At 36.4% G+C, this 60,871-nt stretch overlaps 1 protein-coding gene across 19 annotated transcripts; it reads left to right on the top strand.

Annotated features, from left to right (window-relative positions):
• Positions 1-4,790: 4,790 nt before the first annotated feature.
• Positions 4,791-57,805, top strand: LOC128026444 (collagen alpha-1(XIII) chain-like). Of its 19 annotated transcripts, none has more exons than XM_052613619.1 (40): positions 4,794-5,031; positions 7,855-7,890; positions 9,259-9,285; positions 11,356-11,406; positions 13,671-13,706; positions 14,692-14,718; positions 15,018-15,044; positions 16,419-16,445; positions 16,576-16,602; positions 16,715-16,741; positions 19,734-19,799; positions 23,573-23,665; positions 24,181-24,222; positions 24,405-24,422; positions 24,898-24,924; positions 25,333-25,377; positions 27,382-27,408; positions 28,963-29,007; positions 33,757-33,792; positions 33,887-33,931; positions 34,795-34,872; positions 35,006-35,032; positions 35,164-35,199; positions 35,348-35,395; positions 35,547-35,570; positions 35,737-35,790; positions 35,989-36,033; positions 36,151-36,285; positions 38,274-38,345; positions 38,507-38,551; positions 38,697-38,747; positions 38,897-38,923; positions 39,035-39,121; positions 40,668-40,703; positions 41,536-41,589; positions 43,129-43,182; positions 43,303-43,338; positions 47,492-47,569; positions 51,960-51,998; positions 54,136-57,805. In XM_052613619.1, the coding sequence occupies exons 2-40, from the start codon at positions 7,870-7,872 to the stop codon at positions 54,166-54,168; spliced, it is 1,773 nt and encodes a 590-aa protein (XP_052469579.1). In that variant the 5' UTR covers positions 4,794-5,031; positions 7,855-7,869; the 3' UTR covers positions 54,169-57,805. The 19 variants fall into 19 exon arrangements, with proteins under 19 accessions (XP_052469572.1, XP_052469573.1, XP_052469569.1 ...); XM_052613617.1 differs by lacking the exon at positions 47,492-47,569 and adding an exon at positions 46,945-47,031 and having other exon boundaries at positions 4,796-5,031; XM_052613622.1 differs by lacking the exon at positions 54,136-57,805 and adding an exon at positions 52,362-53,841 and having other exon boundaries at positions 4,796-5,031.
• The last annotated feature ends 3,066 nt before the right edge of the window (positions 57,806-60,871 follow it).

Below are 60,871 nucleotides of genomic sequence, written 5' to 3' on the forward strand. Positions count from 1 at the left end.
CTAAGTTTCTGGTCATGAAAATTTCAAACTGTTTAGAGGTAAAAAAAAAAAATTGGTTTCTGGATGAAAGACCTGGAAAGAAACCGTATGATTCAGACCTTTCACTAGTTCTGTAACAAATTGCTTTGACGGACTAGTTTCGCTCTGCAGTTGTCCAGATATAATACATTATAGAAAAGAGTTCTGGTGATTTAAGTGGAAAAGATCTGTCATCAGCAGTTTTGAGTTTGTTTTTACTTGACAGAGCTTGAGTTACTGAAGCTATGATCTCCTTTCTGCTTGATTGCTGTGTCTTTGTCAAATGATGTAAAAGAGGCCATACAACCTACCAATGCATGTGCTTATAATTTTAAATTGTGGTTTTTGTAATACTCCAAATGACTGTTTAACTCATTTTAAATCAAGTTTTTTTTTTTTAGTTTAGACATCCTTTCACATTAGAATTTTAAAGACCCAAACCTTTCAAAGCAACTGACCTCATGACTAAGTCCACATTGAATCTGCACCCTTGCATGTCTGTCTATTTAATATTAAAGCATATTTTCATTATGCTTTCAGCAAAAGTGTAGAAATCTCAATTCTATTTAACATAATTTCCTCAGGATTTCCTTCACCAGAATCACTGTGAAAAACTTTTAACCTTTCTTGACTAACGATGTTAGTTAAAATCTGTTTACACTGTTTATTACGCTGCTAGTTTATGATTTAGCATTAGCTATGATGGAGATGGACAGTTTGTGATGTCTGGGTGGGGTTCGCGTGCTCAGAAGGGCTGGGATTTATCTGTGCAGGCAATCTTCCAGTGATGTGGCTCAATCTCCCACTCAGTTCTCAGTGGTCTGTTGCTTGGTGGGCTGACTGCTCATCCCTTGGCCAGAGACAAGCAACACTTTCCCACAAAAAGATTTTCAATCCTGTCGTCAACTAAATTCTAAACATATCTTTTAACGTTTTATTTCTGTACCAAACCTATACTGTGATGCACTTCATTAAACTACCTGCGTGTGAACTCTAATCTTCAGAGAAATCGGAGGCGGCGTTCATCAGTTCAGTCTGGGAAACTCACTTTGGGTTCTGGTTGGACTGCGCAAATTCAGACTTGCGTGACTTTTTCCCCGTTTCTGGGGAAATAAAATCCATCAGGGTTAAATGTTTGATGTAATGTACACATGTTCCAAACAAGATGATTTTTTTTTTTTTTTATGACTAATTTCTTTTTCTGTCTGTTTTTATTGCAGGTCCTCCTGTAAGTAGATGTTGGTGCCTTTGTTGACTGGATTGTGGTAATGTGACCCAAACTCTGTGGCTTTCTGTGTATTTTTGTGTTTTGAGAGTGTGAATTTATCTTTCATGTGTTTCCTTACTGTCACTGTTGATGGAGAGCTGTCATTATTTTTGCAATTTTGCTTGGTGGCACAGAAATAACACACTTCATCTTAAATCAAAAGCCATTATCTTCGACATAGCGATGTATTCTTCTGGGAATTTGTCCACGGATATAGAAGACGACAACATTAGTAGACACAGCCTGTTTAACTTTATATATCTTCTGAGGGCTTATGTTACTGAATGAGGTTATAATGAGAGAAAAAGGTCAAAGGAAATATATAGTAGAGGAAAAAAGAGAGTCGAGCAGTATAAAATTAGTTTCCTCAAAGTCTTCTGAGCTATGAAAGTGAAAGTTATGAGCAATAAAAAAAAAATCCCCTTGGGTTGAGCAGGTTCCACGGCCCAAAAACTCACAAATGTACATAAACATTCCAACACCTGCTCATATAACCCATCATTTGAAGGCAAATTGAGAAGAACTGAAAGACAGGTCAGGGAACTGTCAAACAATGCACGTAGTCTGTTAACTAACTTAAACATTAAGCTGATATTTCTACTGTTGTCAATTAAGATTGTTTAGAGATAGTTAGTGAATTCTTTTAATCAAGTACGTCTTCTTTAAACAAGTTTGGTGATCTATTGGCAATCTGTGTCAGAAAGTCATTAACTACAGTGTTTGTTTTCAGAAAGGGTTTGGCAAGCCTTGTGCCTGATCAATGGTCTTAGAGGGCTGTTCCATTACACTGACCCATGGCAATTCTTAGAATAGTGTATACTGTAGATTATCCAACAAGAAAACTAAGACAATACACTTACTGATGTGATGGCAACTGTAAAACTTCCCCAAATTGGCCTATTCATGCACTGAATGTGCACTGAAAATGAATACTTTGCAAAGTTTAAATGCATAATAGTCTGTGGTTCTTGACAGGTGACCTCACAGGAGCTTAGCCTTTTGCCTGCTTTTGAGGCATGGGTGGCCTAACCCAGCCTTAAACGATTAGTACTGATAGGAAACATTCATACTGACAGAAAGCACCACAGTTAGTGTGTTAAAAACTCCTGTGGAACATTGCAATGGTCAGTCTCAAGCACATTATCATTAAGGGTGAAAAGCAAGCGCTTGGTGATACAGTATTTTTTGTTTTGTTACCTGGAATGGATTTCAGTGCTTTATGAGTTTATATGAATAGTTCAGTCTGAATTTGTGTTTGGAATCAGAGAAGGAATCAAGTATGCATGGTCTCCACAATATACTTTATCTACTCACAGACTGAAAGTGTGGTCAATTTAGAATTTTTTTACAAAAAAGATCCACTGTCTGTTGTCAACAGTGTAATGATGTACACAGCACTGCTCACAGAGAAGTCACTTTCAAGCCAAACAGCTTTCTGTTCATTAACGCAACACATCTGCGTGACCAATCTGAACCTGTTGTGAAATTTGTTGATATTGATATTGACATGATTTTGATGGTCAATTTTCACAATACGTTGTCCTGCTTCGTTTATAAGAGAACAGTGTGATTAAACTAGTGATATACTTGCTGAATTCAGCATTTTTCAGTATTTTTACTGCATGTGATCTGTAAGTGCCCTGTGTTCGCCGAATATATCTTATCCGTGTAATGTTGCGCTCTAGGGAAGCATTCGCCCCTGTTTCCCCTGGGGAGCCCCTTCATTTACCCAGCAGCGCTCTGGGCTGAATGAAAGCCACATGTAGCCTGCTACTGTGGATCTCAAATGAAATGTTCTTCCGGTGGGTGACCTCTGACCCCGCTGATCAGCACCCAGCAGACCTCAGTAGCCTGTTCCCACTCAGCACCTAGGCCTGCACCTTAGACCTGCTTCACATACTTCAACACATTCATGTACACACAGCACATGTAGCCCATCTCACACATAGAGCACTACACACGGTTCTGATCTCAGCTTCGTCCAGCGGAGGTCTGTTCCTCTCTCAACACACTGCCGCTTATAAACACCTGGTCCAGCTGCGTCCAGCTCACATATACCTTGTACCACTGCTGTGCCACATGTGTGCCTTCTGAACCTAAAGGTCCTATTAATGGTCTTTCATTGTTTCCCACACACTTCAACAGTCTACTTTTAGTGACACACATTAGACTGTACGAGAACAGGCATTTTGTGATTGCCCAGTTGCAGAAATGCAAAATTGAACTGAAATATTTTGTAAGACTATAACTGTCCGTAATGTCACTTTTAATTTGTTTTAATCATACTTACTTCAGAGAACACAGGATAATGCTAATATCACTTAACTTGACACCTACACCTAAACATAAACCTCACGGAAATCTGTGCAAAACACTAGATTTGAATAGAAACACAATTTGTAAGCCTTTTCAATTTTTTGTGAAGTGAGGCTCACTAGTCCGTGTTCAACAGGTTCAACCTTTTTCCTTTATTTTTATATTTCTTTTTTTGGTCTGAATGATGTATCGCTATATGAAAGAGTACAGACAGAAGATAGTGCCACGGATGTTTTTGTCCGTCTGCAATAGTTTCCTCCCCTGGGATGAGGATTGATAAATGGCTTCCCTCTCCACACTGTAGTCCAAGAGGAAAGCCAACATACACAAACACTAGTACACACTTCCACAGGCTCATGAAATGAACTATAAATGCATCATCAGATAATGAAGAGTGTCAAGGCGATCTTAACAGAAAGGATCTTTCTTTGAATTAAGCAGCTGTCAGGTTTTTTCCACTAATCCTCTGCAGTGAAAAATGTACACAGTTTTTTATTTTTTATTTTTTTTCAGTGGAATGGTGCTCCTTGAGGAAGTGAACTTGTTATTTGATTTGATTTAATTTAAAACAGAGCAATCTCCTCAATCGACTCGCATGAGATACGGATTTTTAGCCAGCACCTTCATCTGTAAAACCATGTTTCATGCATGCGTGGGCCTCTCAATGAACATCTTTTTTATTCCGACATATGGTTCTATTCATTGTTCATGCTGGCACTAAATGTTGAGTACTGAAATATAAATCATGATTAGTAATGACATGAACTGAATTCACTTTCACACTTTAAAAAACAAATTATATAAACACCATTAATAAAGATAGATTTTACTGAGAAAGATAGTCAGACTATTGTTAAATATTATTGTAATTTAGTTTTTTTAATCAAATATATATTAAACTGTACTCAAAACAAGAAGAATGATAATAATAATTAAAGTTGAAATATACTTCTGAAAAACAGTTTTTATTACCTGCATTTCTTATGGATTAAATTGTCTTGTGTTAAGGATGTTTATTTTAATTTTAATTTTACTGTAAAAATAAAGGTTAAAATGTTTTTCAATGAAAAATTGAAAGCCATTAAATAAAAGGAATATGTTGTGATATTAGAAAAAGATGTTCTGGGGTCCGAAGAATATTCTGCTGGAACAGCATTGGTGTTTGTGGAATGCTTTATGGAGTATTTTCCTGCTGTTACCTTTGAGCCTTGCCACAATGAAATTTAATGCTGGATCATAAAGTTCCTCAGTAAAATTGATTCACTATTCAATATTGAAATCAACTCATTGTAAAAGCAGACTACATTTTATTATGGCTTGGCAGGGTGTTATGTTCTTCTTAATTAGTATTATTGACTGGTTCTTTCTTTATTCTGTCCCCATTTCTCTCACCCCTTTTTCAGGGTCCACCTGGACGAGCAGGCTTTCCGGTAACTGTCTCATAATGTGTCCTGTTGTCTGTTTATATGTCTGTTTGGTTTACTTGCATTTTGCCTTTCTTTAATAGTGTCTTTTAAGAAGCTGTATCCAAACTATTCAGCCAGAAACTTGAATATGAAAATTACTGAATAATGTATGTCATATATACAGCTTCTTTATTTGGACACACTAAGACCTCCTTTTAACCAAGGGTCTGATGATGTACAACCAATGTATGTACAGTGGTATATGTGGCTTATTTACTTCAAATTCTATTTTAATAGGACCAATATACAATGGAGTCTAAAAGTCTATGACAACATTGCAAAAAAATCATCAAATGAGGAAGGAATCCATAATGGTCTCAGACTTTTGGATCCCACTGAACATTCCCCTGAACCAGATAAGATAAGCTATGCTTAATGTAACAAGTCTTTTAAATAGGCTCAGTGGACAAGTCTCTATTTCCTTCAAGTTAGCACACTGTATTTTATACTTGATTGTATTCCCTTAGGCCCTTTGGTGTGGATCCACCATCTGAATTTCACATATAATTCTAATATTACTGATCAAAACTCAAACACATCTGTCTTTCATCATGGCATGCTAAAATAATCCAATCTAATGTGAACTCTAGTCCTACCTGCCAATTATAACCTACAAACCCCCATCATTCATGACAGCTATTATTGTGAAACTTTGCCGTAAAATCTTTTTTGTGTATTTTTTGTTTAAATTGTTGGCAGGGCTGGTCAAAGTGGGGATGTAATCTCTGCCAAAGCTTCTGATTGATTGCATCATCAGGAAATGAAATGAAATTGTGTATTTTCTCAGGATGGAAGGTCGGGAAGGGTGGCAAGCGTGTTACACAAAATGTGTCCATTAGATTAGTTCTTCAAAAATATTAATATTGGCATTCACGCTCCGTTGAACTATTAAGGGATACTTGTGGTTTGTTTATTTAAGCTTTACTGCACATTCACATGTATGTATGACTATTTAACACTTCTGATTTGTAGTTGGGTACTTTAAGGCTCATTTGGAGAAGCCTGGACTTTGTAGTGTACTTCATCAAGCTACTTCTAATCTAAAGCTGTAGATGATTTTACATGCTTTCTACAATAGAAAGATTCTCTTTCACAATAACTGCTTTGAACAGTGGCAGTACTTTATGACTTTTATAGTAAATGGCTTATACTGTGTATTGTACTTAAATTGAGGATAACAATATTCATATTTATATATAAAATAGTGCATAAAATCATTACACTTATTATGGTAACTAATACTGTAAGTATTTTGGTAACTAAATAATGCCATTAAGAAATATTAAGATATCTCATATCAGCACCTTGGACAGAGCCAAGAAAATTCTGTCAAGTGACTTTCCTCTTGGGACATTCAGCAGCAGGCAGTGAATTAACTCTGAAGGTCATACTAAATGACCACTTCTAATACGGGAACCTTTATCTTAATAGTTTTAGGGCTTAGTAAAACAACTGTGCACCAGAAAAGCTGGTTCATGAGCACATTCATTGTTTTAGCAAATGCTTTGTTGACTTTTGATGAGTAATGGGGGCTTAGCCAAACCACCCCTTCGCCCATACAACCCCCACTTTCTACGTTTTACTCAAATGAGTTGTCAGCAAGCTGTCATCAGTCCCAGACCTTCTAATACACTGACCTGCAACTTTAAGATTGCAAATAAAAACAGTTGTAGGATCTGGACAGCCTTGCATAATAAGTCACTTTAATGTTTCAGGAGTGTATAGCCACATTAAATAGCATAAAATGTTTGGAAATGCATCGGTCCTTTATCCTTATGACCATTTATTTTATCAAGATCTCAAGTTACTACTCACACATTTCCCATATGTTCTGTGGATTTTTGCCTTAATTGAAAGAAGTGGCTGGATTTTTGATTAGGGATTGGATAGTTATGATTATGGTAGAATGGGTTTCATACAGTAGTTGTTAAAGGGATAGTTCACCCAAACATAGAAAATCAGCTTTTTAGTCTTTAAAGCTTTCTACACCTTTCCATGGAAATTAAAATGAAAATATTCAATTGTTGATCCTATTTTTCATCATACCTATATTGTGCTTTCATGTCATTTTTAAAGTTTGAAGCCTTCAGTTTCTATCCATTGTAATTGCATTGGAAAGCAGCATGGAAAATGACAGAAAAAAATCATATCAGATTTTTCTGGTTTTTGTTTTTGTTTTCAGAGGAATAAAGGCAGTCATGTGGGTTTTAAAGTGACAAATGGGTGATTAAATGATGACAGGATTTAGATTTTTTGGTGAACTATTCTTTTAAGCCATTCCAATAGGAAACAAACTGTCATGCTTCCACACCGCTGTCTTTTTCATTCACTTCATCATCTGTCATATGATCAGCTAGCAAACATCATCTAATGCAAGAACCATGATTATGAAATGGGCCTAATACAAAAATACACTGCATTAACCCCATGATTTCATTAGTATCATGTAACAACTGGTGATGCTTGCTGTCTGACCACTACACTGTCATCATCAAACTCTTGAATAGATGACTTATAGGTTTTTTTTTTAAGACCGTATTTGGCATACCTGCATCATTACCTTTAAATTTAACAGTATAGTAGATTAATGTTTAGTAATAATGGCATTTAGTTAGAATCACACTGGTCAGCTTAACATCACTAACTCTTCTTAGCCTTACCATGTAAACATGCAGATGAATGTCATTTAGTCACTATCGGTAGTGGTAATAACTCTAGACTGTAGAGGTTCAACATGTAAGATTTATTGTTCCTGATTTTCACTCTTGACTTTGCATTGATCACTAGGGAGACAAAGGATCAATGGGCATTCCTGGAAGAATGGTGAGTGATTTGATGATATGCACGAAGGCCAACCAGCTAGTCTGTAGTATATGGCTGTAGTGTTCAATAATTGGTCCGTGTCGTGCCACTGACACAATTTCTAGCTGAATATTTCTAGCTGCAACTGTACGACACCTTTGTAATTATGCCAAAGGCCACATAGATAATTTACAAAGCGAAGAGTAATGTTTGCTTTAGTTACCAGAGTTTGTTATATACAGATCCCAGTATCAGTGGTTAGTATCACTTCCTAAATCATTTTGACCTGTTTTAGCTTTCACTGTGAATGTAAGCATTCACAATATTTAATATGAATTTCTTCCAAAGGTTTAATGTAGCGTTTCAGCTTTTCAGCACAACTTTAAGATATATTCCAAAAACGAAAATGGTTCCCACTTCATCACCACCATTATTAGTTAACAAAATGTCTGAATGTCAAGTCTGAAATATTTCACAGCCCCCCTGTCACATCTGAACAAGGACTGAAGAACAGAGTTCTTTCTGGCTGCATTTGATGAGAAACTCTCTCTCCATATTACTCAATTTGTCTTGGCTGCTTGGAAGAAACATTTTGTATGTGTATATATATACGTACATATTCAAAATGAGAGAAACAGACTGGAAAACCACAGAGAGTTGTGAGCTCTGTTTTACCCCCTCATTCATAAGATTTGTGCATTTGGAATTTTTCAGATTAGCGCCAATGCATGATATGTGGCAAAAGAAAGCAGGATTAACCAAAATCCATATAGTCTTATAGATGTCCCCCTGGAACGTAGCAGCTACTCTTCTTTAAACATTTTCAGCAAGAAACCGATAAAATTGCATTGTCCTCAAAGGAGAAATTCCAGACTCTTGGCCCTTGTATGGTTGCATACTCTAAGCTCACCCTAAAGCTTTCTCTTGAAAAACAATCCCTACCTAAAAGCAGGTTTCAGCAGTGTTCAGCTCAAACTCCGAGCCCCAAACAGAGCTATCCATATTTCACCCAGTGTAAAGCTACATTGTCCTCCTTTAGATTCTCACAGGAAGCATTTTTTCACCCTTCATGGCTTATCCTTCCCTCCTCCAAACTCCTCCACTGACAAGTCTATCTGTGAGAAAAGTTAGCAGCCCCCTCATCTACTATCCATTACTCCCCACAGGCCAGCAGTTTAACACCCCAGTGTTTCTGTTCCCCTGTAGCTTCCACCCCTCAACAACCCAAATGTTCCAGTACATCAGTGTGTCCCATTGTCCCGACCTCCAAACACTCCGTCTCAGGCTGCTGCATGCCCATGTCCTCTCAGAACCTCGCTAACCCTGGTTCCTCTCTTTGTCTCTCTCCTTCTCACTGTGCATGTGACTGTGTCTGCTGTGACTGACCAGGGCTTAAAGGGAAACCTGGGGGAGAAGGTAAGTGCAGGATGTCGGCCTGCATGTGCAGGAATGAGACTCTGTCTCATTGTGGGTGGCTGTGTTGATTGGGGGGGGGGTTGTGCAAACCTATTGCACAAAGTGCGCAGGTATCCTGATTTAAATCAGGAAGGCTTTAGGCTTTATTTTAGAAGGCCTGAGGGGTCACATTCGGAAGAAGTTTCCCACAATGCTTGGATTACCTGTGTTTATTGTTGCAGCACTCCGAAGTTTTAAGACTCCTCGCTCTAGACAAAGAGATGTTTGGAATGGAGAAGCTTACGAAACCCTACCACTTCTAGACACGTCCAAAACGATCTAAAAGTTGTGTAGTCACTGGATGTGTCCTTGAGTCTGTATCTGGTATGAGTGAGCACTCTATACTGGTTTAGTGCATTGAAATTCAGTTCCTGGTGTGGCAAATGTGGTTTGAGCCGTTCTAAAGCCAGTCCCTTTAGGCAGCTGTGCTCAGTGTTTGTACAAGCCAGCAGTTCTGCGGCCTCCCTTCATCAAGCTTGAATGATGTGTAATGTCTGAGGCCAAACAAGCAATGTGTGAAGGAACATGTTCCTCATCCTTCTCCATCACAGAAAAGTAGTGAAACTTCTAGATGGTTACCCTCACTTGCCAGAAAAACATTGGGGTTATAAAGAACTTGGAAAGGAAATAAATAGCAATGTGACCACCGAGCTGACAAGTAGAGAAGTAGACAATTGATGACTTTGGAAAGACCCACCAGATTCTCATCCAGAATAATCAGTGGGCTTCCCTCATTGTTTCAAGTGTTTAAATTGTATCCTCTCTTTTTAAGTGCGGCCATGTTTTACCCTCCAGTAAGGGTAAGTCTTGACCCAACTAATTTTGGGTGAAGAACTTTACTTCATTAGATATCAAAACAAACCCCCTCAAGATGAATGGGCACGCTAGCCCTGAAACTGGCAGCTTTAGCATATCAGTCCTCAAGTAAATCAATTCAGCTCAATCATAATTGGTTGCGTTGGAATGTTCATGCTGAAAATCAGGTGAATTGGTGATTGATTGGTTGAACTTTGCAAGAACTGCAGAACTTGAGACAACTTGATATGTATTCTTTACAGAGAAAGGATTACTTGCTGAATGAAATGAAATCTGTAAAGATCGTATCATTCATTAGTAAGTCCAATCCTTGAATATCAACAGAATGTTTTGCTCCTGTTTTGGCTGATTGTATTTGGACTCTTTGTCTTGTACCCATTCCTAGCTGCCAAATACTTGTAATGTAAGCCTGTTCAAAGGGATATCTCTAGATCTTCGGTTGTCGTTTTGCACAGATCTCTGCAAGATTTTGTGGGTAACTATAGACCTTGGGAGCAAAGCTAGTCTTTTCCTTTTCCACAACCTGGAAATCAGTTTCATACATCACACTTATCACTCACCAGTAACCTTTGTAGGCAATTCAAAAAAGTGCTAAAACAAATACTTCTCTATCCTGTGATAAAGTGTGCACTCAACCAGAAAATAAAAAAATGCCCACAATTTGATGAATGGCTGGGTCATCAAAGGTGTCTTCCTGATAGAGTTTCACATGAGAGAGCTAATTAGGGAAAGTGCTGGAAACCCGAGAGCTTTCCTCTCTGACCACAGAGCGTTGCGGGATTGCGCTTGGATGTTTGGTACAGTGCTGCGGACAGGCTGACACAGTGCAAATAACCTAGTTTGCACCAGATCACCAGCCCTTTGGGCCGTTCGCTGTGTACTCAGCAGAGCTCCCTGACCCTCCCAACTCGCTGTCAAGACATAAACTACGACCCTGAAATGAGAACATGGGTCTGCTGACATTTTACTTACAGACCAAAATACCGTTTCCACCTCTGAGTCACATGCAAGCACTCTCCATGAGGCGGCTTGGCAAAAGAGTTATGTTAAACAGATGTTAGGGTGTTTCAGAGAATGTTTTTCTATTCTGCAGATACAATATATTCACTGATACGTTTGGCTTTGTGTACTAGGTGTAGTTTAGTGGATATCATTCTGTCTCTTTTCTATTAGTTCCTCTCCTCACTGTCTTTCTACCTCTCTATCTGTCCGTAGGGAGCACCAGGAGAGCCAGGTCTTTCTATCATTGGCCCACGAGGACCTCCTGTAAGTGTTTGCTCTGTCACTGCTAAAACTCTTCATCATCTTCTCCTAATGTCAGCTCTCCAGAGTAGATAGAGGTCATAGTGCAGATTTTAGAAGCTTCTTGTCTGAATCATTTTATGATTCCAGGGGTTCTTGGCAATTTTTTCTTCTATTGTTTTTCTTCCCGCACTGAAGTTACAGACCACCCCAAAGTGAGCTTGATAAATATGTTGTGTAGGGTAGATAAGCAGGATCAGCGTCCTCCAGCACACTACTGTATGTGGAGCAAATCCAATAAATCTCTGCTAATCAAGACACAAACTCTAATGTGCATGAACAGGATGGGGATCCCAAAGCAGCTTGTATGGAAGCACTTACACTTCATCAGAGTATTTTCGGGTCTGTGACTCCCTCATAATTATGCCCATTTGGATTCTCATCTTCATTAACAGGAAGGAATGAAAACATCCCAGACTTTGTCATCATAATCCAGACATTAGACGCGCAGATTGTGCTGTATCTGCTAATGAGTGGTCAGCCATCAGACGAAATGGGGCTTGTCCCCAAACTGGAACTCTTTCCCTTTCCATGCATTCCACTCAGTAGGACAAAAACTTGATGTTACGCCATCAGAAGCGGAATTTTCTTGCTGATTATGCCATGCATAACCTGTGGTTTCCCCATTTATCTTAGCACATTCTTATGGGAGGGCATTCAGACTGTTCAGACTGTTTTTCTGCTTGCTGATTATACACTTATCTATACCTCTGACCCATTACCTCTAATATGGCATCAGGAGTGGACATCAGGCACAGAGAACATGTAACAATTCAATTAAATTCAATTAAATTCAAGTTTATTTGTATAGCGCTTTTTACAATACAAATCGTTGCAAAGCAACTTTACAGAAATTATATTTCTACAATGTTCAGTAATAGCTTATAATTGGTGACTGTCAGTTTGTGCACATTTTACAGGATTTTTCAGAAAAAATTAATACAAGACGTAGTCAGCCAGATGATGAACATTGTTAATATTATACAGTTAGATGTTTCTTTGCAGGGAATGTCTTAAGCAGGTGAGCTGAAAGTGCTTTGTCCTCACCTCCAAAAGGGTCGCAGAGGTTGATTTGAGGCAAAAGTGTGCAAAGGCCAGCAGAAATGAATGCTTTAGCCAGATCAGGCAGGGAACATGGTTAAACCTAAAAGTACAACAAAGATACAACATAAATACAATACATGCTTAACTTTGAAAATCTGACAGGCCTTAAAAATAATAATGCTATATATATATATATATATATATATATATATATATATATATATATATATATATATATATATATATTTATTTATTTATTTATTTATTTATCCATTAGCATTCCCCTATGTTGTCAAGTATCTTTTGTTGTATTTGTCATGTTGTGTTCAAGGTACACTTTGAACATTGTAGCTGTCCTGAAAACAACTGAAAAGTGATATTTAATCTGGGTTTAATTCCAAGACAGACTGCTGTCAGGAAATTGATCACTCCTGAAGAATGTTATGTTTTGCGACCATAGTGGATTTTTGGTTTAGAGGAGTTCTTTTCAGTAGACCAGACTTATTTTATTCAATTGTTTTCTGTTACTCTTGGCTACATTTTCATGCCAACAAAATTAATGTTGTCAGTTCTGTTTCGGGTGTTTCTGCTGCTTCTTCCATTATTGCAGACCAAGTTCCCAAGGCAGAGAAAATCAACCATTTTCCAATAACTACCTGAGACCCAGACACACAATCCCCTTCATTAGCTCTGTTCACCTCTTCCTTGTAATTTTCTCTCAGGTCGCTCCAATGCAGTCCTTTTTTGCCAGGCATATTGAATGACTTCCTCTTTTCCCAAGGGCTACAAAAGTTTTTTTCAGGAAAGCAAACTTGGCATTGTTCACAGAAGAATGTAGAATTTATTATTACTGACATTTAATTTTTTATTTTGCTAGCCTTGTCTCATTGGCTCTCACATATTGAATTAGGACAACTCTTTAATGTTTTTCAGATTGTTCTTTCCAGTGTTGAATTTCAGTCGGTGTCCCACAGTTTTTAGAGCTTTATTTGTCTTTGTCTCCTCAAAGTGCTTCCTAGAGAGCAGGAAGGCTCTTGTCCTTCAACCTCAATTACGACACAACTGAGTTTGGAGGAACAATACTGGATCTCTCAACACAGACCTCATTTCATCGAGCTCACATAATCCTCATGTTTTTCCTACAGAAAATAACTCCTCTTCTTTTTCTTTCTGTCTTCCCTCAGGGACAACCCGGTACTAGAGGATTTCCAGGCTTTCCGGTAAGTGACTTTTGTTTGAAGCCAATTGGACAAACAGATAGATAGATAGATAGATAGATAGATAGATAGATAGATAGATAGATAGATAGATAGATAGATAGATAGATAGATAGATAGATAGAAAAGCGCAAAGAGCGCTCCATTTATAACCACCGAAAATCTCTCACTCATTTCAGTTTATAACAATCTCAGAAAATGTGATTATATTCAATGTACTGCATACTGAATCTATTATTTGGATCACGTCCACATTTTGTTGGTTATAATAAGAGGATTCACAAGCTTGCAGAACTCTGGGATTTTGAGCGGTGAGTGGATTGTGACTAACTGAAACAGCTCTGATTGGCCATCGCGTTCCAGAAATCAACAGTTGGGCTACAGTGTTCATTGCTGAAAAAACACGTTGTGAATAGAAACCTTTGATGATCTCTAGAGTGCAAACACACTAGAGTCTGCTTTGAGGTGGCTGCCGCTTACTTTTTGTTTTGTTGTTTATGTTTATTTTGTTATTAAAGTTATGTTGGTCAGATCCCGCTTCCTTCTTCCCTGAGTCTTAAACTTTGTTACATTCATGTATACATTTTCCTTACATCATCTTGGTGACCCACGGGAGTGCCGGGACCCAGGGCTTGAAAACCACTGAAGTGGGATAATGTGATTTATATAGGCACTGTAAGGTGTATAAATGCTCTTGCGCCCTTTCTATAGGCAGTCTGCGTGCTCTGGATGTTAAAATCACTTTTTAGGTGTTTATTTCTCTGCATGATCACTGATCTGCTGGACACATTGGATACAAAGAGTTAAAGTACAATACCCACAGTTTTTCTAGTCTTTATGCGTCACCTCTGCCTTGGCCTGACCCTCAAGGAAATACCTTTTTTCGATAAAAATTTTCATATTAGTCAGCTAGTCTAGACAGGAGAATTGGAGCTGTTTTGTGCCATCACAATGTCACCAATCTGCTGTTCTCCCACTTTTTTTCCAGGGCCCCATTGGCTTGGACGGGAAACATGTGAGTTACGCTTTATTCCTTACAAATGTTTCAGTAATTGGAACCTCCGAACCCTTGTATTAAATTACTTGGCAGTAATTGATAATTGACCGTCATCTCGACAATGAAGAGAATAATCATGGTAATAATAATTATGCTAATTATTGTAATAAATTCTCTATTGTCACCATCATGAATATATAATCAATAACAATATGTGCACAACGAATGCAGTGATTTGTACTACATAAAAAAAAAAAGATTAAAGAGAATGGATTTTTTTCCTTTGTCAAACTTCTTTTTTTTTTTTCATCTTACAGGGACAGAATGGTCCAAAGGGTGACGCGGTAAGCATTTTTATTATTATTATTATTAATTTTTTTTTTTTTTTTTTTGCCATTATTAACTGTCTTTAAAGGTGCAGTGCAAAACCAATTTCCTATGAATGGGATCTTAAGAAAAGACATTTTAACCTTGGCTGGAATTAAGTGAAGTGTTAAAATACAAATTTAAATACTTTAAAAGGACACTTTTAGCTTAATGAAATCTGTCATGTTTTCTTTCAGTAATGAAATACTGTTGGAATAAAAACCATATGTCATAAAGAGAAATATGTAAAAAAGTCAAACGTAACAAAAAAAAAAAAAACACTGTCAGTGTCTATAAAACTGACCAGTTGAGCCATTTATTTTCAAGATGGCTTGTTACAGTGATGTTTATCTAGGCTGTAAGCATGGCCATATAAATTCACAAGGACAACACTCTTCTAGTTTGATTTATGGATAGTGACTAAATGGTGGTATGTGTGCGAGAAGAGAGGCTGCTAAAACATTCAATTCAGTGGGGATTGTCCAACGTGACTTTAAGTCAATATCTGTATGATATTGTGGTATTAAAACAAGGACATTGGGTTGGCTCTGTCCTCTTAAACTGCAATTTGAAAAAATATAGTCCACGTCTTTCTTTAACGTGATGAAAGACAATGGGCAGAGACATTATGCTTCCAATCTGTGCACTTTAAACCATTCCTTGTGAAACATAATACAACATCTATGTTCTTTCTTTTATAGCATTGTGTGAAATGGCAAGCGTAGAAACTATAAAAGAAAATAACTTTTTCTGAAATGACACCTTTATAAGACAGCCTCAGAGCTGAACGGCCCCTGCTGAGCTTTTGAACATACCGCATTGAGCTAATAAATAATACATAGGTTACCCAAATACAACCTAAGCTGGAATGTTCTTCTTTTATTGACAAGTTTCTACTCAGATTATTCATGCTCCACATTTGCTTATTTGTTCATGGTAGTGTATTCATCAATCTAGCTGTCTGCTCTAAGGCTGTGGATTACATGTTTATTTAAGAGAGCATAATGCATTGTGGGACATTGTTTTTTAATGCCCACCATACAAGCACACAATGACAATTGTAACCTGCTAAAGCTTCCTCAAGCTAAATTTTGCTTCACCTTAGCACTTAAAAAATAAAATAAAAAATATTTATTTTTTTGCTTTTCCTGTTAACCTACTAAAGCTACCTCTAGCAAAATTTAGCTTCAGTTTTAGCACTTAAAAAAATAAATTAAAAAGGTTTAAATTAAGAAATTAATTTACAGTATAAGGATTTTTTTGTGCATGTTATGGCTGAGAGGTTTTGTAATCAGGAAAACCATGGACAATCTAGTAACACTTCCCTATTGTTATTCTGATTATTTTTCCAGGGTCCTCGTGGTCCTAAAGGAGTACCAGTAAGCATTTGCTTTAATATGTATTATTATATAGTGATAATCTCACACCATTTTTATGTGGGAGTGGAATGTTATGCATAAATTAGTTTTTTGAGGGACATTAAGTTTTTGTTCAACTCTTATTTTTCAGGGTGAACCTGGTCCAAAAGGAGAGAAGGTAAAATCATGCATGAAAGGCATTAAAATAGCAGCTAATTTTATTATAATTTGTGAAATGCCCTGTGTGGACTGTGGACTGTGTATGATGTATTTTTTTTTTATATTCCTAGGGTGTATGTGGTGACTACACTCACAGGGTGAGCAAATCTTTTATTAAACTTATTGAATTGATATTGTGATATCAAAAACACAGTTCATTTTTGTATTAAAATAAGATTACCAAATACGATTCAAAGGTTATGTGGTGCTGAGCGCTGGAAGATTCAAAACATACAGTTTCATTACAGTTTGCATGATATTCTTTTATTTGTCAAAGTGATTTATGATGTTTTCCCTTAAAAAGACATGTACAATATGTTTTGCATTTAAATTAGAGACATTAAAAGGAGGGGGGGGGGCAGGAACAGTAGATTGACAGCTTGGATGTTGTCTCAGATAGGCAGCACATGAGCACGTTGCCAAGTCAGGGCCTCAAACTTGATCAACTCTATCTCGGGGAAATCACAGTTTCATGTAAACAAGGCAATTTTACCAAAAGCCTACTGAATTGGATTTGATAAGGCTCTCTGTTAAAGTCGGCCAAGCTTCTTATGTGGTGGACAGGGGTTTTGGTAACAGCCCTGGCCTATTTAAAAGTAATTTGGGCCTTTTGAAGCAATTATATGATCTTAAAAACAGCACGCGATATAAAAAGAGAAAAATAGCCCTGGAAGTAAATGTTTCTACTGAATCTGTGTTTGGCTTGAAAAAGAAAGAACAGTAATAGCGGCAGGACACAAGCTGATAGTCTACTTTCTAAGTATTTGATCTGTCCATATCAGATCAAAACAGAGCTGTTTTTCATGCATGTCGGCTGGACCACATGGGAGGCAGTAGACTATTTAGAAAGCTGCACATAAGGGTGGTCTATTTGGGTGGTTGTGTACTATAGGTTCTGTGCAGTTAGGGTTAAACCCAGAGGTCACTACACTAGACTGAAAGAATACACCCTGCAGTGGTGGAACAAATATGGGAATTATCACTTGAATGTGTGTGTGTGTGTACGTGTGTGTGTGCGTGTGTGTGTGTGTGTGTATCTATATCCATGTATTTGTATGTTGGGATATTTTAAGCAGGGGCTCCAGATGAAAACACTGGCAGCTTTGCGCTCCAGTCAGACTCTAATGTTAAAGGTTTGTGGTCTGTTCGCTGTCCCTCATCCCTAATACCGTGATATGTGTGTTACAGTCCTGCTGCAAAGAGAGACATAGCTGAGAACCGTGCTCTAGCTTATTCACGTGTACTGCTGGAGGTGCAGAATAGTGCCTGTTATTATAACTGATTGAAAACACTGTGGGAATTTATAATGACACATCTTAACATGCAGCTGTTCTCCTGCTTTCTCTTTGGCCTTCTCAGGGAACTTTTATGGTTGTGGTATATAATTTTAAGGTACTCTATGCAACTGTAACTTTATATTGCATCAAAAATGCATCCAAATTTTAAATACATAAATATTATGTGTCTTTAATATTTTGATTGGCCTCCTTATGGATAGAGTATCTTAACATAATGTGACTTTCTGGTAAACTGATGAAAAACCTTCTGCAGGGAGACAAGAACACTTGAAAACTCACACAATCGCCTTACTTTAAAATTCATCGAGCAAACATTCATTCGATTCAGTGAGCCAATTTAGTAAAAATGCATTGATCAATGTATTTTTACTTAAAATTGCTTTTCAAAATATATATGAATTATAATATATTTATATATTTTATTTGAATTATTGAATGTTACTGTATTTGAATATTAAACACTACAGTTCCAGAGTTTGGGGTCAGTGAGATTTTCTTCCAAAGATTATATCATAATCTTATATCATAAATTGACTAAAAGTGACACTAAACCATTAATAATACTATAAAGATTTATACTTTAAATAAATTGTGTTCTTCTCAACTTTCTGTTCTTCAAATAATCCTGAAAATAAATGCATAATTGTTTTCACAAACGTTGATTAAACATCGATAATAATAATAAATGTTTATTAAATCAACATATTAGAATGATTTCTGAAGGATCATGTGACACTGAAGACTGGAATAATGATCCTGAAAATTCAGCTTTGCATCGCAGGAATAAATTCTATATTAAAATATAATCCAATAGACAATGGTTATTTTAAATTGTAATAATATTTCACAATATTAATGTAAAGGACAAATCCTACAAACCCCAAAACCTTTGAATGGTAGTGTATTTTTCATTCACAGTACGGTCCCAAAATCTGAATCCCTATTACAAATGTTGTATTTTTTCCCATTTAAACCAGGAAATAAAGAAAATGTTTAAGGGTTTTTAAAAATGTAACCAACATTTGATTGAATTAGAATTACAAAGTAGTCTTCAGTCCTTTGGGATGCATTTTTTATGTGTAAACCATTAAACAGAGATATGAAATACAGGCAACTCCCAAGAAGGCAAGTTGTATTTAAGGTTACATCAGTTATTAAAGGTATATCTATGGTTCAATAACTCTTCAATCTGTATTTTGCAATGCTGCTGATCTCAACAGAAACGCCGTATTGTCAACGCCTGTGCTGGAGGACAGGCCACAGTAAGTCCGTTGCGAAACTCTCTTTGTGGCAAGACTGAATCCAGCCTGATCTACACAGCATCGCTGCAGAGTCACAGATGCCATCACAGTGGAAATGAAGACAGAAACATTATCACTGATAATGATAATGTTTGATATGCAAATGTTTTAAGAAGCCTGTAACTCTCGATTATCAAAATTAATTCAATGGCATTGCATAGACTTTACAAAAAGTGGACTAGGAAGTCGATACAATTTGTTTGAACTACATATTATTGAACATAAATCTTTTACCAGCTTTTTGATGATTAATTGTGTTTAATCCGCTCTGATGGACCTGTGACTGCTGAATCCTTTTGCCTCTGTCTTTTCCTTTATCAACTTAATCTCTCTCTTCCTCGATGCCCTTGCTTTTTCCTCACTGTTCACTCTCTTTTTCACTTGTTTTTCTGTTTTTCCCTCACCCTCCCCTCCTCTTTCTGGCCTGTTTCCTTCCTTTGGCTTCCTGGTGGTTTTGTGCACCGTGGCCCACCTGTGCTTTGTGACCTCAGCAGATGTTGCCCATCACCGTCCGCAACATGCCCTCAATAAGCCCTCTAATCCTAAAGCGCCTCAAGGTACATCTCTCTCTGCCACCCTCGCACCCCTTCCCTATGGATGCCAACCTACGCCCAGCCTCTGCCAGCCGGGCCTGTTAGTGACCCTCCCTGAGGCCAGTAACAGTTACTGAGCTCTAGACAAATATCATAGCCAACAGTTCCATTGTCATGAAATGACATAGTCCACTTGAAATACACTTATTTCCTAAAATAATGTCCAATTCACAAGATTTATAGGTATATAAACCCTACCCCACAGGAAGAGCTTCTGTGAGGCTCTCTCTCTCTGTTTTAACAGGACATCAATAAAAGTCACTAATACATAATGGATTATCCTTATGTCTAGTCCTATTATAATGTTGGGCAAAGTTTGGGATTGTTCAAGTATTTTTAAGATATCATCTGAATGGTATTGCAATACTATTTCAGAGATTATTTTGGAAATAAAGGACTGAAAATACAAGTTCTAGAGAATTTGAGATGTTTTAGATCAGTGGTTTTCAACCTGTGGTCCGCGGCCACATGTTGACGGATCAGAGCGTTCTCACTGCGTTAAAAGGCTAGAAATAAAAACGTGCAAAAATAATTCATGTCTAACACATGAGCATAGAGTGAATTTGTTAGTGAACAGGATGCAGTTTAAGTGAGAGGAGACACGTTTTAAGTGTGCACACTCTCTCCTCGCAAAGCAGCGTGTATCTGAGCAAGCACGACCGGTTTTGTGACAGAGCAAAGGAAATCTGCTGCGAACAGAGAGATTCGCACTCGTGCATTATTTTAATGTGATTTCGCGTTATATTTATGCGCTCTCACTGCTGACCGCATACACATACTGTATACACACTGCAAACACCTGAGGCACCGCTACAATTAATGAGCTCTATGAACAATGCATGGCAAAAAAGAAAAAAAAGTCCCATACAGGATTTTTTTTTTTTTTTGCCACAAGTCTATACATTTTTTTACATCTTCACTATAGTGATAATTTTGACTTATGTCTGTTCTAGAGATGTTGCAACTTTTTGATAAAGCTCTGATTGGTTTTCTTTTGGAAATATGTTTCAAATTAATCCTGAATGCATTTATGACTGTAAAAGCACAATTGCAAAATTGATCAAAAAAATCGCGATAGTTTTTTTTTTTTTTTTTGTCCATATCGCACAGCCCTAGTTTATTCAATAAATATAGTTTAAAATCTAGCTTCTGAGTACTAAGTTATTAACCCAACAATAGCGGGGTCAGTTAATTTTTTTGAAGTGGGCCGCGCAAACATATGTGTTTGGTTGTGTGGGCCGCGAGTTGAAAAAGGTTGGGAACCACTGTTTTAGATTTAAGATGATTTTAAAGACCCCATGAAATCAGGTCACATCTGCCAACTTTGAGGCAAAGTTACATTACAATCTGTTAACATAAGTTAATGCATCATGTATAATGAACAATAAACATAAATGTTTAAAGAATTCTACAATAGAGATTAATATTAAATTCTTTGTCCTAGTAACAAATATGTACTGAGTAATAGGAATTAACTACATGTGCTTATTATTGTAGGCTTAGGATTTGGTTTAGTGTTTCTTGTAATTATGCATAATTTACTATCACGTCATTTAATACATTTAACCTGTAACAATGACACATAAAAATGTTCCCATATTAACTGATGTTAGTTTATACAACATGCTACAAATATATTCATTTGTTTATATTTTACCAATATTAATAAATAGTATAAAGTATTCTTTATTTCATTCTAGATGTTGCCTTAACTAACGTAAAAAAATAGAACACTGTTGTAAAACTCATCGTCATGTCTTTTTTTAATTGAGCTTTTTTCTAAAATGAAAACTAAACTACAGTCATTAAGCCATTTCATTGGCTGTTTATAAGCTCACAATGTACATTTATATTGTTAGTCAGTCTACAGTTACTCATCAAATCTCTTAAGAACAGTGAGCAAGACTTCTGTCATATTAACAAATCATACAAATTCGCACAACGACTATCAAAGATAACAAAAGAATGAGAAAGCTTATTTGGTAGCCATATGAGTCTGTCCTCCTTTTAAAGGGAGATGTCAGCCTCCACTTTGGCTTTATTAAGAGGCTCTATGCCTTTACTGCCCGCTCCAGGAAGTGACCCTGGCACAGGTTGACCACAGTTGGCATCCGTCTTCCATCTTATTTCTACAGGTGTGTAGTCTGTGTGCACCAATTTAGAGCACCATGTTTGGAGACAATGGTACAGACTGTTGAAGCAGCTGATTGGCTGGGTCTTCAGTTTGGGTCGGGTCTGTGCATTGGATGGAGATCATGGAATGTGTCCATTTAATAGATCTACATCTGGCCTCATAAATCAAATCTAGACAAGACCTGTCAAGAAATAAATGAATAAAATATGGATCTGAATCTGATGGATGTGTTCCGGATTCATTGAGCTTCAGAGTGCTACTGAACAGAGGCTGCATTAAAGAAAAGCCTCTCTTTGTCACGGTATCGGCACTATTTGTGGTTAATCAGTCTTCTACATGGTTGCCAGCATATAGGAGGTCTTAATTTTCTGTCTATAGTAGCAGACTTTAAATAAATGCTGTTAATGGAAGGATAATTAACTTACACTGAGTTCTCTGAGTGCAGATTACACCTCTTTAATGTAGAATACAGACTTAAAAAATAAAAAAAATAAATTACACAGCAGAATCTTAAATAATCAGTTCTGCTTTTGGTCTACTCAGGAATAGCAGGATATTGTTTAGTCCAGTCTTATTTCCTAATTTCACATCCCTTTCACTGTGTAAATACAGGACACTTTCCTGTAGACGATTTTGTTTAGTCTTCTTCTGTGTTGAAGGTGTCCTCTTGCTGAGAAGGAGCCGAGACATGAGTGGATCATGTAGAGTGGTGGTTTTCAACTGGTGAAAAAAAAAAAAATGGCACACCAAAGAAAAGTTATGCAACTGCCTAGAATTACAAAATAAATAGACTTATTAACCATTAAAAAGGAGAAAAATTGTATAGTTTGTTGTTTATGTCAAAGGCTGCATGTCTAATCAAACTTGCCTCACAGCAACATGACTTGGACTAAAGGGAATTTGTGTTCACTTATAACGAGGATAAACATGTGTTGGGCCTACCACAGTGTGTTTTGTTGTTATTGGCTCCCAAAAGAACAAAATCATTGAAATTCTATTTTGTACAACAAACAAGTTTGAATAACTATTTGATGTACAATTCTAAATTGGGTCCTGTAACAAAACCAGCTGAGAACCACTGAAGAAGATCCGTGAGGCCACAAGCAATATTATAGGGTTTGCAAAGTTGAAACCATTAGCTTATGGTCAGTGGGTCCCTGAAGTGCTTCTTAAAAGCATTAAAGTGTACATTTGTATTTTTTCCAAATTTATATTTATTATTATTAAAAATTTTCCCCAAACATGGTACTCTGTAAACTAGAATAACCACATCACACATCATATCATCCTGACTCTTGACTTTCAACTCAACCTTCAGCCTTCGGTTCCTCTCCGCTTCAAATCCTCTGTTTCATCAGTGAATTATTGTGAATAAATATATATATATATATATAAAAAAAAAAAAAAATTATAAAATATTTTGAGTAGACATTCCATCGACAAAATTTCATATCTGATTATTGTGAATTACTAGATTTAAATCGGAGTGGACCTTCCTGCCTCTGATGTTATAAACTGTACCTTGTACCTAAATAACTTTTTTTTTTTTTTTATCTCAGATGCTAACTTTTTTTATCTCAGATGCTAACTTACTGTCTTTCAGCAGGGTGAGCCCGGAGCCCAAGGACCACCAGGACCTCCTGGCCCCCCGGGGCCTCCAGGGACTCCTGGAATAACTGGTGCTAGTGGGCCCACGGTAAGTCGCTGAAAATCATCTGCATTAGTCTTTTTTTTTTTTTTTTTTTTTAACAAAACTCTAATTTATTCCAGAGCTCTCTGGAACATGACATATCATGAAATTGTTATTTTATGGTATTCTGCAGTCAAATATTTTTGAAATAATTTCATTACACTGAGTATTAGGCCATAATATTGCTGTCTCTTATTTCTCACTCTAGGGGTGCGCGATAAATATCGAAATATCAAAGCTAGTCAGTTAACAACGGCTCTGTGTACTAACAGCTACTCTATGTGAAATCACGCACCTGAGGGAATTTACCGTTGATTAGAGAACCGGCTTTACTGACGAGAGGCGCTTTTATTATTGGATGATATTTATCCAAATATCTCACATAAAAAATAAGCTTTATTTGTTTATTTATTTGGACAATGTACACCATTTTTTGTTATTGCAAAATAAACCTTTTTGTTTCATGTGTGCTTATGACTGCACATTCCTGTTTTTGAGCATTTGCTTTATTTCTGGCATAGGGAAAACCCGGAGAACCTGGAAAACCTGGAAAAGACCCAAAGGTGATTGTTTGAGTACATGCGTTGTCATCCTTACCTTCCTAATACAGATACTTGAAATTAAGTTAAATAAACTCAGAAGTCTGTAATGCTCCATATGACAATTTATGCTTCAAATTGAAAGTATGTTGGAATCAGATACTTGACTAAAACTGAAAGTGTGTTTCTTCTTCTTTCATCTGTAGATGCTACCGGGGCTGAAGGTAAGCTCGAAAAGCACGCAGCTGTCCAGCTGCTCTGCAATGATAGTATTTTCCACAGGCGAGTCATAAACAGGCTCACAAGAAGTTCACACACAGTTCAGCAGCCTACAGGGTGGGTCTGCTCGGTCTTTGCCAGCACAGAAGGGGTGGATACGCCATAATTGATTATCCGTGTAGCTGCTCGATAAGTATGTATTTCCCCTGATGCATTAAATGATTTTAGACTGGGGAATTTTAATTGTACTTTATTTAGAAGCTTTAGTCATATATAGAAGCACATTTCACCTTTCTATAAAGATTTTCTGCCAGTCTATATAACAGCTGTAACTAGAAGCGTTCTCCTTTGGACATGAAGTTCCCAATAAAGGAATACCAGTCTGCTTATTGCCCGTTTTACAGCTGGATAGCTCCGACTGTATGAAACAAATAAAAAGAGCAAATAGAGGTCTTTGATTTTTTCTTCTCTTTTTTATAGGGTGAACCTGGTGTACCTGGACAAAAGGTGAGTCTGTCTATCAAAGTACGCGACTAGACTTTTATTGTTTGTGTTATCCGGAAAGCCATTCGTCAAATCCCACATTTTAGGACTAGAAATCTGGCACTGCAGTTGATTACTTAAACAAAGCGGTTTCGAAATGAATCCTTCTTCTCAGAGGAACCTTCAGGAATTAAGCTGAGCTTTGAGGGAGTGACGTATCAATTAATCATTCAGTGATTGAAAACCACTAAGCTACAGGGCAGAGCCCTGATTGTGAAACTCATCATTCGCTATATGCTAGTGGAAAAAGAAATTCAGCACATCACTATAAAGTCATGCTAGAGCACAGATTAAAATATTGGTGGATAAGACAGAACACAATTCATCCTGCGTGGCCATCTTTCTCTAACCAATTTTGTCCTTATCCCTCAGGGTGATCGTGGTGAAGCCGGTCCCAGTGGACCTGAAGGCCCCAAGGTAGGAATCTGTAACCTTTGACTGGATTTAGCAGCTTAAATAATTAACCTGCTCCACAAGTCACCCATCACTTCTGGGTCAACTCATATCATAATCCCACCGCAGAGGGTAACTTCAGATTGACAGCCCCCTTTGAGTCAGATTCAAAGCTTACTAGCTTTCTCCAGAATGTTGTTGTGTCCATAAAAAAGATTGAAGCTTGTGAAGGATGTAGGAAACACCGAAGTATTTAAATTACATACTTGTTTCTGTCTTTAATCAGTCCTTCAACTGAAGAGGGTGTTATCTAAAACAGTCTGACATCAGATACCCAAATCATATAGTTTTTATAAAGCCAGTTGGACAGCACCTTTATTGTTTGGGTTACCAGACTAACTACCGTTGGAGCACTACAGGGATTGCTCAAAGTTTCGAAGGTTGGTGATAACAGCATCTGTTTGGGGTTTTACTGTCTTCCCCTTGAGCAATGTGCTTAACTCTAAAGTCATTGAGTGCATTGCCGCTGAGGTAATGAAGGATTGAATTAAGATAGTAAATGGGGCTTAGTCTAATGCTATGAAAAGCACTTAATACGCTACAGTAATTGTTTTTTAATGATGTTTATAAAAGACGTATCTTACCCTCACCAAGGCTGCTTTTATTTGATCAAAAACACAATAAAAACAGGAAAATGTTGTTCTAAATATTACTATAGTTTAGAACAACTGCTTCGATTTGAATACATTTACATACATTTAAAATCAAATTTATTCAAAGTGATGCAAAGCTGAATTTTCAGCAACATAACTCTTTAGTGTTACATGATCCTTCAGAAATCATTCTAATATGCTGATTTCTTTATTATTATCAATATTTCTGTGGAAACCATGATATATTTTATTTTATTTTATTTTATTTGATGTATAAAAAATAAAAGCATTTATTAAAAATAACATTAAAATGGCTTTACTGTCACTTTTGATGAATTTAATGCACCATTTCTAAATAAAAAAATATGAATTTCTTAAAAAATAAACTTAAACAGAACAGTCATTTTTGTTTCCTTCACACACAACAATCTTTCCACCTCCTTCCACACTTGTTTCAGAAAAGCACAGAATAGAACAGTGGGTCAAACAGTGTGCAGTTAAAAATGCAGTGATTGACACTATGACCATGTATAATTTTTTCCATGTGAAATTGAATTAGATACAACCTATATAGTTTTCAATCTTGGATTTGTGATACACTTTTACACATGTGAACTCTGGAACAACCTGAATAACCATTCCCTTTGAAATCTACCTTTGTGAAGTTGAGCTTTCTTCCATCAGCCACGTTGTTCTTGTCCAACACACGCACCCCAGTCAATAGCTAAAGCTTGATAGTAAGCATTTCATACAGTGAGCTTACGGAAAATTCCTCTATATGATAGATAGAAGTTTCTCCATGTGTGTGTTCACAGTGTGTGTGTGTGTGTATGTGTGTGTGTGTGTGCACTTTGGTTAAATGCAGAGCACAAATTGTGAGTATAGGACACCATTCTTGGCTACCCATCACATTACTACTCTAGCTCAGGTGAAATATTTTGTACTGAAACAGAGAAGTTATTTTGCACAATTACTCCACCTTCTGGATATTGGCTGGTGCTGAGCTCATGAATGCTTACAAAACCGGAGACTTGTGGATGCAGGCTAAAATGTGTTCTCCCCCTGTGAAATTAGGTTATCTACTCTCTGGCCTAACATTTCTACTTGGAAAACAGACTTTAGATCTTTACATTAAAATAATTAATTAATGTGAGAGAGGCGAAGGGCCAAGTTAATGGATTTATAATTAAATGGTTAAAATCAGTGAAATTATGAACTGAAACTCTTGCTCTGATAGATGTAAATGAGTTGTTTTAGACCAAGGAAAAGCAGGTCAACATTATGACCTTTGACTTATGACACTTTTTGACTTATTAGAAGTTATTTTTGCATTTAATAGCATATTGGTCACTTCGTCTGTTCTGTTTCTCTTAAGGGAATTAAAGGAGACGAAGGAATTAAGGTAAGGAACACGTGGTTCTTGCTATTGCTGTTTTTGTTTCATTGGTTTAAATATGAACATTTTCTTATAATGGTTGGAAGTTTAAAAGTGAAATGAATCATTTTTTCTGGGTTAAAATGCTAAACTGTAAGTAACTTGTTTGTAAGGTGAATATCCCTTCTTTATAGTGGCATCAAAACATTGGTCTGTTTGTTTGATCTCAACCTGCCCAACATAGCAACATTGACTCAACCAATACCTTAAGTTTGAGGGCGGGACTAACTGTTTGATCAGCCAATGGCAAACCAACTTGCAATTGCGTGTTGTGACACATAAATTGCACACTTCACTTTACATTTATTATTGTTCTATGTATGCAAATCTCAGATTTGCATTCAGTTTTGATTTTTATGTCATTTTTGTGGTTTATTAAAACCAAACATTCAATACATCTTGATAGATATATCTAGTTAGATTCCAAGCAGATTTTTAACCTATTAATTAGCTGAAGCATCTTGAATGAGCAGTGTTCTGTAAAGAGTAAATCTAAATGTATCACATGCGAGGCATTTCTCCTACTAAAGACATGCATCTGCTAGAGTGCTTACACTATTTCTCACTGGGGAGACTTTTGCCCTGTACACAGGAGTGGGACGCACGTAAAGATTACACCTGCTGATGCAGAAATAGATGCTATATGATACAGCTATTCTGACTCTCTTTACTTAATGTTTAAATAAAATAAACAAAAATGTCCTTTTAGCATTTGTACATTTAAATGAACAAAGCAAGTAATCCTGCACTGTGCATTTTTTTAATTGCAACTAAAACATCTACATTTAAAGCTAAATAGCAAAAATTGAATATATAAAAATATAGTAAAAAGTGGGTTCATTATAAAATACTATATAAATCACAAATACTGTAATAGTATTTAAATAATACTAAACAAAAACTGCCTAATACCAACTGCCTCTGACTAGAAAATAGCATATCATTCTGTGGCTGTGATGTAGGCTACTGTAGCTAAAGACATTTAGCTAAACTTTAGCTATTTCTTTTTTATATATGTTGTATGTCCTGCCCAATCCAGTTTCAGTAGAAAATACAACACAGGAAAGAAAACAGTGCTTGCCAAACAATTTCATGGTGTGTTTAATAAACCCTGTGTTCAGACGAGAGAGGAAGCAGAGGTTGAGTCCATGGCCAGACATCTTATGTGTACTCTGTGTCTCGCTGAACTCCTTTACTAGCCTGATTTTGATGGAATTTTCATTTCCTACTGACTCCCCCCGACCACCCTGTATGAATCCCATAGTGACATCGTCCTGGTGCGCACAGGATCAGAGGATTACTCTTGATCATCATCTTCATCGATTTATTGTTTCTGGCTTCTGAGTGTGGTAGAAGAAAACGCTTTCTCATCTCATGACTTTCTTTGGGATCACTCACATGTCCCATGTCTGCATATGTGCTGCCGTTGCCTTTCAGCAGTTTGTGTGTATTTGTGAGGTGTGTGTGTGTGTGTGTGTGTGTCGCTCTCTTGAAGATGTCCCCATCTGTGCATTTGTCTAGGGTGAACCAGGGATGGATGGGCAAAGAGGAGAGAAGGGGGAAAAGGTACTCTGCCTGAGAAACATAGTTTTATTGCGCATTTAACTTTGGATGATTTGTTTGTATGCGTGTAAAAAGCAAAAATCTAACTATCGTGATATTTTTGCATGATGTTCTGAAACCTCTTGGATACACTTCCAAAACTTTGATAGAATTTGGATTTTTATGTTTGTGAAGGAAGTGCCTTATGCTCATCTGTCTCAAAAAGTCTGCATTTATTTGATCAAAAATACAGTAAAACAGTAATATTGCTAAATATTACAATTTTCTCTTTGAATATAATGTAATTTTTATAATGTAATTTATTCATGTGATGCATAGCTGAATTTTCAGCATCATTACTCCAGTTTTCAGGGTCACATGCTCCTTCAATAATCATTCTTATATGCTGATTTGCTGCTTAGTTATTATCCAATTAAATTGGGCTCAATTATTAATTTTGGTTCTCATTATTATTTGCTTTTGAGTGGAGATATCTGTTTTCTCAAAAATATTAAGCAGCACAACTGTGTTCAACATTGATAATAATAAGAAATGTTTCTAGAGCAGCAAATTAGCATATTATACTAATTTCTGAAGGATCATGTAACAATGAAAACTGAAGGAAAGATGCTGAAAATACAGCTTTGCATTCAGCTCAAATACAAAACAGTTATTTTAAATTGCAATAACATTTCACAGTATTAGTGCAGGCTTTTTACTGTATTTCTGGATAAATTAATGCAGCCTTGGTAACCTTAAAAAAAACATTTAAAAATATTATATAAGCGCTATACAAGAACCCAGAGGTCGAGAGCTACAGACAAGAAGTTTTGATCCGTTCAATACACAGGGATTCAATAATGACAGAACGTTACCAAAGTGAGGACTCACAAGAGCTGAAGGCAAGACAAATGCTTTGCAACTGTAACCAGGATGTGCACAGAGACATATGACTCAGTCCTGGATTCATGCTGAGAGAGCAGAGGGATTGTACGCTAAGAGAAAAACAGGCTGCAAGCTCAAGACATTCCCTACTTCCTTCAGCTGAGCACCTGTGCGTCTGATTTACAGGCATCTCATCCTTCTGTTTGTTTGAGAGTCCCCTGTTACACTCAGCTTGATGGACCTAGCACACTTATTTTCGCTACCTGCCGTAGTCCCTGCCAAACATGTGCTGCCATACTCTGATTGTTAGGTCTGCTGTCATGACAGTGCTTTGTGTTTCTGCATTTGAGTGCTGTGTTTAAATATATGAATGTTTTCATCATCAGACTCTGCAGACACACCATCTGGGGAGCTGACAGATGAATAAGCACATCTACAGCAGTGCTATATTTAGTATTTTTTCTACATTTATATATATACCACATGATCACTGCCTCTAATTGAATGCAGGAACAGTTTTTGTTTGAGTTTGGGGATGAAGGATAGTTTGCTTGTGTGTATGTTGCTAGTTTTAATATGTTGGAATGAAAATAACATACACGTTTATTCAAAGGTTTGGGATGAGTAAGGTAATTTGTATGTTTTTGAAAGTCTCGTATGCTCACCAAGGTTGCAATTATTTGATAAAAACAGTAAAAACAATAGTACTTATTACAATTTAAAATAAATGCTTTCTGTTATAATATATTGTACATTTTTATTTATACCTGTGATCAAAGCTGAATTTTCAGCATCATTAGTCAAATGTTCCTTCAGAAATCATTTTAATATGCAAATTTGCTGCTCAAGAAACATTTGCTTATTTTTCTATGTTATTAATATTATCATTACCATTTTAGAATAATATTTAAGTAATCAAAACTATGAAATAAAAATATATAGTGACCAAAATGTTTAAACATTTCAGCTCTGCTCGACTGACTCAGTGTGGTGCATCCTGGGATACATTTTAAACAGTTCACATCTGCAGTATCTTTGCTTTTCTGTATGTTCCATATAACACATGTGATTCCTCTGCCAGTAAACTCTTATGTCAAGTAGGAATGAGAGATGATGGCGTGACATGAATTTAAAATGCAGGACCTCAGAGATCAAATGAGAGCCTTTTTTTTTTCGTTCTCTTTGACATTGGTAAAACAGAGAACCCAAGGTCTCTTGAAGCAATAAATCGGGAGAGGCCATGCATTACAGTTATTGGGTTTTACAGCTACATGAAGCTGGCACAACAGAATAAATGACAAGGATGTATGAAATGAATAAACTGTAACAGTAAAGACATTTAAATTGTTACAAATAGTTCTATTAAAAACAACAAACACAATGGTTTTCAACACTGATAGTAAGCAGCAAATATATTACAATATATTAAAATATTAGAATGATTTCTGAAGGATCATGTGACACTGAAAACTGGAGTAATGGTGTTGAAAATCAGCTTTACCATCACATGAATAAATTATATTTTAAGATGCATTCAAATGGAAAACAGTTATTTTAATGTGCAATAACATTTCACATTATTATAGTTCTTACTGTATTTTTGAGCAAATAAATGCAGCTTTGGTGAATGTTCTTCACAAAATGTTGGATTTATGATCATGCTTTTAAAAGTATAAATCAAACATTTTGCGAAGTTTGTCAGAATGTACATTCAAACAGATTACTATTACTCTTGTTGCTACTAGTGCCTCAAAATTACACACTGCCTCTTTAAGACAAGGACCCTTTGTGTCTTAAAGAACTTGAGTAGTATATGATGCATCTTGATGTATATAAATGGTTACTTGTTAGGTTTCGTTTGGAAATTCCATTCTTCTGTTTTCTCTTTTTACCTCGGGCCAAGCATGTATACCATGCTCTCATTTTTCATATGAGCCAAAGTAAGTCATTACTTATTATGAACCAAACCCTGAAGGAATCAACTTTGTCAGCAAAGAACGCAGCCACTTCTCCTCAGTGCTGATAACGGTTCTCCTCACCTTCCCAGAGTTCCCCTCAACTCCAAAGGCTCCGTCCTCATCGTTTTAAGCCTGAAGATTAGCACTCCCATAAATCACTTGCAGCCTGTCAGTCCACACACTAGCCTCTGCTTTACCAAGCGCTATTCGGTCTAAAATAGAAGCGGACAGGGCTGAAGGAGACATGACGATGGGCAGAGGGGCCTAGAGGAATGGTGTGAGTTGATTGGAAATAAAGAAGATCAAAGAGACTTCTTGTTTTCAGCATGTGTCTCTCTTTCACGATTAAAGTGATCAACAATCATGGCATCATTCCATTCCCTTACCAGAACAGTAACATGAAGTCGGGCTCTTTCATCTACTGGGAACACGGATAAACACACAAATTACTCTTTGCTTTGTCCAAACCCTGTCACCCGTTCTGGTGCCTGATTGGACAGAGTTGATGAAGGCAGCTGAGTATGACAAGCAGTCTCATCTCAAGCCCAAAAGCACACTAGAGTGCCTTGGATCATTAATACCCTCTCAAAAACCACACACATATGGCGTCTGGCTCTCTTGATAACCTGCAACTCTCTCCAAGCTGACCGCTGCACCTGTCAAAGCGGGTTATGCCACACTAGGCTCTGCCACTTGACCCTTGCTCAGACTCACTGGAGTCTTCATGCCATCTTTGACCTCTACTAATGGCATGCATTGATTTCTGTTGAAGCTTTTTGGACATGTTGTAAAATGCTTCTCTTGTGGCACTAGCATGTAATGTAATGAATGTGTGCTGGTCTACCTGTTTGTGTGTGTGTGTTTGATAACCCTACTAAAGAGAGCAGCTTAAACTTGAATTTTCATACTGGATTATGCGGATTAGATGTGGTTTGAAGCTGGTCTAGTGGTAAACCAGTATGGTCTTCTAGTCAAGCTGGATGCATGTTGGGATAGTGTTAGGAGATTTTCTATTATAGATCAGTGGACTTGGCTCATGAATGTAACCATTTATGTATAGAAAAGATGAGTAATTAATGCTGATTTTGCAGGGTGAGCTAGGGATGCCTGGAATGCCTGGGAAACAAGTGAAGGTAGTTCACTTCAATTGCAGCCTCTATCCATCCATTGCCCATTCTTTTATAAAGAACTATCCTTTTTTCCCAGAACCCTGCATGGTGCTCCAGAAGCATTCCACTGCTAACAAGCTCCTTTGAGAGTTCAGTTTTATCTGTTGTGATTGTATGTAAAGCAGCTTTCACACCAGAGCATGATTCATTATACAGGCACCTCACATACTGTATAACCGTCTCACCTATTGACACTGTAAAGTGGTGTCTGAGACTTGAGGAATGAGATGGCAGGAGAAATACGGATGGTGCCACTAGCAGTCAGACCCCAGCCACCCTCAACCTCAATGGGTGGAGTGTCCGCATGCAGCCGCAGCTGTGTCTATAGATTACTGCCTTCATGTCTGCTCATTAGTTTGAGATAACTGACATGAATTAAATAGCTGTCATGTGCTCCTGGCTATTAATAACAAACCAACTGTGGGCCGACTCATTGCGGCACTGCTACTGATCAGCTTTCTGCGTGCCTGGAGAGCAAAAACGTTGTCATGCCAATCTAAATATTGATACCAGCGCGTGCTGTCTAATTGCTTCAATAGAAATTGTGACATCTGATAGACCCTTGGGGGTTTACAATAGAAGCAAACTGTTTGTCTGAATAATTATTGAGAATAATCTTCAGTTGAAATTCCAAAATATATGATGCTGATTCCTTTGTTGATTTTCGAAGGTCAGCATTCGAGGACGTTTTCAGGTCTATTCTCACTGTTTTCCTTTTCTTTCTTTTTGATTTTCTAATGTTGACGTCTTGCACCCTTCAGGGAGAGCCTGGTTTCCCAGGTGCCCCTGGACGAAAGGTAAAGGCCTGGTTTGGTGTGGTTGTTGCTTTAACACATTTTGCTGTTCATATGAAATTTTGGAAGTAATTGAGGTTTTTCTGTTGATATGAAGGGTCAGGCAGGTGTTTCTGGTATCCCTGGAAAACGGGGCTACAAGGTACACCCACATGTGTGCTGTGGATATTTCTTGCATAAGTGCGTGTTCTGATAATGATCTTAAACCCAAGTCATATTTACTATTGATGGTGAATTTGATTCATTTTACCCATGTGCCGTTCCAAAGCTATATGACTTGGAACACAGTCTTTAATCTTTGAAGATATTTTGCCAATTCTTTTAAATTGAATGATACTGGCAAGCTTCAAAATTACAAAATAAAGCACCAAAAAGTGGTCCATACAAATCGTGCACCTTACTCCAACTTAACAGTTATTTTAGTATTTATTCATATTTTGAGTTAGGCTGAATAAAAATTTAAAAATTTAATTTTTTGGTAAATTACATTGATTTGACTAATTACACATGCATGTCTAAAAAAATAGAGTAGTGGTGACCTGACTGTCTGCACACAGTGCTGTTTGTTTTAGATGTCATAATATATTACTTTGTCTGTACTGAAGCCTAACAATGTGAAATTATTATGCTGTGGTTTCACTAGACTTTTTATTTTCATGTGCAAACGAGCATTAAATCTGCATGATTTTCAGTTCTGCAGGGAATAGAAGACTGTCTGTTGTTTTAACATTGTGAATGTGTTATTGTTATGATTTAATTAGTGTTCCTGTTAAACAGAAGCCTTAGAATGTGACCTTATATTCTGTGGCCCATATTTGTTGTATTTCAGTGAGCACACCTTTATTCTCACCTGTGATTAAGTACCACAGCTGTGGTGAATTATAGACACTAACTGTAAGGCTTCAAAAGGGAGCAGCAATATTCTCACACTAGACTGTTTTATACACCTTTGTTATATAGAGTCACAAATCTTTTGTTAACTTCTAGATTGTTATTTATTGCTAGGGAGAGAAAGGCGAGCCTAGTACTGCAGGAACTGGCATTAAAGGAGAACCAGGTGCTCCAGGAAAAGATGGGCCCAAGGTACTTACCCCTCATTCTCCACATTATAAATGCTGCTTAATTTCTTTTTTAATATGGTGTGGCATGTGCAGTCTAACAAAATATGCTTATGGTTAAGTAAGAAATGAATTTCAGTTTTCATGTCTTTTTATAGGGTGAGAAAGGTGATGAAGGCATAAAGGTGGGCGATTTGACATTTTATGTCAAAAACAAAGGAAAAAAAAATGACCACTATACATGAACTTGTTTAATTTTAAATGTGTCCTAGAAAGTAGTGTAATTATCATTATTATTATTCTTTTTGTCCTGCAGGGTGATCCTGGCCAGGAAGGCCCGACTGGACCAAGGGTGAGTAGTGTCCATGTACACAGTGTCAGGTTTGTCACTGACGAAGAAAACAACGCAAGTCACCAGATTTGTTTAACAGTGTGAAGTCAGTGGTTGATATATGATATAATGACATATATTAATTGAGTTTTCCCCCACCGCTCAACAGGGTCCAACTGGGGAGCCAGGAAAAACTTTAATCAACAACAATGAAAATGTATGTCTTTATTTTTTATGTACACAGATTAATATTACTATAATTTAATTATGATTTAGTTATAATGCATATTCGTTTCATTGCCTAACATAACCGATTCAACAGATTAATTTGTATTATGTGAAGGCACTAATTTAATTTTGCTTTACAGGATATTCGCAATGTGCATTTAATGGTAAGTGTCGCTCTAGACGTCTTCTTTATATCTTGTACTTATCTGTTGTGAAAAAGTACTTGTTGGGAAACTGGATATTTTATGAGTACTTGAGCACATGAATAGATGAACAGACAACTACTTTCAGATGTTTCAGTATTTATAATATATTTTATTTTTATTTTAGGGCCCTCCTGGTCTACCTGGACCTCCAGGGCTTCCTGGCACCCCTGGTTTGAAGGTAGCTGACCAACCACTCTCATTTTTACCCTTTTTATACTCAGCGTATAACATTAGGTGAATTTCAGATTATATTCATATTAAATTCTGGTAAGATTTAAAGAAGTTTTTTTAAGCAGCATTCATACCATGATTTTGCAAAATGTCACTGTACATGCCTTGTTCGTTTGTATTTAACATCACTTTTTTTTGTCCTCAGGGTGATGTAGGACTTCCAGGTCCCCCTGGTCTTGATGGAGAAAAGGTAAATATTGTATTTTTTGTTTGTTTTACAATAAATGAAACATATTAGCCACTAATTTGCAATTAGTCCATTGGTGGCTACATTTATGCAAAGTGATTGCACCTGTTTACTTCTTAGGGTCCAAGAGGAAAGCCAGGAGAACAGGGACCCATCGGCCCTCCTGGACCTGAGGGACCACGGGGAGAAGGAGGACTCATGGGCTTGCCCGGGAAAAAAGGAGACAAGGGAGACATGGGCCCCTCAGGATCACCTGTGAGTGACTGTCTGACTATACCTGAATTGTTAAATAACCACAAGGGCATTGTGCCCCTTAACCCCTGCATGAAAGAATATTCTGATATTTAAAATATGTAAACATCATGTAAATGCATTAATGATAGCCAAAATTAACCAAATTACACCAATATTTCAGTTTCAAGAAATTAATCAAATAGTTGGCATATACCTGTAAGGAAAAGTTTGGTTTCATGTAAACTTTATTTGGAATATTGACTGTAATGGAAGAAAAATAATAATATAAATAATAATAAAGCAAGTCCAGTATTACCAAAGGAAATGATTAATGCTTGTTTTATAATAGTCTGGTTAAAAGAACATAGGAATATTGCAATAACTGCAGGAGATGTAAACTTCTAATAATATTGATAATGATAAAGCATGCCCAATATTACCAGTGGAAATTAATAATGCTTGTTTTATAATAGTTTGGTTAAAAAAACATAAGTATACATAATATAAACATAATATTGTAATAACTTTAGGACATAAAGTTATTACAATATTACACAATATTACATCTTTTTTCAGGTTTAACCAAAAAATAGTCCATAAAGGGGGGGTGAAATGCTCATTTGCACTCAATGTCCTGTTAATCTTGAGTACCTATAGAGTAGTACTGCATCCTTCATAACTCCAAAAAGTCTTTAGTTTTATTATATTTATAAGAGAAAAATAGTCTATGCTGAATTTTTCCCGGAAAAACACGACCGACTGGAGGTGTGATGTGTGGGCGGAGCTAAAGAATCACGAGCGCGAGTAAGCTTTTGCGTTGAGAGCGTTTGGAAGTTGTGACATTACCGTGAGGAAAAAAACCCATCATCCAAAACAAACCATGGCTAACAGTCAGATTCAGCATATATTTATGATCCAGAATCAGATCCAGAGGCTGAAATTTAACAAGAGCAGCAGCAGCAACGACTACAGCAGGACGTCTCTATGTAGTATGTATTGAAACTGTATATATTTTGATTAGCGGTTTTGGAAAATGTCTAAGTTCCACTTTATGTCGTCTTTTTTTTTTCTTTAAAGGTGTACAAGGTTTACTTGATGTGCTTACGCGCCGATAGTTAAGTTAACAAAACAGAGATATTTGAAGCAGTTTTACTCACCGCCTGCGGTTCCAACACACGATCGTGACCATTTTTCGTTGGGACTGCATTATCCTTAAGAAATAAACGATGTGCAAATCCGGCGTCAAACTGGGCCTTGTTTGTAAAACAAGCATCTTCGAAATGCAGGGAACAAACAAAACACTTGCTCAACTCCGTCGATGCTCTGTAAAAAATAAACTCCATCCACTGGTCCCTTAATGTTTTTTTTTTTTTTTTGGGGTGGGGGGGTAATCTGTGCAGAGTTGTCTTGCCCTGGCAACCAAAAACACACTTCTTTTGTGACATTTCGGTCTCTCGCTCTGATCAGTGAATGTCTGTTGTGCTCTGAGTGCTCTGCTATACGGGAGCGTGCGCTCTTCCGGGAGAAGTGCCATCAGGACCCATATAAGGAAATTCCGCTCCATCTAACGTCACACAGAGCCATACTCGAAAAAAAACTTTACGAAACTTTTGACAAACCGGAAGGAGTATTTTTTAAACAAAAATACTCTTTCAAACGTAAAACTTAATTGTTGAAACTTTGTCCATGTTTAGCATGGGAATCCAACTCTTTAACAGTGTAACCCCCCCCCCCCCCCCCCCCCTTTAAACAGAAAATCATTTGCATGTAAATGCTGTCATTGCTATTTGAGTATGTGGGATCATCCTGAGTGATTTGATGCATTTTGAAAGCGTTTGTGGTAGGAGGGCAGCATTGCACCATGAAAAATTGTTTACTAATCATTAATCCTACATGTTGGATGCTACAAATTCAAGGCTTTCAAGTGATGTTCATCAACCCAGTTCATCTCTAATTGACTTTTCTGCCAATTTTAATTTCCATTTCCTAATCTTTTCCTCATTCTGTAGGGTTTAGATGGCCCTACTGGAGAAAAAGGGGTTTCAGGGCCCCCTGGTCATATTGGATTGCCAGGCCCAATGGTACGCAATGGTGCCCCTTAAGCAAACAGATTGTTGTCATTGTTGAAAAGACATGGCCTGACTTTGGGATGCAGTGTATTTCGTCATGCCGGTTTAAATTCTGTTAAAGGATTTGTAAAATTGAGTATTCCTATCCTTTTGCTTTTTCATAACTTCTTCAGGGTCAAAAAGGTGAGCCTGGGGAGAAAGGAGATAAAGCAGAGCTGGTATGTTTCACACTTTTTAGCCATTGATTGTATATTTTAGAGGGCTTATGGGGTTTCAATAGATAATAGAGCCTATTTGTTTCCTAAGATGGAAAATATATTGAATGAAATGTCTTAATGGTGACTCCTATGTGTTTTGTCTCAGGTCTATGGGCCTGCTGGACCTCCAGGACCTGCAGGGCCAGTTGGGCCAATGGTGAGGACATATGACAAGCTTATCTATGCACTTAAGTAGCATCAATGCATTTTTTCCTTTGATGGTGCATTTATGATGATAAACTAACTTTAAAAAACTCTAAATGTTTGCGTTTTCATACTGACTTCTAATATTTTTTTGCTTATCAGGGACCTCCAGGTTTGTCAGGACCAAAGGTAAATATTTCAACCTAAGTCCCCTTTAGTCCATAGTTATTAAAAAGTCAACTGTTATTTGTTTTCTGCCTTATGCTAAACAAGGCATTAAACTGCATATGTTCTTTTCAGGGAGAGCCAGGTATAGGCCTGAGAGGAGAAAAGGGATCACCTGCACAGAAAGGAGAGAAAGGAGACAGGGGCCATCTTGGACTCCCTGTAAGTACATTTCTGATTTTTATAATCCAGTGTTTGATTAACTTGCATTGCATTTACAGTCAGTACAATGTAAGATAAGCTGTCTGATTTATCAAATTACTCATTATGAAAAATAAAATTAGTACGTCATACCTGTGATACTAGTACATAATTGTACTGATCATTTTCATAAAATCTTGTCAATCGAATCAAGATGTTTTTGTCTTCCCTGAGTGCAAAGTTAGTGGAAAAGCATGTTTTGTGTAAGGTTTGTGCTCTAGCCCCCGTTAATGCAAATATCAATGTGCTGCTATTTCACGTGTCTTTGTTACTAGGTGTCATGGTTCATGATTAAGTGTTGTCACATTGCATGAATCAGTGGCTGTCCACATTTGGCAATCATATATAGAAGTGTTATCATGTAATTTGTTTTCATACACATTTTAATAGATTACCAACAAGTTCCTGATGGTTTCAGATTACTGACTTAAGTTCATGTTATTATTACAAAATACTGTATGTGGTTGTTTTCTCTCTCTTCTCTGTAAATAGCATGCTACAGTATTTGTTACTATGAATTTCAGGGGTCTTTTGCTGACTTCTGGTGTATATCTTTGGTGTCAAAGTCATTGATAAACTTATTCTAGTCACATCATCAATGGCACAGTAACTCCTTTTTTAAATCTTAGATTTAGAAACTGAGAAATCAAAAATTAGTGTTACGTGTTCTATCTTATTTTAAGCATAAGTTGCACAACATTGTGTTAGATATATGATAAAAGAAAAAACTATTTGGCAATGGTGCAAGAAAAATAGCGCGTTATGTACTTTAAGGACATTTTAAAATGTAATTTGTTTACTAATTCTTACTGAAAACAATATTAAAACACTGTTTAAGAAAATACAGCTTGGATGGGTAGGTACCCTGACAGTGTGCTCTGTTCCATAACCTAATGAGCTGCCTACTTAGATATAATGTGTAAGACATTGTAGGTGCACTTCTGACACAATGACTGGATGTTTTGTTAGCTTAGCAACATGCTATCATCAAACTTAATTAGCGATATGCTAAATCAAATCTCTTGTGCACTTCTCATGAGGAGTGCTATTTACACTTCCTATGAACATTTTTCCAATTCAGTCTCTTACGAGGTTGCGTTTCAGTTAGCATGTAGCCTTAGAAGGCAGCAGCAGATTGCAATGTAGCTCACTAGGCTTTGGAACCAAACAACTATTTACACGTATTATTTGTAGTTTTTGCATCTCTCTTAAAATTTACATTTAATTTAATTATTGTATCACGATCTATAGAGCTGAAATTAACAATTGAATGGACCAGTTTAGGTCTCGTTCACTAGCAGTCACACTTGCACTAAGACAATACGAAGCTGAAGTCACGTTATAAGGAGTTACTGCTCATCTCTCACATGTCACCCCTCCATCAAAACTAGTGTTGTTTTTATGTGGCACACGAGTCATTGCTTCACTCACCTCCCCCCACACTTCTCCCCTCCCTGTCCTCCACCTCCATCTCTCCTCTCGCTCTAACTCTGTACACACTGTCCAGGGGGCTCATGGTTTAGACGGCAGACCTGGTCCAGTGGTGAGTGGCGCAAGACCCGTTCCCATCATCCACCCCTCTATTTCCATCCATCTTCTTTTCCCCCCTCTGCAGTATCTGCCTGCTTCTCTCTTTCTGTCTGTCTGCCTCTGCTTGAACTGTTGCTTGCTTGCTTCTACATTTTTGTGTCTTTTCAGTGTTGTCGAATGGTCAAGGCCTTGTTTAGATCTCTATTGAGGTTGCATCAGCATGAACGACTTTGATTTGACTTTGTCCCTAAGCCTGTTTGGCTGTTGCCTCTTGCTGTTTCCAGAGGTACAAGTGACTGAAGGGAAGCATGGCCAAACACTTATAAACATTTCTCTCTCTAAAATGCACCTTCTGTTTTTTTTTTTTAAGTATGCACTAAGTGCTCTTCAAAAGTGTCTGTATACTAAAAAATTCCATTTGCATTTTATGCTGTCGCAGCCCTCTATACCTTTACATATATTCAAACATGCTTGTCCTTTCAAAGGCTTCATTCGCTCCAAACTTCAGAGTTTTGTTTCATTCCATGACAAGCTTTGATCTTGTAATGTCATACCAGGAAAGAGCATGATGGGATGCAGCAAGATGTATTTGCTGTTATATTTACTTGTATCTGTTTATTTCTACTTAGATCAACAAACTTTGGAGTTTTATGGAATTCCTCTGCAGACTGGTCCTCAGATGGCTCTTTTAAAACATATAAGGAGTTTAAATTGCTCTTATTCAGCTCAGAAAGTTTGTTGATCTATTGGTGCTCAACTGATTCATTTCTATCCATTTTCTAAACTCTTTACCCACCGCCGTCGCCTTTGTTAAAGCTCACGCATGTCATTTTCTTTGTTTAAAGGGTCTGATAGGACCAGCTGGAGTGCCTGGGCCTGCAGGACCAAAAGGAGAAATGGTTAGTGCTGTATTTTGTTTGTAAAAAAAAAAAAAAAAAAAACAATTTACCAAATATGTGGGGCTCCAAAAATGGGTTTCTAGTAATATTTCATATTATGTAAAATGGTAAAAACCTCAATGATGCTGTTGGTGTGAAAGCAAGCATCATGACAACTCGCCAAATGACATATATTTTTACACAGTGGCGGTTTCCCCATTAGGGCGATTGGGCGACGCACCACCAATAGAAAAAGGGAGGGATTTTTTTTTTTTTTTACATTCAAGAACAGTGTTACACTAGCTTTCACTATTCCAGACTGTTTGTGCCGCCTCTAAATAGTCCAATCAGCGTTGAGTAGCGTTTGTGTAGATTTCTGTCGAACTGAGCATCGCCCCAAGTGCTCTCATAGACTTCCATTCAAAGATATTTTGTTTTCGAACTGCAGCCATTGCAATGCAATCTCAATGAGTTCTGGGAGGGCTCGCACTAACGTGCTTTCGTCATTATGCGTAACCTTAACTTGTGCAATGACTGGTGGGAACAGTGACATCCAATAATATTTAAAAACTATTATGAATTTTAACAACAAGAAAAAAATGAAAAACAACTTTAATATCTTTATCAAATGTGAAAAAACAAACAAACAAAAAAACAGAGAGACGGGACAGCTGTGCCTTGTTAGCTGAACTTGATCGACATCACAGCGAATGTTACCTCAGCGCAGATCAATTCTATCGTGTCATTGAAAGAAATACCATTAATTTGTCATCACAATAAGGATAAGTTGGCAATTACAGAATTAGGACAACCAAGACCAAATTTAAACATCAAACAAGTATCTACAAAGGACGGCAAATCGTATAAATGAGGGTTTTCAAGGATGTGGTATTCTGCTTATTTACTGCTGCACTTTGTTCCATCACGAGAGCGTGACGGATATTGCACGGACAACTACAGGTGCATCATCTCTCAGAGAAGGTGAAAAAACACGAAAGAGCAAAGATGCATTTGGATATTAGGCAGCAGTATAATATAAGTGAGTAATTTAAGTAATCAGTGTAATGTAAGTGAGCAATGTGATATAAATGAGCAGTGTAATATAAGTAAGTTGTGTAAACAATGATTTATGTGACTTAAATTATTTCTTATTAAACTGAAATTGATGTAAAAAGTTTTTTTTTTGAAGAAACCACGTCCTGGCGTCAGTCTTCATTTGCTGTTGAATTGTGTTAACACGCATATTGAAACATAAGGAGAGCAAGATTGATTCCTAATGTCAGTTTATTTTTAATTAATACTATAGTAGTTCAGCTCCCTTTACATCTAGCCATTGAATTATCAATTGAATGGGTGACCTATCCTCATTAATCAAGCAAACCGCCACTGGAGCCGCCACTAATTTTTACAATTACAAATTATTGCATCAAGTTGTTCTGTGTGTGTTATCAGTATTTCAACAGCCTCTTGTCAACCAATCAAAATCAAGCATTCACTGATTTTATAAAGTATAATATCCAGTGTAATACAGTTCAATATAATGCCGTTTTTACTTTACAGGGGGAAAAGGGTGATACGGGAGTAGCTGGACCAATTGGGCCTCAAGGCATCCCTGTAAGTGCTGTACCAGAGCAAAATTAAACATTTCAAAAACTGTAATGTTTCCATACCATGTATAAGTGCATTCAGATAAAAAATGGACCATCAGTAACAACTCTCTACTCATGCATTCAGGGTTTAGTAGGACCACCAGGATTAAAAGGAAACCGGGTAAGATTATAAATCCGTTCTTGATCATTGTTTGCTTGTAGAATATGTTTTTTTGTGACGTTTAGGGACAATAACATGAGTCCACTTTCTTAAAATAAAGGAATGGATGTAATTTTTAAACCAGCATGAATCTGGCAAATTTTTAAGAAGTGTTATTGTAACGCGTTACTGAGTAATTAAATTACTTATCCACTGAAAAAAAGTAAAGTAAGGGATTAGTGCTCATTTTTAGGTACTGTAATTAAATTACAGTAAGTCTGCCGTTTAGGTTTCCGTGAGCTACTTTCTACACGTCACAAACTCAGTGAATATTTGAGACAGAGACATGAGAAATATGTCTATAGAAAGCTCGTCTATTTTTAAATGAATTAATTCAAATCTAAAGCGAATATTATCTGATTATGTAATCTGTATGAAACTAAAGCGAGGTGCAGTCTTTACCGTATCTGTCACCTGGGCGCAAACACCATAATCTAGAAACAAAAAGTAGATTATAAACAAAATCTAGATTCATATAATTTCCATTGTTTTTTAAAGAATTCCTGTATGATGAATTTACTTCAGAAGAACAACGTGATCTGACACGGCTTTATTCATCAGAGAAGATAATTTATGTAACTTATTCTTACTTACGTTAGTTAGCGTGTTATTTTTACATAAACCTGTACAGATTTTACCAGTTGGGCTTTTCCTCAACATCTTGCCAAACTGAAATGTATTGTTTAACTTTTCTTAAGCTGTTTTGTTACAATTTTAGATGTTGTTATTCAGAGTATTTATATTTTTTTTAACCAAATAAGGTTACATTTTTTAAAAATTTTTAAGAATTACAGTGGGTAGCTAAAAGGCTAAACTATTCTGTGTTTGACTCAAAAAGAGTTTAATTTCTATTAAGGTTTATAGGGATTTTAAGATGTAGCCCTTATAAGCGATTTGAATAATTAAGTTACTTATTGAGTAACTAAGTTACTTTTCAAACAGAGTAATTAGTAATTTAGATACAATATTGATGATGTAATTAGTAATAGTAATTAATTACTTTGAAATTAACTTACCCAACACTGCTTTTAAGCATTAGCTACTGTTCATTATTTAATTTATTAAATAAAAAATTATGATGCTATATTAATTGTAACACTTGTTTTGTTTGCTTTTGGTTAATGAGACGAACAGAAGCATGCTGGGTATAAGAAATTAGAATGGCTACTGCTTACTGCTAGAAAAGAAGTGTATGTATACAGTGAGGTCTAAAAGTCTGAAAATAAGAAATGTAACATCTAAAACAGTTAAACCTGTGACAAAACAGTTCTGGGATTTGGAAAACTGAAAACACAAATGTTATGACATAGTAATGAGCAAAATACAATTTCTCAGTCATTAATGAAATAATATTTGTGAGATTTTATTCTCCATAAATTCTCATTCTCAAATCATGAAGAATGAAGCATAAGGATTTACGCACACACACACACAAATAAAATTCAAGTTAAATGTATTAAATTAATAATTTAATTTATATTTTTAAAAATTGCATTTAGAAAAACTACAACTACTACTGCTTTTGGATGCCGCTGTATATGTTCATTGATCACGGTTTAAACATATGTTATTCATAATTTCTTTGCAATTATTCTTTTTGTTTTTGCAGTTCTTCAGTTTAGAGTATACAGACACATTTAAACATACACAAATTTATATATTTTTTGCATGATTAACTCTAAAATTGGCATATGATATAAATGGCTAGAGTTAAAATTTTCCAAAAGAGTTATTATTATAAATAGCAGTACATGTCAATAGACCATTGCTTTTTTTATTCTTTTCCTATGCTTTCATCCTCCTGGACTGTATGGCTCTCTCCTATTAACACTAATTTCCTCAGTTAATCACTGAATGTTTCCCACCTTGAAAGTCAGAACATGTCAGTGCTCCTCCCAGCATTCTCCTCTAGCGATGTAGTATTAAACGGGACCAAAACACTCAATCAAACTGATCGGTATTGGATAATTCTGCTCAGTGGAAGGTGCTGTGGAGGAGCCTTGGACACGGTGCTGTTTTTACTCTTGTCCTTTCCATGTCTTCCTCTCTGTTTTTCCGCAGGTCTTCCTATCCCCTTTTCCTCCCCCTGCACCCTGGCCTGTGTCCGTGGCTCTTTTTGCTGAGTCGGGCCGGGTCGTCCTCTCTGTCCCCTTCTCACTCCCTGGCCTCCTCCTGCTCCTCCTGTATCCTAATGTAGTATCCTGGGTTAATACTCCTCCTCTTCCTCAGCTCATATCCTTCACTGACCTCCCTACAAACCTGCATTCATTTTCTCCCAATTGTTCTAATGCACGGAGTTCTTATTGTTCCACAAATCCTCATCTGGATCTATTTTGAAAAGGCACATAACCAAGCAATGTGGGAAAAGGCAATATGTCAAGTGTGGAGCTCATTTTGACATCCTGATGAGAGTATTTAGGAAAAATACTCCAGCCTGGAGCCAAAAATTCAGAAACAGTCTTAAAGAATCAGTATTTGTCAAACAGGATTAGAAAATGAGCTCCATGTTGATTCACATTGTAATTCCACTTTGATTTTTTCTTCTTCCTCTGTTAAGTGTTAGAGTAACAGTCATGATGAGGGCTGTGTGGAATGTTTGGAACTCCGTATCCTAGCTTGGATAGAGCCCACTTTGGAAGACTTGGAAAGTTTAACTGTAATAGTTTCCTCTGAAGAACCATTAAGCCTTGTGTGCAGACTTGAAGATAAATCACTAAACTCTTTAAAAGCAAAGCTGGTCTTAATTAGTAATAAAACATAGGGATGCTGATTGAACTGTTTTAGTGCCTCTTCAGCTTTTGTAAATTAGCTTTTGTAATTATATTTCATTGAATTGAGTTGTGTCAAATCAATCACAGATTGCCTATTTATTTTAGCCAAAATTTGATGGCTGGATCAGAAAATAAAAATATTGATTTTTTTTTTTTTTAAGACTTGTAGAGTAATGATGCAGATTTTTTTTTTTTTTTTCATCACAGGAATGAATTACATTTAATAATACAAATGTATTATTAAAACAGACTACTCTTGAAAAATACGATTTCTTTCTAAAACGTAAAAATAAAAAACAATCATACCAACCAAAAATGTTTAAATAGAAGGTGTGGTGTATATGTAATAAAAATAAATAAATAAATACAAATTAAAAGTAAAACAATTTACAACATTGTCACTCACATGCATTCGACAATATTCCACTGTTATCAGTTGCCTAAAAAACCCCACAAAGAATAATAATAATTGTAATCTATAAATTACGTGTATAGTGAAAATTGCTATACAAAGAAATGTTCATTGAATTAATCAAGCAAATGAAAGTCTGCACACTAACCACACTGGCTGATCTCCTTCTCCTTAACCCCTTCACCTACCCTCCTTAAATGAATACCCAATACTCATCATAGCTCCATTCAGAAACACAGCTAGTTTTAGAATGTCTTGTAGAGCATCCAAAGTTTGTTACAGTTATTCATAGTGATGGTGCTTTTTTTTTTTTTTTTACTAGTAGTGCTATAGTAAACTAGGAGGACTAAAGTCTGACTTTTTTGAATGCACTGTTGTTTGCAGGGGGAGAGGGGCAAGAAAGGCAACAGGGGGGCCAAAGGGGATAAGGGAGACCAAGGAGCCCCAGGATTAGATGCCCCGTGTCCGTTGGTATGTCTTTCGTTCAACGTGCAGCACTAAGGCAAAAGGAGACTTCCCCAAAGCCACGTCTTCCTTTTGTCTTTGTGTAATAAACACTAACAGATGCCTAGAAGAGTTCTGGTCGAAGTCAGTGAATAGCGACATGCATTCATATAATTCATATGTTACTCATGAATTATATGAGAACTATTATAGATTGGTTTTTGAATTAAAAAGGACAAGACACCAGAACTCTCAGAGGGATTTTGCTTTTCAGGATTAAGACTGACAGGAATATGGTTCTGCTGAACACAGTAGGATGGAGCCATTAGTTCTTGTTGGACTAGTTGTGAGTTTCCTGCTCTGTGGATGCAGTGAGTCTCTTCCTGTCAGTCTTGGGTCCAGTGTGCTCTGGACCAATCAAACGCTGGAAGAGAGCGGCCAGTGTGGCTGGACAACAGAATGTTTATATGATTGATTTCATAAACAGGGTTTCCGAGGCTTTAAAGGGGAGAAAGGTGAACCGGGGCTGCCAGGCCTGGATGGGCTAGATGCCCCGTGTCCTGTGGTATGCTGCTGTCTATCCCTTTCCTTATTCTGCATGCATCCTGCATTCCCGATACCATCATGCTTTCTAATTGCATAATGCTTCAGCACAACCCAATTAAAGTCCCTGTAAAGTCAATTCTGAGAATGCAGATGTTACAAATGTATTGCTGAAACACATTACAAAGACTGTGGATTCTGTTGTACTGAATAGTGGAGTTAGACTGATAAACAGTTTCTCACAAATTCTGTGTTCAGGATTTTTGGGGCGGGGCTAAAATGGATCATGACCCCTCCGATCATGACCCTTCCTCTAACACTATAATAACTGTCAATGATGCACCAGAGAAAATATATGTGGGCAAATATGTATGCCTTTGCAAATCCAATTAAGCTGCTAGAAGCATCCATATAGGCTGTAGCGGTATTTGACAGTTAAGAGGCAGCAGTTTTCTCGTGAGTGAGCGTGTTTCAGCACAGACAGCGGACACACCCCCAGCGTTTGAGAGCAAAGGATACCGCCCATATTTTAAGTACTTAGCAGATCTTTTTATCATAAAAAATATTTGACTGAGTGGTTAATATTTTTTTTCCCGTGGTGTGACACATTTTACTGTACTATAAATACTTAATATTGACTTTACAGTGACTTCAGAATCAGAATCAGAAAGAGCTTTATTGCCAAGTATGCTTGCACATATAATGAATTTGTTTTAGTGACATAAGCTTCCAGTACACAGAGACTACAACACACAGACAAAAAAAAAAAAAAAAATAGGCAAATAAATAAGTGTAAATAGTTAAAGAATAGGGCAGAAAATTAATTTCCATGTATCAGTATTAATATCTATAATTTACTCTATTAATATATTTGAAAGGAACAGAATTAACCTAAATATATAAATGTACTTACCCTTCATTTAAGGGAATCAAAGATGTAGATGAGATCGTTCATTCATGGGAGTAGATTTGGAGAAATTCAGAATTAAATCACTGCCGTCAGAATGAGAGTCCAAACTGCTGATGAAAACAATAATCCACAAGTTATTCACATGACTCCAGTCTACCAATAATGTCTCGTGAAGTGAAAAGCTGATGTTTTTAAGAAGCCAATTCATCATTAAGGCGTTCTGACTTTAAACCATTGCTTCTGGCCAAAATAATTATGAGAGTATTATGGGAACAGTCTCAGGTTTATTTAAACCCCAAATCTGATACAACCTTTCTGATATATATATAAAAGAATTTATAAAATAAAATCATGATATTTACACCAAATCAAAAACAACAACAACAACAACAAAGAACAAAAGATAGAATTCAAATAGTTTACTAAAAAGGTTTAGTACTTTTTTTTTTTTTTTGATCTGTGCATATTTCTCTCCTGATTCGGACGAGGCAGCTTTTTCAGTGGTGAAAAAAAATATTATGGATGGAGGACTCTATATTTTAGTTAAAAACTTTCTTACAAACATGCAGATTTTCACTTCACAAAATGTAAATTGATGGACTGAGTAATGCAGATTACTTGTGATGTTTTTATCAGCTGTTTGGACTGTCATTCTGACGGCACCCATTCACTACAAAGGATCCATTCGTGAGCAGGTTATGTAATGATAAATTCCACCAAATCGGTTCTGATGAAGAAACAAACTCATCTTCATCAAGATTACCTGAAGGCGAGTATATTTTCAGGAAATGTTTATTTTTTAGGGTGAACTATTCCTTTAATTATTAACCAGTTTTAAAATCAGTTTTAACCCAGTTTATTGCTATATATAATAAAATAATGAAAATCTAAGTTTCTTTTTTACCAATACATTAACTTAAACTTACAGTATTTAATTTCTGTGAAACAGATTGAGATTACTGGTAAAATAGGATGGTTGCTACTTAAAGGGTTACTCTACCCCAAAATGAAAATTTTGGCATTAATCAATGAAGAGACGGAAACACTTTTTGTAAGCAAAGAAAACAAAAATAACATATTAATAACAATTCTCAATAATTCCCCAATAATTGTCAATGGTCTCCTCTGTGTCACTGCTGCGTGTGCTCTTCTAACAATTCTCTTCTAAGAATTCTAACAATGACCTTTTCATACCTTTTCTGGACCTTGACACTGTTATTTAATTGACAGTCTCAAGCCTCCAGGTTTTCAACCAAAATATCTTGAATTGTGATGCAAAGATGAACAGAGCTTTTACAGGTTTGGAACAGCATGGGGCTAAGTGATTAATGACTAAATAATGTACTAGTTTACTTAAAATGACTGCATGCATTCCATTTTCATTTCACGTATCTGCATATCCACTATTCTTACGCTAACCCGCATATTGACTAAACAATCCTCCACTAAATTTCACCACATCTGTCTCAGTCCAGTAAATCGGAGCACCCCGGGTCACTACAAATATCTGCATGAGAGAAGGTGTTCACTAGAAATAGATTGGAATTGAAAACACTTTGATTTGAATAAAAGTTTCCAGGTACTTCATATGTGCATATTGTAGATGCAAAGAAAAGTATAATAAAGTTATAGTTTCAGTTGTCACTAAGTTTGTGTGTGTGTGTGTGTGTGTGTGTGTGTGTATGCATGGACAGTTATCTATTGATTCATTCATTGATTGAACAACTTGATGCAGAGGGGAAATGTATGTTTCAAAAGTGACTTCAAAAAAGATTATGTATACTGTATGTGCACGGATACAGTTACAGTATTGTTCAAAATAATAGCAGTACAAAGTGACTAACCAGAATAATCAAGGTTTTTCGTATATTTTTTTATTGCTACGTGCCAAACAAGTTACCAGTAGGTTCAGTAGATTGTCAGAAAACAAATGAGACCCAGCATTCATGATATGCACGCTCTTAAGGCTGTGCAATTGGGCAATTAGTTGAATTAGTTGAAAGGGATGTGTTCAAAAAAATAGCAGTGTGGCATTCAATCACTGAGGTCATCAATTTTGTGAAGAAACAGGTGTGAATCAGGTGGCCCCTATTTAAGGATGAAGCCAACACTTGTTGAACATGCATTTGAAAGCTGAGGAAAATGGGTCGTTCAAGACATTGTTCAGAAGAACAGCGTACTTTGATTAAAAAGTTGATTATAGGGGAAAACCTATAAAGAGGTGCAAAAAATGATAGGCTGTTCAGCTAAAATGATCTCCAATGCCTTAAAATGGAGAGCAAAACCAGAGAGACGTGGAAGAAAACGGAAGACAACCATCAAAATGGATAGAAGAATAACCAGAATGGCAAAGGCTCAGCCAATGATCACCTCCAGGATGATCAAAGACAGTCTGGAGTTACCTGTAAGTACTGTGACAGTTAGAAGACGTCTGTGTGAAGCTAATCTATTTTCAAGAATCCCCCGCAAAGTCCCTCTGTTAAAAAAAAAGGCATGTGCAGAAGAGGTTACAATTTGCCAAAGAACACATCAACTGGCCTAAAGAGAAATGGAGGAACATTTTGTGGACTGATGAGAGTAAAATTTTTCTTTTTGGGTCCAAGGGCCACAGGCAGTTTGTGAGACGACCCCCAAACTCTGAATTCAAGCCACAGTACACAGTGAAGACAGTGAAGCATGGAGGTGCAAGCATCATGATATGGGCATGTTTCTCCTACTATGGTGTTGGGCCTATTTATTGCATACCAGGGATCATGGATCAGTTTGCATATGTTAAAATACTTGAAGAGGTCATGTTGCCCTATGCTGAAGAGGACATGCCCTTGAAATGGTTGTTTCAACAAGACAATGACCCAAAACACACTAGTAAACGGGCAAAGTCTTGGTTCCAAACCAACAAAATTAATGTTATGGAGTGGCCAGCCCAATCTCCAGACCTTAATCCAATTGAGAACTTGTGGGGTGATATCAAAAATGCTGTTTCTGAAGCAAAACCAAGAAATGTGAATGAATTGTGGAATGTTGTTAAAGAATCATGGAGTGGAATAACAGCTGAGAGGTGCCACAAGTTGGTTGACTCCATGCCACACAGATGTCAAGCAGTTTTAAAAAACTGTGGTCATACAACTAAATATTAGTTTAGTGATTCACAGGATTGCTAAATCCCAGGAAAAAAAAAATGTTTGTACAAAATAGTTTTGAGTTTGTACAGTCAAAGGTAGACACTGCTATTTTTTTGAACACACCCCTTTCAACTAATTGCCCAATTGCACAGCCTTAAGAGCGTGCATATCATGAATGCTGGGTCTTGTTTGTTTTCTGACAATCTACTGAACCTACTGGTAACTTGTTTGCCACGTAGTAATAAAAAATATACTAAAAACCTTGATTATTCTGGTTAGTCACATTGTACTGCTATTATTTTGAACAATACTGTATGTCACCCATCTCAAGAATATTACTTATTCTTACAATTCTTCACCACTCCTCTTCTCTGTTTTAGGGTGATGATGGTTTGCCAGTACCAGGGTGTTGGAATAAAGTGAGTTGTATCGAATGATCATATTAACATTTAGATTTTAAATAATTCTGTCCAAACCATCTTTAGTATGATATAACTCATGCAAAGAGTTCATGATATGGAGGTACAGAATTAATGTTGTTAAATAAGTTAATATATAATGTAATACAAATTGGTTTATGTGCATATAAATTATTTTGAGCATCACTCAGTTTATAAATAAACATTTCAAACTCAATTCTATGATTTTTTATGATTAGTTGTTTTGAATATGATTTGAGATTAATTGTTGGATTCGACATCTGATAGGAATAACTCTATACCTCCATTTGCTTGGAAGGTGTGTTCTTGAAAATAACAGTCTTTTTGCCTCTTGTTTTGCAGTGACGTTAATTCCTGAATGCAACGCGTGGTTGTAAATAGAATATTTATTTTTGTACTTTTTTGCCATTGATCTATTATATTGATGGAAAATACAGCAAACCGTAAAAATACTGGCAGGACTTTTGTACAGATGTTTATTTTTATTACTGGTGGTAATGTTGTTTAAGTAATGGACTTAATACTGTACCTATGCATTATGTCAAAATGTTTTTTGATGGAGGAAGAAATATACTGTGGCAGCATATGCATGATATTTGTGCATTATGTTAACTGTTAAGTGCCTATTAACTTATTGTATCGGAGTGTTTTAATGTGTTGTGTCGGACCACGCTGCACTGATTAGTGGGGCTGGAGTTACAAATTGGCCTTGTGTGTAAGAGGAAACCCTTTGCTCTGAGATTGACATGTTCACACCACACCTAATGAGCTTACACTGTAACTGCATATGTTTACTGAACATTAAAATGACTTATTTCAAAGTCCATACTACATGCAGTAGGCTTATCAAGTCAGTTGTTTCATATGAGTTTCAGTGCATAAATTATAAACACTTGCACTGGGTGGCTTGTTTGGTGAGCATTGTTAAGTATCAACCACGATTCAAAAGTTTGGGGTCGGTATTTTTTTATTTATTTTTTTTTAAAGATTATAGTACTTTTATTCAGCAAGATGCATTAAATTGATTATAAAATACTTTTATATTGTTGAAAAAATATTATATTTTAAATGATGTTCTTTGAAACTTTCTATTTATCAACAAATCCAAAAAAAAAAAAAAAAATGCATCAGTTTCCACAAAAATTAAGGAGAACAATTGTGTGACACTGAAGATCGGTGTAATGATGCTGAAAATTCAGCTTTGAAATCACTGAATTTTCTGTTTACATTTTAAAATATATATTTATTTTAAATTGTAAAAATATTTCACTATATTACTAAGTTTACTGTATTTTGATTTTCTTAAATGCAGCCTTGGTGAACATAAGAAACTTGTTTCAAAAATCGTACCGACTCCAAATGTTTGAATGGTAGTGTGTGTGTCCCATTAAACCTCATCCATTAAGTAAAAAAAATGAAGAATAAAACCAACTAAGTTAGTATTAAAAACATGTCATATACATCATAATATGTTTATTCCCAAGAAACATCAGGGTGATAAAAAAGGTCCACAGCTAAGAAGGTTTTGTTGTATTTGTTTTGTTTATTCAGTGTTGAAGTGGATTGTGTAGGACTGCTGCTGCTTACATTGACAAGATATTCGGGATCCATTTTGCCACTTAATATCAAGTTAAGCATGGTTTGTAATAATCAATGTCTATAAACTTTTTATCTGTCTGTAATACCTCATACTAACATGTGCCTTAATGCTTTTACTCTGCCAAAGTAGTTTTGAGACACATCAACATTGTCAAAGAAGCTATGCTGTCAACATGACGATTATCAAATAATAAATGGCTGTAAAAGCCAAAACATTTCCTAACACGTCTTATTCATTCATATGTTCTCTCCTTAATTTGATATCCTTAGAAGATTCTCATTTTTAACTTAGCTTTTATAGTAATGACATGACATTTACACAGAGACCAAGAAAAATGAACACCCTCTGGATGTTTACATGCTGAAGTGATTTGCGTTTGACAAAAAGTGTGAAAATTGCATGAGTGGGTTTCAGGATTTAGTTAGTTTATATGCATCCATGCATGTATTCTGAGGGCCTCTCCGTGTCATCTTCGCAGAAGTCTACTACAAATTTGTATGTTTCTTTTATTGAAAGGGTCAGAATCCGTTCCAGCTAGCCAAGAAGTAACCCTGTAGTGAAACCCACAAGCTTCTGGTTCGGTTTCCTTCATAAGCAACACAAAAACTTGAAGAGATTTTGGGAGATCTTTTAAGATTGGCCTGCTCTTTGGTGGATGTTGGAAGGATTTAGTTTCCTGTATAACCATCCAGTCGTATGGAGAGACTCCAGAGAGCAGCAGATGTGAGCAGACTGACACTGTCTGGACTACACAAAAGACGATAATGCAGAAGAAGTAGCCTGTCGTTTCTCCAAGATTTTACACCTTTTTCTTCCTCTTCTATATTATTCACTATGTGAAAGAAACATTTTAGCACATTTCGTTCCTTGTTGATGACGATGTTGAAGAATGTTTGTGATCAGAGGATCCAGCGCAGCTCGTTGAACATGCAGATGTGGTCTGAGTGTTCTTGTGTTTCCAGACAAACCAAAGAAAGACTAAATCTTTGATGATTCCTGATTCAAACTATCACTTGCCTTCTGTTGAGAATTGCAGGTAGAATGCATCCTCACACTTCACTCATAGTACACTTTTATTCTCGTAGTTTAATATTAATATTAAGCCTAGATGGATGTACATAACCATCCTGCTTTGCATTGATCATACGGTACATGTATTACATTCATACAGCAATGTTGTTGTGCTTGTACATAGCAGAATGTTATACTTTTAAAAATGAACATAAAATCAGTTATACAGCTAAAAACAAAGTAAACATGATTGGAAATGCCAATTTGAAACACCAACTATTACCACAATCCTTCTACATGTTACTTGTTACTGCAAAACAGTAAAAAAAAAAAATGTAATAGCTGTTTGCAGCTGGGCATTTGATGGTGTTGCAACATGCATGCAACATTTCACTGCTGTAAACATAGATGTCAGTGCCCACTCCATCTGTATATTTTGCCAACTCTTTAAAAATGCAAATAACAACAGTTTGTTTGGGTAAATCTACTCTAACAGAACGGTTGTACTTTTTTCTGAATATTTTGGGGCAGCTAAAGCAACAAATTTAAACCAGCAGTGACACATTAGATGTTTAATTTACCATCAGTTCCGCAGATGTTGGACCTTCAGATATACTATGCCTACGTATGATTAGAGTAAACTTCTTTTTTGACATGAAAACTATTTTGGTTGTCCAATATGCAACTTGTTACCAGAACCACAGAATATACAGTACCGCTATGGGATAACATCGCATTAACAATAACAGCGTTTGTGAGGGGAAATAATCTTTAATCTGGATTTAAAGGACAATTTTATGCAGTTTCATATTTACCAGCAGCTATGTTTTGTTTTTCTTTTTTCTATTTCTTTTTTAAACCTAATGCAAGCATTCCGTATGTTGTATTTTGACTGTTTCAGACAAAGATTGGTTTTATATAAACCCACTGTAAATGTATATCCAGATAACAACATAATTATTGAATTAAATGAGTTTGCAATCATTCAAACCTGAAACACACCTATTTTTTCATTAGTATCTTGTTTTCATTGTCATCTGAAATTAATATTGAGAGATAAAATCAATGTTAAAATGTGTTTATTTGAAACATTGATTATTGGATTATACTTAACTGAGAATCCACTTTTATTTGTTCTGAAGACATTCAATTGTATGATATGTGTAAAAAAAAAAAAAAGTAAGCATTACACACCTATAATTGAGGTTTTCAGTAGCTTATTGGGGCTATTTTCACCGTTTAAGAGACTTGACTATATGATATTTTGGAGATTTTGCAAGCTCTTGATTAATTTTAGGATCTTTAGATCACAAATCATCAGTACAATATTTTTAAGAGTTGGTTTCGGGCTGTAAATCATGCTGATTTATGGCTGTAAAGCCCCTCTAATTGCAACCTTTATTTTTAAGTTTGTTGATATCTGTACATTTACAAACATGCTAGTAGTTTTATGCTAGTAGGTAAAGAAGGTGAGCGTGATTTCACCAAGTACAACATGTTCCTGGATCAACATCCTTGTATATATAACCTTTCAGGAAATATCTGTTTTAGGCTTACAATCAGGGTTAGGTGCTTCTTCACCCTTGTTAATCAGCTATCATTTCCCACTGATTTTAGGAAAAATTATGGGTAGGGGTTAGGTTAAGGGGTAGGAATTGGGTTAAGTCTATATTTTGGACACTAATGTTGATCCAGGAGCATCAAAAGATGTTGATCCAGGAACATGTCTTACTTGGCAAAATCACGGCGACCGGTACAGAATGATTAATATTTGCAACAAATTTCAGATTGTAATAATAACTAAAGAAAAAAAGAAAAAAAAAGAAGAGAAATACTTTATCATTCAGTATCTCTGAATGATTGTATATTCACATAATGCTCAATTTTGCAATGCTCAGAAAACGGGATGAATCAGATTTTATGCAATCTGTATTATATTAGCATTGACTGCTTTTTTGACTCTAGGGCATGTTATAAAGTGTTTTTCATTTTATTGTGCACGAGGCATAGTTTCTTTTTTTCTCAGTATAATTTTGCACATTGAAGTGTGTGTGACTTTTTTCCAAGTTTTGAACGAGAATATAATATTTGTACTGTACATCATGCGTTTTCTACACATTTCCCTTTTTACAAAGATTGTAATCTTGTATTGTCCTTTGTATGGTGAACTCTTCCAATAACGTGTCGCTCAAAAATATACTAACTTGATTCTTATCTGCGACACAACATTCTAGAAACAGTACACCTAAAAATTAAAGTTAGTTGAATTTTTCAAGATGTAGATGAGTTTATTTCCTCAGTAGAATAGATCTGGAGAAATTCAGCATTGCATCACTTGTTCACCAATGGATGCTCTGCAGTGAATGGGTGCCGTCAGAATAGGAGTCAAAACAGCTGATAAAAAAAATGTCCTCAAAATCTGTTCTGATGAAGAAACAAACTCATTTACATATTGGATGACCTGATGGTGAGTACATTTTCAGCTAATTTTCATTTTTGGGTGAACTATTCCTTTAAATAGTCACCTCTCCAGATAATCTTTTGATCCTGCTTTTTTATTTTGTAAGACATTTATGTAAAACAAGGATTATATATTTGTTTGAATAATCAGTTTTCTCCCACATTATAAATTGCCCTTTAACGAGGAGCACACTCTCAAAACTCCTGTGAAGTTCAGCTAGGAACATTAACCACTTGTCAGTTATGGTTTTTGATGCCAGTTTATTCTTGGATTATTCTGATCTCTGCATAACACACTGCCTAAGTGAGCACTGCTGTCTCTTATAAGAACTTCATTCTTTGTTCACCTGCTGCTCACAAATACATTTTTCCTTTACATTTTTCATCAAGTGTGTTTCATACCGAGAACAAATATATTATCAAAAATTATGTGATATGTTTGATACCGTTGTTGTTGCTGTTGTACGTAATTGAAAATGGATAAGAGGGCATTTATTTCTGTGTTTTTACAGGAAGTGCATATGCAAGATTAATTGCATCCACTTGCATGGTTATTATGCAACTTCTTGTATACATTTACATTTAAAATGGCAGTCTGACTAACATGTTACTGTCGGTTTGACTAAAGGTTGATTTTAGGGTTATGTTTTTCTTTTATTTCCATCTTTCCTTCTTTAAACTCTTCAAAATCAAGCATTGAATAAATGTGCAAAAGATTATTATTGTTGATTCAACATATGCTTCTGGAGATAGCAACATTATTATTTAAAGTTTTGTTAAGATTTTTATTTTATTTTTTCATAATGGAACTGTCTATTTGTTTATTTATTTATAGCATTTTGATTATTTTTCAAAAAGACATCTGAACTGTATTAGCCAGTGAAATAAATGAAATGAAATAATGAAATTGCACCGTCTGAACTGCTCTGTTTGACAGTCAAACTGTGGTTGACAAAACAGAATTAAGGCAGATGACTAAAGACATACAATAGACATACAATAGTACAATATACAATAGTGCTATATGGAATATTGGATAGTCTGGAAACAAAAACAAAAAAACAATATATATAGAGAGAGAGAGAGAGAGAGAGAGACATTTGTGATGTAAAACAAAATAAATACAAAAAACAAAATATGATTCATAAATTGAGACAGTGTTTATCTCTTTTGCCAGGTTTGCAGAAAGTAATGGGTGGCATCAGAGAGTTTTGAATGCAGGTGCTGAGGGGGTGCTAGATCAGTGTTTCCCAACCAGGGGTTCCCTACTGGTAAAATAATTACTAATATAGTAATCAAAACCAGTAAATTTCTGGTTAAAGTTCAAGTTCATAGCGTCAATGTGACAGTCTTTCCTGGCCGACATCTTTACTGGTGGAGCTACACAATGGAGATGCAAAATGTGGAAATAGGGATTTCCCTGTATGGCGAATAAATCATTTCCACAGCATATCTTGTTAGCTCTGCTGTGTTTTTATTTATTTATTTAAAACCGTTTTTTCTTTTTAATCCTCTTATTCAGATTAAATCTTTTAGTTTTGTGATCATATAGTGGATGAGTTTTCAAGATTATCAAACCACATATTTAATATAGTTACTCTGTGATATATACATTTGATTTTTAATCTTGCGTTTGATCTCAATTGCTCTTTATATTTTTTCCTTGATTGTTGTTGCAGTTTACAATGCCTGCTCTCAAGGGTGCACATCAAAGATGATTTAGTATCTTTAATTCAGCAGTCTGAGGTGCTCTGACAGAAGAATCTTTCATTATTCACCACCTCCACTTCACTCAGAACTGATGAAACCTGCCTTGAAGAAAGCCTTGTCTAATTAAATTCTGTTTCATAAAAGGAGATTGGAATTTACGAGACACTCACGCCTTATCCCAAAAAATATAATAATTTAAATAGCAAACATAACAATCATTTACATATATTTCTAAAATACATAATAGCTCAGAAGCTAGTTTTCAAGAAAGCCACTCGGCTTTGGTTCTTTTAAAGTGTTAGCGTTTTGCAAATATTTTCCCTCCTCTTCCTGTAGTGCTAAGAAACGAAATAGTTTCTAAATAGTTCAATTATAACATTTAAATAATGTTCTGGACTCTGGTATTTTTATTTTTCCTATTGGTGCTCATTTGATTATCTGTGTCCAGAGGTTTTATTGGAGGTCATTCATAATGGAAAGCTCCTGGGTAAGATGCGTCCTGGGATGGCCTTTGGAGAGTTGGCCATTTTCTATAACTGTAAAAGAACAGCCACAGTCAAAGGTCAGTGTGTGTGTGTTCTTGTGCTCAGTGTTGGGGAAAGTTGATTTTAAAAGTAATGCCTTACAATATTGTGTTACTCCATGAAAAAGTAATTAATTTTGTTACATTATGTTACTTTTGCATTACTTTTTTGCCAACTGAGCTGGGACTTGGCTTGCTTGTTTATTTTTAATAACAAAAAACACAAGTGAAAAAAGCATTTTGGCAACTGAAAAGGCTCTTCACCAAAAGTGAAGGAGACCCTCACTGCCCAAATGGCTAGTTAAGTGGCTGTTTCCACAAACTGCAAGACATTCTGTCGTCTGCCTCTTCGGAAGTTGCCCTGTCTCTTTCTCAGCCTGAGCCCGAGCCACACTCCAACAACTCGCCCCCTTGTATGCGAAGCTTGGCCCACCTCTCATCTTGGGGGCTAGATGACACCCAGCCTTTTAAGAGACACCGACCACCTCAATCGTCTCTGACTAAACATGAGCCCATGCAGTTGGGCCGACTTCGATTATCTGTCCAAGAGCGACAACAAAGGCTGATGCAGGGCATCTGCCTCTATTGTGTAAAGCCAGGTCACTTTGCTCAATTGTGTCCATTAAAAGCCAAGGCCCACTAGTAAACCGGGAGTTCTGGTGGGCGCTTCTCCTCTTATCTCCCCTCAGTCACACACCCAGCTCTCTGCCACCATCATGTACCAAGGCTTCACCCACTCCTGCAAGGCCCTTATTGATTCTGGCACCGAAGCCAACCGAAGAGCTGGGCCATTCCTCTTTCTTTTCTGGTCATTGTGTGGGGCCTCTCTGGTCAGCCTGTAACCACTATCACCCACACCACTCACCGTGTAAGTCTTGTTGTGTCAGGCCATCACCGTGAGTCGGTTGTCCTGTTCCTCCTTTTTTTTTTTTCACAGGTATTGGTAAAACAGACTACACGCTTTTCCGAACCACAGGAGATTAAGGCTCTTGGAGTAGGTGATTAATTTGGGGAAAAGGCTCTCACGAGGTTTGGAGACGGTGTAGTTTTAAAGTGCTTTTAACAATTGTGAACACAACAAACAAAGACTCCTTTGTGACTGTGAACTTCCTGTAGGCCAGGAAAACGATTAATTGCATATTTCTACAATGTGCACACATTATGTTCTGTGGGAGGTGGAACGTCAGTCATCTGAAATGATGTTCATTCTCATTATACCATTGTTGAAGAGCACACTCAGTACTGAAATAAGCACAGTACTTAAAAAGACCCTCACACACCTAGACGCAAGAGAGCTGCTTGTCATATTCTCTCATTTGTAATATTGATTTAGATTAAAGCTCAGATGAAGTGCTCTCAGTGAGGAAAGAGAAAATAAGAATGTTTTCAGGCACTGTTATGTATATGTATCCCCAAAGTGGCACAACATTATTACATATTTCTTATAATTTTATAGCTTTTTATGTCTTCTGTCTCATATCTTTAAATTAAAATTACATAAAATTTATGCATTTAACAGACGCTTTTATCCAAAGCGTCTTACAGTGC

This window comes from Carassius gibelio, chromosome A13 (assembly GCF_023724105.1).
Source record: "Carassius gibelio isolate Cgi1373 ecotype wild population from Czech Republic chromosome A13, carGib1.2-hapl.c, whole genome shotgun sequence".
NCBI lineage: Eukaryota > Metazoa > Chordata > Actinopteri > Cypriniformes > Cyprinidae > Carassius > Carassius gibelio.

Excerpts from the sequence above, each read along its gene's own strand:
- LOC128026444 (XM_052613604.1), top strand. The coding sequence starts at position 7,870 with ATGGGCATTCCTGGAAGAATG. Across the intron at positions 16,742-19,733 it reads GTGGTGACTACACTCACAGG|CAGATGTTGCCCATCACCGT; the intron begins GTGAGCAAATCT and ends TTGTGACCTCAG. Across the intron at positions 36,286-38,273 it reads TGGGCCCCTCAGGATCACCT|GGTTTAGATGGCCCTACTGG; the intron begins GTGAGTGACTGT and ends CTCATTCTGTAG.